Below are 72,089 nucleotides of genomic sequence, written 5' to 3' on the forward strand. Positions count from 1 at the left end.
TGTGATTGATACCATTCTTTGCTTGCCATGATTAACTTGTTGCTTGAAGTTTCAACTAATAATACACTCTGATTATTAAAGCAATGGCTAGTATTTGCTTACATCCAACTTTTCCTCATTGCAACTCTAGGGGTCGTTTCGTACGCGGGATAAAGTGGGATAAGATGCGAGATTAAATTTATAACATGTTTGGTTGATGGTATAATTTTATTCCTAGATAAATTTATACCGTCAATTAAACATGGTATAAATTTAATTCCAGCCTTAATACAGGATATCCCACCTTATCCCATCTTATCCCATCAAACTTGGGATTATATTATCCCATCTTTCAAGTGAGACATATTAGTCTAGGGATTATAATATTCCGGAATAATTTAGCTCGCGTACCAAACGACCCCTAAGGCTTTCCTTTTAAGGTAATTGCTGTTTGGCTTCAGTCATAATTAAGTTGGGGTCGGCTATGCAAATTTTTATAGTCATGTAGCTCAATTTAAGTCCGTTTTCGATATAATATTATAAAATAATGAAGTTTCACTAACATTAGAAAAATAATATTTTGTTTCAACTTATTAGTTAATTATGGTAGTTAGTTTCACTAGCATTAGAGAAATAACATTTTTGCTCCAATTTATTACTTAATTATGGTAGAATAATGCAGTTTAATATAAACACCATTAAGTTTTTCCCTTGTTCTCTACTCACAATTTTGTGAAATAAATGCTATAAAAGATTGTATGATAAATCAAATGCCACTAAATCACTATGAGTCCCAGTTTTAGCATTTTTCTATTTTTCACTGTTTGAAAAATTAAAAAATATATTGATAAATGCTAACACATTTATAATTTACTAAACATAATAACAAATTGACTAGATGAAAAACAATTGATTATCAGTTGATATCTCTTGCTAACGTTGATATTAATCATATAAATATTTATATTTGCAAATTGGTTGTCCACTTGATATAATATAAAAAGGGGAAAAAACAAAACTAGTTACCCCTTTGACACGTTCCTTGCTATAACGTATGATTGTTTTAATCATAGTTTATTATTTTATTCGGTTTACAGTTATGAGGATAATTATATCAATCTTAGCATTCAAAAGAGTACTAAAAAAATATTATATTATATGTTTGAACTAATTAAATAATAATTTGTACTTTAGGTCTTACAATATTGTTTTGTAATAGCCTTTTTTTTTAAACTATGTGAAAATAGGGGGAAAATGGTTTGCTTAATTTTTTTCGTCTAAACAAGTAATATTCTGATAAACTACAAAACGGACAAGATTCCACTTGGTCCATGGTAGTTGCTAGCAAAGGACAAGTTGTTAATAAAAAGAGTGTACAATAACAACAATAACAACAACAACCGAGTAAAATTCCACAAGTGGGGTCTGGGGAGGGAACGCAGACCTTACCCCTACCCCGAAGGGATAGAGATGCTGTTTCCGAAATACCCTCGGCTCAAGATAATAAAAAGACAAAAGGAGAGAATATTAGCTTCACCACGGAGATCATAGGAAACATAGGAACATAAAATGCAGAAAAGTGCAAAGCAAAAATGATGGCTAGTAAATGGATCCTGCGTCGAAAATAGAAAATAGTAAGACACACTATTGCCCCTAGCTATCTTAGACAAAACCCTACCGTACCAGGCTCATAAAGGTACAAAGTAACGCAAGACTCAACTACCTCCTAGCCTACAACTGTAATACTCGACCTCCACAACTTCCTATCAAGTGTCATGTCCTCGGAAATCTGAAGCCTCACCATATCTTGCCTGATCAGCTCTCCCCAATACTTTTTAGGCTGCCCTCTACCTCTTTTCGTGTCTTCCACAACCAGCCGCTCACACCTTCTTACTGGAGCATCTGGGCTTCTCCTCTGCACATGTCCGAACCATCTGAGCCTCGCTTCCCCCATCTTGTCATCAATGGGAGCCATGCACACCTTCTCTTGAATATCATCATTCCTAATCTTCTCCATCCTAGTGTGCCCGCACATCCACCTCAACATCCTCATTTCTGCTACTTTCATCTTTTGGATATGTGAGTTCTTAACAGGCCAACACTCAGCCCTATACATCATGACCGGTCTAACCACCGCTCTATAGCTTTATAGAACTTACTTTGAAGTATCGTTGGCACTTTCTTGTCACACAAGACTCCAGATGCTAGCCTCCGCTTCATCCATCCTACCCCAATAAAAAGAGTATACACTTGCACAAAATGTTGTTCTTATATAAACAAACATGGAAAAAGAGTAAACTAAATAATTAATGTTTTGATGGACATAATTATCGAATATTTGTAGGTTGTAGTTATAAAATATATTTTGTAACGATCTACGTTGATAAATCTATCCATATAATTATCTATGTACAAGTAGAAGATTCGATAATTATCATTTGGGTGTACAAGTCAAACCGGAAAATTGCACTAAATCGAAAAGTTAAACCAAACCGATTAAAAAATTCAACTAAAATGATTTGACTTGGTTTGGTATTGAGTAAAAAATTTCGAACCAAATCGATATATAAATATATACTTTTTTATATATAATTTTAAAACTTTATATAGAATTTTATTTAAAAGCTGCCTAGAAATATTTGAGATCCTCTCATGGGATATAATATTTAATAGAAATATAAAGTGCATTCATTTTTATTTACTTTAAATAATAGATTATATCACTTTCTTATTATGTGTTATTGAAATGCATCAATCATCTCTTTGTTCTTTCATATTCATATGTCAAGATTTATTATATGTTTTTCGAATTTGAAGTGGTATTTCGATAATCAAAAATTACATAGAACATATCATTATTTAGGTATCATATTGATTTTTACGTTTAATTATTAAATTTGGTCAACCCTGAAAGCATACACCAACCAAAAGTTATTGGCAGACGACTAAGAAAATAAACTATTATGTGTTACTAAAAAAAATTCTCCCAAAGATTACTTTAATAGATCATATGTTAATTAATTTTTTTTAGTTTTAGTAAATATATATTCACTTATCAAAATTTTATCTATAACTTTAATAATGCAAAATCGAAATAATATTCATGTAACAAAAAAACCCGAAAAATCCGACAAAATCAAACGAATCCAAACTGATATAATTGATTTGGCTTGATTTTGATAAAATCCGAACCAACCTGGTCCATGTAAATCCAGTCACCGTGACCCCCGCTTCTTAAGGTGGAACTTTAGATACCAAATAAAATAGTCGATATGGGTACAATGTGATGGGGATATTACCATTAAAATAAAAAAAAATAAAAAATCATGGAACAAAGGAAAACAAAAAAGAAACAAAAAAACAAGGCTCGTGACAAATCTATGAACTTTGAATAATCATAGTATGTGACATTCTCATATGATAAATTGATTGTGACGTCCGAAAGCCGCCATGGATTTGGTTAGTTTCTTCCCACTTTCCTTATTTTGGATATATTAAATTAATGCATGTGATATTTATCAAATATTTTATATTACAATTTGGTTTGACCTACAGATTAAATTACTAATTTAAATGGCACTATTTCTACAAATAAAACTCCTACAATAACTAAACATGAAAATAAGGTAAAATATTTTGTTTGTCAAAGAAAAATGAATAAAAAGTAGTATTTGGCTTGAAGTTTAAACTTGAATAAATATTTAATCATTGTAGGGGAAAAGTCAAGTATGTTGACATATAAAGATGAGATCTACTAATATTTACCCACCCACCACTCTTTTTCTCTCTGTCTCCGAGACCATGTCTCGTACTTTATTTGAGGTTCGATTAATTCGTATACTCGTCAAAAAATTATATTTTAAAATTAAAATATTTTTTATTAAAAACGAATATAAAATTTAAACCTAAATCTTTTAAAATTCGATCACCCATCTATCCTGCTCAAAAAAAGAAAAATCGAATCAAAATATTTTAAACATGAATTTTTTATATATTTCTTGTCTATGTAGTTTGAGTTAAGAAATTTTCTTCCAATTCTTGAAATTAACAATTTATTTTATAAAAATAAAATAAAAATATATTATTTTAAACCAATAGTTATTTATTAGCTTTAGCCATCTTATATAATAGCCAAAATATTTTAATGAAACATTTTTGATCTTTTAAAATCAATTTACCCAAAGTACCAATTTAAATAAGGTGAAATCAGTGTAAATAAGATTGGACTCTTATTCTAATTTTAAAAAAAATTAAAGAAAACAATTCAAACAAACAAAGAGGGAAGAAATATAAAAAAAAGAGAGAAATAGATAGTATTATTAATAAGAATATCACAGAGAAAAGAAATATATAAACTATGATATTTTGGTAGGCGTTAATTTTCAGAATTGTTTACTAGTAGTTTTTTTTCCCAACAGAATTGTTTAGGTGACACAGTGGGGAACGAACTCACAAATGTCCTTAGACTGATTCTTCTTCCTTTGCCACCTTTTTCCACACACCCCCACAACCCCACCACCCCACCCCACCCCACCCTCTTCTCTGAAAAAAAAAGGACCTGGGTTTTGCTCAGTTTTCAGTGTAATAAACTCTTTGAATTAAAAAGGGTTTTAACAGAATTATGGAGAAAAAAGAGAAAGAAAAAGAAATGAGGAATTCAAGAAGGCAACTCAAAGCTATGCTTAGGAAAAATTGGCTTCTCAAAATTAGACACCCTTTTGTCACTTGTGCTGAGGTTTGTTTCTTTACACTTTTCACTCATGCAAAAAAAAAAAAAAAAAAAAGAAAGAAAGAAAGAAAGAAAGAAAAGAAAAGAGTTTAAGATTGGAAAAAGAAAAAAGATTAAATTCTTTTTTTGTGGGTTTGGTTGAATTTTGATCAGTATAGTTTTATCATGCAAATTCATACTTCAAAAGAGTTTACAAATAGGAAAAAGAAAAAAGATTCAAATTTTCTTTTGATTTAGGAAAAAGAATGGATTTTTCTTTGGTGGGGTGTTGCTTGAATTTTGATATATTTTTAATGGATCATTTGTTGGCTATCCAAGATTCTATTTTTAGTGTTCATGTCTTGTTGTTAATTACTCCAACATTCTCTAACTTTGGTGTTCATATCTTGTTGTTAATTACTTATTTTCTATATATGATGGAGTAAGGAGATTATAGTCTGCTTTTTTTTGGTGATCATCATCTTAGGAGTTGTTATAATCCTGGAAAAATATAATGTTTTCCCCAAGCACCAAAATTCATTGGCAAAGTGGTGGTCTCATTCTCAAGTGCTTTTTATTTTTGTCTGTGGGGTGGGTTTTGGGGGGGGGGGGGAAGGGGGATGGAGCTTACACCTCTAGGAAAAAGGTGCAAGGGGGCAGCTTCAGATTACCAACCAGATCAATCTCCCAACTCTCCTTGTTTTCCTATTTGACTTTTGAGTTTTGACAGATTAAGTTGAGCTACATTAGGTCCTTATGTTCTCCTCTAGCTACACTTTGTCTCTTATAGATAAGAATGGTTGGAGATTAAAAACAATGCATTGCAAAAAGAATAAGTTAGTCACCTGGTGACCAGGGCTCAAATGGCAATAGAGGCTAAAAAGCTACGGGATTCTTCTCATCTATGTATGCTTTGATGGACGAAGTTGTCCGCTATCTGTGATGATGGGAGGTCGCAGGTACTACCTATTAGTCGAGGTGCGTACAAGTTATCCGCTACCTGTTCTAATGGGAGGTAGCAGGTATCTTGTACTATGAAGATAATCAAGAGTTCCAAACTGAATTTCAGTTAAAAAATGTAGAACCAATAAGACAAAATAAACCTTGACAGGGGATCAACGAAATTTAACGTAAATGGTCCTTGTAAAGCAATGTTGGGCTTACAAAGCCATTCATCATGTAAACTACCAATTCAAACTCTGTTAAACCACAGTAGGACGACAAAAAAATATGAACTTCAGAATTTATGTTTTTGGCTTCAACATTAGATTGGGGATGCAGATCTAAACAATTTAGGACCCCTGGCATTGCTGTAGAATCTGTTTTCTTGCCCTTCTTGTGACTGTCCCTTCTTTAGTTACTTAAAAGTTGTCTTTTAGCAACTGTGACTGCTTAACCATTTAAGTGATCTGTAATTGTTTTCTTGTTTTTTAATGTTTAAATAAATTAAAATTGCGAGAATGTGAGGTGAATTTGATTACCACAACTACAACAGTTATCCATCAGTCCCTAACAAGTTGTGGTCAGCTATAATTTGTTTGGGACTGAGGCTTAGTGGTAGTAGTTGTAATAAAATTCTATTGCATTTTATGTTTCGTTTTCTGTCCTCGGTGGGTACTTGAGATGTTATAGTTATTTGTTAAGAGAAGAGGAGCTAATGATTTCTTTGTAAAATGAATCTTTTAATGACAGATTTTACTCCCAACTCTTGTAATGCTGTTGTTGATTGCTGTGAGGAGTAAATCTGATATCCGCATCCACCCAGCTCAGCCGTATGTTTTCCTCAACTTGCTTTTAACTATTCAAAATATTTATGTGTTCATGGCATTTCTCTCTTTGTTTGCATCTCTTTTGCTAATATTTTTTTCGAGATATAGTACTTGTATCTTTTGGAAAGGCTGAAAATGGTGTAGAACTAAGTTTATTTGGGAAAGCATGAAGCTCTTTTTTCTTGCGCTATTAGTGAAGTGAAGCAACATGATTTATTTTCAATTATTACATTTTTTTTGATGTCTCTATAAACATTCTAGGAGATTGAAGAGTGGCAGAGATATTCTTCTATTTGTTTACAATGTCTTCTGTTTCGTCCAAGCTGGTTTACTGATAAATAATGTCTATTAACCATATCCTGCTTAACAGAGCTTCGCATTTTCAGTTGGTTCCCTGTACTTATGGCAAAATTCTTCTTTCTGAAATTTGTAAGCACTAAATATGCAGGTATATCCGGAAAGGGATAGGGATGTTTGTGGAAGTTGGGAAAGGTGATACTTCTCCCCCTTTCAACCAAGTTCTGGAGCGACTATTGGCCAAGGGGGAGTACTTGGCATTTGCACCTAATACAACTGAGACAAGGATGATGATCAACATTTTGTCTCTAAAATTTCCCCTACTGAGGGTAAATTCTTTGATTTACCTTTTACTGATGTTTCTTCGCGTTTTGTTTTCTCTAAATGTTGAAATCAGGTCTTGTTTTCTCTTCTCATGAAAATTTTCAAAGTATTATGGTGATGGTACCGATCAGTGATCACTTGTCAATGAATGCGTTTGTAATGTGGGAAAGCACATAATAACTTCCAACTAGAGTTTATTCTTCTTTTATATTTTGTCTTCAGGTGTAAATGTGTGTATTCATTAGAAGTCAATGGCTCCAATCCTTTGCTTTCCAGAAAATTTTTATACTATACCATTATTTTTGGAATTTTATCCCTGATCAATGTCGTTCTACTCTTTTGGCTGATCGGCACGAGGTTAATTTCATTTGCAATTGTAAAGGGAACCACTACAATGATAAATGCAATTGTATCTTGAAAGAGAGAGAGACAGAGATCTGCTAGATAGGGATAAAAACTGATACTGATTAACTTTTTGTAAACTCAAGCATGTTATGAAATTACTCAACTTACTGTCTGGTTGTTTCTTAGTTTGGTGAATGTCATTTGGATTTTGTTTGAGATGATGCTTAGGATTTATTCTTTTGCAGCTAGTTACCAGAGTTTACGAAGACGAAGAAGCACTTGAAACATATATCCGTTCTGATCTTTATGCTGCTTATGACCAAACTAAGTGAGTTATTTTCCCCTTTATTTTGGAATATACTATGTACAAAGATATGTCTTGAAAGTTGCGTGTCATGATTGTTTTAGATAAGGTAGATAATTTTGTTAATGTTTGAAAAGCTTCCGTGTACAAGCAGTAAATGAAGAAGTTGGGAAATGTAAATCAAAATATTACGAAAGACACCAAATTTTCTATAAAAATAAGGATCTCGTTGGTGGCCGAAAAAGATAAATTGGACACGAGGCGATTCCTCAATGTACAAAGTCATTTTCAATTCTTCTAATACTCTCCGACTCCTTCCATGCTATCCACATAAGGGCTGAAGGGGCAACTTACCATGCCCTTGATCTTCTCTTCCTGCTTTTAAATACCCAAACTGTGGATGCGTCTCTTATTGTTACCGGCATCACGTATTATATTCCAAAGCAGTTCTGAACCACTCTCCACAACCCGACTCCACCTTACAAGTTTGGTAATATGATATACTTTTGGAGGTGCCACGTGCCTTTCCACATGGTATATCCGTGGTGGACTTTCATTTTCAGACTGAAGGAGAAAGTGCTAAGTTATCTTTCCCTTTTCTTGTTTTTTTTGGCAGGAACCTTACAAGCCCCAAAATCAAAGGAGCAGTGGTATTTCATGAGCAAGGTCCTCAGTCATTTGATTATAGCATACGCCTAAACCATACCTGGGCTTTCTCAGGATTTCCTGATGTTAAAAACATAATGGACACAAATGGTCCGTTCCTGAATGACTTGTCATTAGGCGTCAATACCATACCAATTTTGCAATATGGTCTCAGTGGGTTTTTAACAGTAAGAGTTTGTTACCCTCTCTGCTACCTTTCGGATTCATGGTTCTGTTATCTTTTTAATTTATTTATGTTCAGATTTTATTGTTAGTTCCATGTCATATCTGGTTTGTTGTATTCTTTTAACATCATATCTTGATCTTCTAATCTATGTTATTGCCGAAGCTATGGTAATTACTTATATTTGAGTACTTAATAATTAACCTGCTATATGATCCATCTAAATCTCTTGTTTGGGACTGAGGTAGTTGTTATTGATGGCAGTGGTTCTGGGCCAGCTTGATTCCTTTCATATGAAAATGTGTTAAGTTGAGCAAACTCTTTCAATTTTATTTTTAATTTTTGTACATCAATTTTTGGAAATGTTCTGAATTTACAGTCTTGTTCGTCAAGTGTGAAACAGATCTGTGTTGAGAGTACGCAAAGACCATCTAAAGAGCATAGTAACAAAAAATGTTATGTCACAAGAGAACAATCAAAAAATGTTATGTCATAAGATACCTGATTGAATAGTTTAACCCTTAATATCAACTTGGGGAGTTTTGGAGTTGGGAACTCTTCTTTAGAGAATTGTTACCTGTTGAAAATACTATGTAATGAAATAAGCATTTTCCTTTTGAAGACTTTAACTCTTAATATAGAGGAGCTTATAACTTCAACCTGGTATTCGGAGAAGTAGAATTCTTGGTATTGTTTTACTTTCACACTTCATAAAATTATTATTGTGCATTAAACAAAGTGAAGTACGCGATCCACACTTACAGGGTGTATTGAAAACATAATAATTAGTATATATCTCGCGATCTGGCGGAAAAGACCAATTCAACAAGATATGCTTGCCTGCATTAAGATCTAAAACTTGTCGTATTATCCTCTTTGGTGCTTAATCTTTTGGATGAAGAGGAGAAACAAAGTTAAATATGACCTTAGGCTTATCTCTTCTACTTTACATATCTTGGTGCAATTACATGTAATAAAGTTGTCTAAAGTTCTCAAAATCGATGGCAGGTTATAGCTTAGAATTCATTCTCTTTTACGGTCTCGGAGATATTCGTTTTCACCCCATATATTACTAGTTTGGAAGAGATTCTCAATATATCTCTTTCTATATTTTCTTATGTTCGTCACATAGCTAACATTGTTGGAGTCTTCCGACTGCACAAATATGAACTCGATTGAGATTACTAAGGTAGAGGATCTATGAATTGGTTAAAGTAATTGGATGAGTTGTCTCGTTTTTAGGCGCGTGGCACTTACATGGTGTTCTAGCATACGAATTGTGAAGTTAGTGTCATATGCATTTTAGTTGGATGAGTTGTCTTGTTTTTAGGTGCAAGCTACTCACACGGTGTTCTAGCATACTAATTGAGTGTCATTATCATATACATGGACTTTAAGAAGAAGGTTAGCATGAAGGAGTTGATATGAAAGATGTTTTTAATGTATGGTATGATGACTTTGCATCATACATTAGGACAAGATCAAGAGGAGAAAGAACTTTGAATACTGAAGTACCTTCTGTGTGAAGTAAGATTTTAGTGTCTGCAAAATGTAATGATACTTGTTCACCTAAGTTGATAAGCTGATGTGAAATTAACCACGCATATAATTTTTTCATTTTTCTTCTCACAGCTCCAACAAGTCATGGACTCATTCATAATATATGCAGCTCAAGAAACTATGACGAACTTATTGAGGTTGCCTAGCCACTCTCTTGATAGAGATGCCCAGCTCAAGATACCTTGGACTCAGTTTAGTCCTTCAAATATAAGACTTGCTCCTTTTCCGACTCGTGAATATACTGATAATGAATTCCAGTCCATTGTCAAGAAAGTCATGGGAGTGCTGTATGTGAATTCTATACTTCTCTTCTTCTTGAGTTCATTTTGACTTTCTCCACTTATATACTCCCTCCGTTTCAATTTATGTGAACCTATTACCTTTTTAGTCCATGCCAAAAAGAATGATCCCTTTCCATATTTGGAAACAATGTACCTTTATGCAATGATTTATAGCCACAGAACATATATGTGCCTCATTTTACACCACAAGTTCAAAGTTTCTCTTCTTTCTTAAATTCCGTGCCCAGTCAAATAGGTTCACATAAATTGAGACGGAGAGAGTATTACATTTCCTGTGCTTTCATTATTCTCTCTCATGCTTTGATATTTGGTTCCATAGGTACTTGCTGGGGTTTCTTTATCCGATTTCTCGTCTGATAAGTTATTCTGTCTTAGAAAAGGTATAGCTTATCTGGAAAAGAAATTTTTCTTTTTGAAAATGAGCTCTTCATTTGCTAAGTAGATTGCAGTTGTGGAAGTACTTTTGCTAACATTTATTTTTGACATATTTGATCTCTAGGAGCTCAAGATTAAAGAGGGTCTTTACATGATGGGTTTGAAAGATGAAATATTCCATCTATCTTGGTTTATAACATATGCTATTCAGGTAAAAATGCAATATTTCTCTCCATGAAGACTAAATCCCCCAACATAAAAAAGAAATAATTGCGGGCAATTGCTCACATGACACCCAAACCAAAAGAGGTGGAAAAGGAAGGAAGAAAAAGAGAAGCTTTTTGCTGCTGTTGTATGACTATTTATAGAAGCTTTCTGCTGTTGTATGACTCTATTTACTATTTCTAAATTTTATGCTAACAAATGACAAGGTCTCCCTTCTACCATTCATGAATGAATCACTGCAATTTCTTTTTCTCCTGTCTGATTTAAGCATCTGATTTCCCTTTTTCTTTTCCTGGTATGATGGCCGAGTCCATAAAACCCTTGTGATGAACCACACCATGTCTGACTTATACTGCTTTTCAATATTGTTTAGTATATTGATCTTTCAAGACATCATCACCTTTACTGCCTGTTTAATGTTCTGTTTATTTTGGCAGTTTGCTCTTTCTTCTGCGATACTTACACTGTGCACCATGAGTACCCTGTTTCAATACAGTGATAAGACGTTGGTGTTTGCGTACTTCTTTTCCTTTGGTCTCAGTGGAATAACTCTGTCATTTATGATTTCCACCTTCTTCACAAGAGCAAAAACTGCGGTAGCTGTCGGGACCCTTTCTTTCCTTGGGGCATTCTTTCCCTATTATACTGTCAACGACGAAACAGTCTCCATGTTAGTCTTCATTCCATGTGATTTCTTAGTTGTAGCAACTTCTGCAGTGCATAAAACTCCTTGTTTGGTTTTCATGTAGGATAGTGAAAGTGACTGCTTCTTTTCTTTCACCTACGGCCTTTGCATTAGGATCCATCAATTTTGCTGACTATGAACGTGCTCATGTCGGACTCCGTTGGAGTAACATGTGGCGGGTATGTCCTTTTAGGTCTCTGTCTTGTTTTCTTATTCATCTTCTGTACTTCATTGTCTTGTTTACTTTTGAGACTGCAGGAATCTTCAGGAGTTTGCTTTTTGGTCTCTCTCCTCATGATGTTACTTGACAGTTTGTTGTACTTTGCAGTTGGTCTGTATTTTGATAAGGTAATCTTCTGGATTCTGTTAAAAGTTTAAAAAAAGAATATCTTCTCGCTTCTGCTTTTTCTCCCTTTATTTATAATGGTGTCATTTAAGGATGAGTTTGAGAAATTTTACTTGTACAATCAGGTCCTCCACAAGGAGAATGGATTTTGTTACCCAATACGTTCCCTGCTTCACAAGTGCTTTGGGAGGAAGAAAAATACCAGTGATGATTATGCATCCACCTCAGAAGTCAAATTCGCTGAGAATCATGATGAAACAAGTGGCACCGATTTTATAAAAGATGTATCTGGACCAATTCTAGAAGCAATGAGCTTGGAGATGAAGCAGCAAGAATTAGATGGAAGGTAAATTTGCGTCATCTCGATTTCCAAGATTTTTAGTGCATACATTCAATAGGTATTTATTTTTCTTAAAGTGGTACTTTACAATTTTGCCAGATGTATTCAGATCAGGAATCTGCGAAAGGTGTATGCTACAAACAGGGGAAATTGTTGTGCTGTTAATTCTTTACAACTGACTTTGTACGAGAATCAGATTCTGGCACTATTAGGTACTCATCCTATGGAGCAGAAACCGTTTTTTATTAATAAGGGGAAACTGGTTTCCATGAACTTCTGAATGTTATAACTTTTTTTGCTCTTGGTTTATAAGATCACACAATTGAACTCTAAAATCTTTTGGCTGACTTTGTCAGGATATGAACCTTCTCTAGTGTTTATTCTGCTGAGACTTCTGTTTTTCATTTCACAAATCCTTTATGGATAAATGCCTCTTGCTAGTTCTCTTCAATTTCTTATATGTTTTTCTTGCCTTATTTATCTCTTTTATTTCTCTTGACTTTGTTGATTCAATGTAACTACTTTATTTTGAAGGACACAACGGGGCTGGTAAAAGCAGTACAATATCCATGCTTGTTGGTCTCGTTTCTCCTACTTCTGGAGATGCTCTGGTGTTGGGAAAGAACATCTTAACTGACATGGTAAATCACCTGTTGAGATCTTCATATTTTGAAAACACTTTGGAGCCATGAAATGTCGATATCAGCCACTAGGAATATGTGTGTGTGTGCATGCACATTTTTTTTGTCCTGTTCATCAAACAATGCAGAACTTGTTTATTGGATCGTTAAGCTCAACAAAACTGATTGTGGTTGTTTGCATTCTCTTATTGTTCATTTTGAGTCTCTTTTGTTCAGAACTTCAGATACTTTGGTTCTCTGACTAAATTTGTTGCTTTAACAGGATGAAATACGGAAGAGTCTGGGAGTCTGCCCTCAGTATGATATTCTTTTTCCTGAATTAACTGTAAGCAAGCTGTTTTGAGTGCCACGGGAGATACTATAATTGACACTTCCGTTTTCCCTATGTTCTCTTTTTGAGGATTGCAATCACCTTGTTATGTACATGTGTGTTTAGTTGACTGCGTTAATTTTGAATTGTATTATCTAGAAATGTTCACTTCATCCCCAAACTAGTTAGGGTCGCCTGTATAAAATCCTCTATATCTATTCTGCTCCATTCAAGCCCGTTTCTTACCAATATTGGTTGATAATTTTTCTTCCGAGGAAAATAGGGGTTCTTTAAGTCTCACATTTATAAATACGTACAGTACAGTGACATACAAGTCTCTAACTGGAATTAATAGATTTTAGGCAAACACCATATTTAATGTGACTGTTTCAACAACTAAACCTTTATATCAACTAGTAAATATAACCTATATGAATTCTTTCAAACATTCACTTTCAGATAACATTGCTATTCTCACAACCTTATAATTAGCCTTTCACTTTGTAAGGATATCTTCCTATCACATAGCACCTATAACAATTCTCCATTTCAAACATCTTATTTTAATTCTATGTGCTACACTTTCATTTGTCATATCCTTCTCCTGGAAGGCTGAGTGCATTGTTCACATTTAAAGATCATGAACCACTCTAATTCCTCTTCTTAAGGGGCTTAAACTTGTGCATATATTTTTGTTTGATTGTACTTATGCTAGAATCCTTGCACTATAGAGTGCTTCTCCATAAGTTCCAATTTTTAGTTGGCTTTCTCACTAGTTTCACCAATTAAAACAATGTCATCTGCAAGTAATATGCATTGAGAATCTTATCATGTATGCTATTTGTTAGTTCATCCATAACTAGGGGAATAGTACAGGCAAGGCAAGTGTCACGACCCATTTTCTAAACAAGCCGAGACCGGCGCTCGATCACTAAACCTGATCGAGCGAACCATCTCTGCTTATTCAATGTATTATAGCTCCACACTTTATATGCAACAAAGCAATACTCTAACCAAATACTCTTGATTAATTCAAATATTTAAATAAATCAACTCCAAAACTTTATTCATAGTAACTACTGAATTATTGCTAAGTTATTATAAAATAACATATGAATCTCAACCCAATGACTATGTCTATGAAGCCTCTACCGATAAACTGACGCACTGCTCAGGACATGAGATTTCCTGGCCAGTTCTCTAAATAAATAAAGAAATAGCTAAATGAAAATGACTCTAAGAATACTCCACGAACAAAAGCGGAGCTCACCAATATCACTGGAAGGGAAGGAAGTCCTAACTCGTAGCCTGCTCGCCTGCAAATCCGGTTCCTACGTTGTACCGCAGACCAACGTAGGTTCCCAAAAGAGAACGTTCAGTACCATCCACTGTACTCAGTGAGTCTCAACAACAGGGGGAGAAACTTTAATAACATATACGTTACAAGCAAAGGTTCTAAATGCATGTAAAACATAAAGCTTATAAGAATAATTCTAAAATAATTGCATAATAGCAATTTATGAATATTCTAAAAGAAATTCTTTTCTTTTTCTTTCTTTAAAAAAATACTTCACTTTATACTTTGGGGGTTCCAACTATCCTGACTTAATTCTGTCTCAATCACCGTGTGATCAGCACGGGTTCGATCCCAACCTGATCGAATAGGCCTAATCCACGAGGTGCCACTCGCTTCATGGTTCTCAGCGCTCATGTATCATACCTTAGCATGGCTAAGTAAATTCTCAGCAACGAGACCCTCGGCTCGTATGCTTCCTACTTTGGCACAAGTAGTTTCAGGAAGTCAACGCCTTGGTCAGGACCCTCGGCCTGGACGATGACCCCTTCTCAGAATAAAGGATACTCCCCAAAAATCTTTTCTTTCTAAAACTTCTTCTTGTGACTTTTCAAGTCTAAATCTTTTCTTTATAGAACATTATGTACATGCTCATATTGGTGTCCTTAAATGTAAAGCATGACATAAGAATGAAATAAACATATAAAAATATTTTCAAAGATTCTCTCTTCTTCATAATTTTCAACATGAAAATAGCATATAAGAACAACACAAAAATCTGAAAATTTAAGCACATATAGCGTAATAGATCATCTAAACTTTTGCTAGAACAAATTCTAAATTAATGGGTACTCACTCGCTCTAATTAAATAAAGATAAACTCTTTTAAGCAATTCATCAAACACCTTGTATGCGTGCTTTTGTGAGTTAAACCACTTTAGTAAAGGGTTATATCAACTCACCTCAAAACTCCTTGAGCCAATACGTAGACCCCAGTCCAATTGACACCAGTCAAACAATCGATTCTACAACAACCGGTGTATTTTGATCAATTTTAAAGTACTACACCTAATTATGAAATTTATTGATGATATAGAGGAAGAAGGGATTTAGCTATTCAATTCTTACCTATTACTACTGTAGGGTAATTGACAATAAGGGATTTTACATACCTGAGTTCAAGAATAAGTGAGTTGTGAAGAACCCTAGTATTTTTCTTTGCCTGCGTGCTCGGTTTCGTGAGCGAACAGAACTTAGTGTTCTGTTTTTTTTTCGTGGCCTCTGCTTTCTGCTTTTCACGATGGAAGTTTTTTGGTTAAGGCTTCAAGAGCCTTTGTCTTTAAGTGCCCATTTTATGGGTTTTTTTTTAGGCCCTTTTCCTTTTTTTCTTTTTTGTAACTAATAATTAATGATACGCACCTTTAATAAATAATAATATTTTCCTAATTGTATATCCAATTATTTATAATAATATTTTCCTAATTGTATATCCAATTATTTATGAGTGTGTGTGTATATATTCACTATTAACAAGAAAAATAATAATAATAATTTAATTCTATAATTAGTGTATCTTGAAACTATTATAAATTTGAGGAGTGTTACAGCAAGACTGATCCCTGATGTGAACTCACGGTTATCAGGACCTCGTTCAATTGGTAGACAGGAATAGAGTGAAGTGAGTAAAGTGCTAGTTAATCAAGTTGCATAGTTTCAGAACTGATAATTTTGTCACTTAGAACTGATTCTGATTAATGGGATAGATGAAATACACATCAAGTGGCTCATCTAATGATTTATATAACCGCTTGGGTACATGATTACTGCTGTTTCCTTTGACGGATTTAAAAAATTCTTAATCACCGAGGGACATACATAGTGCTTTTAGTTGCTGTTAGACTGCGGAATTGTCTCGCTGACAGGACTAAGTTGTTACAGTTTATGATGGCTAACAATTCCACATTATTATAATTTCAATTTCAGATACTGGTTTGGAATAAAGCTGTTTTTCTCTCCTTCGAACTTCTGTTGGCCTTAAGTGAATTTTTCATATAGAAGTCTATCAGTATGTAGTTTGCTGAGGAATCAGAGAGCTCTATTTTGTTTATCTTTGATTAATTCTTGTAATGAAGACATCTTTACCTCAACAAATTTGCTCTCTGTTTCTAAAAAAAATTATTTTCTCTGCCGAACGATGCAAGTAGAGAAACCTTTTAGATCACACCTGATTAATATCAATTCAAGAACACTACAGAACCAAAGATCTCTGAAAACTTCTGGTGATTCTATTAGTTCTACTGCATAATGATGCCGAAATATTTCTATAAAACCTTCAATGTTGATGCTTTGGAACATCGCCTAAACTCTCGTGTTGCTTGTCCCGTTCTTCTGCTATTGATTTTATTTCTTTTTTCATTTTTGTTTTTTAGGGGTTCACATGCTCTATGCTTCTCGTTGTGAGTGCATACTGTCTCCTATTAATGACCATATCATGCTTAAATGTATTTTTCCAGGTGAAGGAACATTTAGAAATTTTCGCTGATGTAAAGGGTGTTCCAGAAGACGCTAAAGAAAAAGCTGTGACTGAAATGGTTGATGAAGTGAGTTTCCTAAGCACTATTGCTGGAATTGGATGGTGCTATATCTTCTTGAATCTTGAATAAAGATTAAATCGTCACTGCTGGATAAAATATTTGGTGTGACCTTTTTTCTAGCAAGATGAACTAGTGGACTTTAACCTGATTGACGGAGGACTAGATACTTTGGAAACCAAAAATGCTGAATTGTCAGAGAATTTTTTGTGATAAATTAAATAAATTTCAATAATGTGGCCCAAAACACAACTGTATACAAGAAGTATACCAAAAAAGTAGAAAACCTACAAAAATAAATGTTTTTCTACGAAAGAAACCAAATCTTCTATACAACAAGGAACTTCATGGGTGCACCAAAAGAAATAAGGGATGGGATAGTTAAAATCTTAAGTTTTCTTTTGGAAACTTTATGGCAATACAAATCAATGTTGCTGCATAGAGCCATTACATAGGATGAGTAATTTTTGATTGCATGAGTGCCTCTTTTTTGATAATTCTGACAAATATAGCTGCTCTCCATTCCCCTCAGTCCTTGTTATAACTAATTGCTTCCGTGGCTTAATTCAGAAGAACTCAATCCTCTGTGCTTAATTAGCCGACTGTTGACAGGACTTTGTTCTTTGTATTTCATAAGGTTGGGTTGGCAGACAAACTTAATACTGTTGTCAAAGCTCTTTCTGGAGGTATGAAAAGGAAGTTGTCCCTTGGGATAGCTCTTATAGGAAACAGTAAGGTTAGTACAAGTTAAGCAAATTTGTTCATTCATTGTGCCTTGGAACTTACTGAAAGATTTTGTCTACTTTTTAGGTTATTATTCTTGATGAACCGACAAGTGGAATGGATCCATACTCTATGCGGTTAACTTGGCAGCTGATTAAAAGAAAAAAGAAGGGAAGAATCATATTACTCACAACACACTCCATGGATGAAGCTGATGTGCTAGGAGATCGGATTGCTATCATGGCAAATGGATCTCTAAAGTGCTGTGGAAGGTGTTTCTCTTTGCGGCTAAGAACTTCAGTTTATTTTAGAATAAAATTTTAGCTCCAGTTGGGGGTTCTAGTCTTATAGAGCACATGGCACCAGGAAAGGCGTACTCTGCTACGCTTAAGAGGAGTGGCCGTCTTGAGACTACTAGGCCCTCGATGTAGCCACTTATAATTTAGTATGTCTTTTTCGGAATTTCCTTAACTTGAGTTTTCATTTTCTTGACAGTTCAATCTTCTTGAAACATCAGTATGGGGTTGGTTACACTCTTACTCTGGTTAAGGTGTGCTCATCTTAGCTAGGTTAATACAATTCATAAAGTTGGGCTTTCTTTCTCAAAATAATTATTTCTAAGACTCTTTCTGAGATTGCTACTTTCTTCAGACTGCACCAGGTGCCTCAGTAGCTGCTGATATTGTTTACCGTCATGTACCATCTGCAACATGCGTTAGCGAAGTACGCTTCTTTCTTCAACGTTTAATTTTGCCCTTCCTTTTGCGTTCTATTGCCCATCCTATAATAGCTTGCATATTGGTCTGTTTTGACTGTGGAATTTTGTCACGACCCATTTTCTGAACAAGTCGGGACCGGCAGACAATCACTTAACATGACCGAGCGAACCATCTGCGCTTATCCAATCTATTATAACTTCGAACTTTACATGCCACAAGGCACTACTGTAACCAAATACTTTTAAATAATTTAAATATCTAAAATAAGCCAACTTCAAAACTTTATTTGTAGTAACCAATAAAATACTGCTAAGTTATTATCGAAAACATCTGAATCTTAACCCACCGACTATGTCTGTGAAGCCTCTACTGATAAACTGACGCACTGCACAAGAAATGAGATTTTCTGGCCAGTTCTCTAAGTAAACAAAGAAATCACTAAATAAAGATGACTCAAAGGAATACTCTACGAACAAAAGCGAAGCTCACCAATAGCACTGGAAGGGAGGGAAGTCCTAAACTGTAGTCTGCTCGCCTGCAAAACCGGTTCTTACGTTGTACCGCAAACCAATGTAGGTTCCCAAAAGAGAACGTCAGTACCATCCATTGTACTCAGTGAGTCTCAACGACAGGGGACGAAACTTTAATACAATACACATTACGAGCAAAGAATCTAAATGCATATAAGGCATAAAGCTTATAAGAACAACTCTAAAATAATTGCATAATAGCAGTTTATGAATATTCTAAAAGAAATTCTTTTCTTTTTCTTTCTTATAAAAAAAATACTTTACTTTATATTTTGGGAGTTCCAACTATCCTGACTTAATTCTGTCTCAGTCACCGTGTGATCGGCACGGGTTCGATCCCAACCTGATCGAATAGGCCCAATCCACGAGGTGCACTCGCTGCATGGTTATCAACGCTCATGTATCATACCTTAGCATGGCTAAGTAATTTCTCAGCAACGAGACCCTCGGCTCGTGTGCTCCCTACTTTGGCACAAGTAGTTTCAGGAAGTCAACGCCTTGGTCAGGACCCTCGGCCTGGACGATGACCCCTTCTCAGAATAAAGGATACTTCCACTTTTCTTTCTACTTCTTCTTGTGACTTTTCAAATCTAAATCTTTTCTTTTTGGAACATCATGTACATGCTCATGCTGGTATCCTTAAATGTAAAGCATGGCATAAGAATGAAATAAACATCTAAAAGTATTTTTAAAGATTCTTGCTTCTTCATAAATTTTCAACATGAAAATAACATATAAGAATAACACAAAAATCGGGAAATTTATGCACATAATAAATCATCTAAACTTTTGCTAGAACAATTCTAAGTTAATAGGTACTCACTCGCTCCAATTAAGTAAATATAAACTCTTTTAAGCAATTCATCAAACACCTTGTATGCGTGCTTTTGTGAGTTAAACCACTTTAGTAAAAGAGTTATATCAACTCACCTTAATACTTCTCGAGCCAATACGTACGCCCCAGTCCAATTGACACCAGTCAAACAATCGATTCTACAACACCAATGCATTTTAATCAATTTTAAAGTTTCACACATAAACATGGAATTTACTGTTGATATAGAGGAAGAAGGGAATTAACTATTCAATTCTTGCCTATTACCACTGTAGAATAGTTGACAATAAGGAAATTTACATACCTGAGTTCAAGAATTAGTGATTGGTAAAGAACCCTAGAATTTTATTTTGCTGTCTGCGTAAAGAATAGTGTTCTGTTTCTTGTGCGTATAACTCTGTCGCTTCTTTCTTTGGACCTTTTTACGTCCAGCTACTGCTTTAAGGCCTTAAGCCTTCCCTTTTTCTTCAACAACCCTTTATGGGCTTTAGTCCCTTTTCCCTTTTTTTTAATTGCTTTAACTTAACTAATAATTAATGATACCCACCTTTAACAATTAGAAATATTAAAATTATTAATATTTCCCTAATTGTATATCTAATTATTTATAAATAGAAAAGTAACTCAAAAATCAATCACCGGGGTTTAAATTCGTAATAGAAGTATATTTTTAAGATAAAAAAATAAAGTTCTATATTTAGCGTATCTTGAACTTTTATAAATTTGAGGAGTGTCACAATCTTCCCTCCTTAAAAACATTCGTCCTCGAATGTTGCTAGGGCCTTATTCTTAAGCTAACAATCATTTCTTAGGTCCTTGAACCTCTTAAGTTTTCTTAGCATTACTCCCTCTTGCAAGGGACTCAAAATTTTGGCGAACTCCCTAAAATTTTAAAAATTTCGGCAGAGTTTCCCTTGTAAATTAGACTATCCCAAAACACTTCCCTGTCCCAAATACCACAACTGCACCAACAACAACCAGATATACCATAACAGGCCATTCATAGGTACCATACGCGGCTCGTAAATTAATTACTCACATTCCGGCAAGGAGGTACCACAATAACCAACAAGAATCTAAAGAAAAACACTTTAGCAAAAGTAAATCATTTAATGAGTTAAATGTACTCTGGCGTGGAACTAAATTGTTAAATAACTAAATATACTTGGGCAAAACTAAATTCAACAACTAAGTATAATTTAGCAAGAACATAAACACATGCTAACTTGTATTTAATAAATAAAATATAAATGTCAAACCAAACTTAGGTTCACATACCTTTTTCCTCAAATAAATATGGATATTTCTTTCTCATATCTTCCTCGACCTCCCAGGTAGCCTCTTTTGAATCATGATTATTCCACAAAATTTTTACCGATGCTAAATCTTTTGTTCTCAACTTTCTTACTTGCCTATCGAGAATTTCTATAGGTACCTCTTCATAAGTCAAGCCTTCTTTAATTTCTATGGTGTCGGCAAGTATTATATGGGACTCATCATGAATGTACTTTCTAAGCATAGACACATGAAAGACAGGATGAACAGAGGACAACTCAACGGGTAGCGCTAGCTTATAAGCCACATTTCCTTTTCTTTTCTAGAATTTCATAAGGTCCGATACATCTAGGGCTAAGTTTCCCTTTCTTACCAAACCTCATAACTCTTTTCATTGGTGAAATTTTCAAAAACACCTTATCACCAACTATGAACTCTAACTCAAGATGCCTCTTGTCAGAATAAGACTTTTGATGACTCTGAGCAACTTTCAGTTTTTCTCTAATTAGTTGAACTTTCTCCAAGGCCTCACAAACAAACTCTGGACCAATCAATGACACCTCTGCTGGTTCACACCAACCTACTGGAGACCTACATCTTCGCCCATACAACGCTTCATAAGGAGTCATACCAATGCTGGCCTGATAGCTGTTATTGTAAGCAAATTCTATAAGTGGCAAGTGATCATCCCAATTTCCTCCAAAATCTTTAACACACGCACGCAACATATCTTCGAGAGTCTGAATGGTCCTTTCTGCCTGACCATCGGTCTGTCGATGGAAAGCGGTGCTCAAATTGACCTTGGTACCTAATCTTTTCTGAAATGCTTGCCAAAAATGCGCTATGAACTGAGGGCCTCTGTCAGATATGATTGAAACTGTAGTACCATACAATCGGACTACTTCTTTGATGTACAACTGCGCATACTGCTCTGCAGAGTCTGTCGTCTTTACTGGTAGGAAATGCGCGGACTTTGTCAGTCGGTCTACAATAACCCAAATTGAATCATGCTTACAGTATGTGCGAGGTAGACCTACTACGAAATCTATATTAATCATCTCCCATTTCCACTTTGGTATTTCTATATCTTGAGCTAGGCCACCAGGCCTCTGATGCTCGGCTTTGACTTGCTGGCAATTCAAACATTTAGCCACATGTTCTGCTACTTGCTTCTTCATGCCTTTCCACTAATACAACTCTTTCAAGTCCAGATACATTTTGGTAGCATCTAGGTCGATAGAGTACCTCGAACTGTGAGTTTCTTCCATTATGTCTTTCCTAAGACTATCTACATCAGACACACATAACCGATCATTCAACTTCAAAACTCCGTCATTTCTTAGAGTGAAAACAGTGATTTCTTTGTTTCTAACTACTTCTTTTAACTTCACTAAGTACAGATCTTCTTCTTGCTTAGCCTTAACATGCACAACAAGGGAGGATTGCGCTAAGGCATAAGCAGTTATACCTCCTTCTTCGGTCTCATCCAATCTAATTCCATCATTTGCTAGTTTTTGAATTTCTCGACCCAAAGATCGCCTTTGTACTGCAAGATGGGTCAAGACACCCATTGATTTCCTACTAAATGCATCTACTACCACATTAGCTTTGCTCGGGTGATAAAGGATATTGATGTCATAATCTTTCAATAGCTCGAGCCATCTTCTCTGTCTCAAATTAATTCTTTTTGCTGGAAAATGTAGTGGAGGCTTTTGTGATCTGTAAACACTTCAGAATGCTCACCATAAAGGTAGTGTCGCCATATTTTTAATGCAAACACCAGTGTTGCAAACTCCAAGTCGTGTGTGGGGTAGTTCTTTTCATGATTCTTTAACTGCTTGGAAGCATAAGCAATAACTTTTTCATTTTGCATAAGAACACAACCAAGACCAACTCTGGAGGCATCACAATACATTGTGAACCCACTCGAACCTATTGGCAAGGTTAACATAGGTGCGGTGGTTAACCTCTTCTTTAACTCTTGAAAACTCTGCTCTCAAGCGTTTGACTACTGGAACTTAACTGCTTTTTGGGTCAACATAGTTAATGGAGCTGCAAGTGAAGAAAATCCCTCTCAAACCTTCTATAGTAGCCAACTAACCCCAAGAAACTCCTGATTTCGGTTGGCGTTGTCGGCCTAGGCTAGTTCTTGACTGCTTCTGTCTGCTGAGGGTCTACTTTTATGCCTTCACTAGATACTACGTGGCCTAAGAATGCCACTGACTACAACCATAACTCACATTTTGAAAATTTGGCATAAAACTCATTCTCCTTCAAGGTCTGCAAGGCTATTCTAAGGTGTTCTCTAGGATCTTCCTTGCTCTTAGAGTATACCAAAATATCGTCAATAAACACGATAATAAAGGTATCAAGGAATGGCTTGAAAACTCTGTTCATGAGGTCCATGAATGCAGTAGGAGCATTTGTCAACCCGAAGGACATCACTAGAAATTCATAGTGCCCGTAGCGAGTTTTAAAGGCTGTTTTAGATTTATCATCTTCTCTGATTCTCAGCTGATGGTACCCCGACCTCAAGTCTATTTTTGAAAAGAAGTTGATCAAATAAATCATCAATTCTTGGCAGTGGGTACTTGTTCTTAATGGTAACTTTATTCAACTGCCGATAGTCGACGCACATTCTGAGAGACCCATCTTTCTTCTTGACAAACAGGACCGGGGCATCCCACGGTGAAACACTCGGCCTGATGAAGCCCTTGTCAAGAAGGTCTTTCAACTGTTCTCTCAACTCATTAACTTTTGCTGGAGCCATCCTATAAGGAGGTATAGATATGGGCTGAGTGCCTGGCAGAGATCAATGCCAAAGTCTATGATTCTTTAAGAGGAAGTCCGGGAAGGTCATCTAGGAAAACTTCTGGAAATTCTCTAACAACTGGCACTAAATGAAGAGCTGGTGGTTCTGATTCTGGATTAATGATGTGAGCCAAATAGGCGAGACACCCCTTAGCGATCATTCGTTGTGCCTTAAAGTAAGAAATAAACTTACCTACAAGCGATCCTGAACTACCCTTCCACTCTAAGACTTCTTCATTTGGAAATTGGAACCTGATATCTTGGCATGACCATCTAACATGGCATAGCAGGAAGACAACCAATCCATACCCATGATCACATCGAAATCCACCATTTCTAATTCTATGAGATCGGCCTTGGTTTTGCGATCTTGGACTGAAACTATACATCCTCTATAGACTCTTGTGACTTTCACTGACTCGCCAACTAGAGTAGATACTAGGTATGGCTCACTAAGTTGTTCCGGTTCTAGCCCGAGGTTAATTGCAAAGTATGGAGTCACATATGAAAACGTTGAACCTGGATCCATTATGGCATAAGCATTGTGTGAGCAGACTAGAAGTATACCTGTAATAACTTTTGTAGATGCCTCTGCACTCTGACGATCAAGTGTAGCAAACAAACGGGGTTGTCCCCCTCCTTGAGTAACTCGATCTGCACCTCTGCCTGCCCGTGCCCGGTCTGATTATGAGAACCACGAGCCTGAGGTGGTGCAACTGCAGTAGCTGAGGAACTAGAAGGACGAGTTGATCCACCACTGAAATTACGTCGCAACCTTGGGCAGTTGGCCTTAATATGACCAATGTCTCCACAATGATAGCAACAATGAAACCCGAGCTTGCACTGACCTGAATGTTGCCGCTTACATGTTCCACAAAGACCGTGTTGGTGTGAATGTTGCTCAGCATGACTCTAACTACGTGAGGATGATGTCCTAAAATTCTGATTCTGGCGAGAATGGTTTCCATAACTCTGAGTACGTCTGAAGGAAGACCCACCACCTGATTGATGACTGGACTGAGCTGGTGCTAATGACCCCTTATTAGAGGAATCTCTTCCACCTCCGCTGGATGTACCATTAAACCTGCCCGCTGTCTGGGCTTTCTTGTTATGCTCTTTTTCTTCTCTCCTTTGTTGTCTATCTTTTTCTAAGTGCTTGGCAAATCCCACAACAGAGGAGAAGGCTGTCATCCCTACCGCTGCAGTTGATGTTGTATCCTTAATGTGGTGAGCTAAACCGCCAACAAACCTGTGAATTTTTGCTTTTTCTGTCTTAACCATGTGAGGAGCATGCTTAGCTAACCTTATGGATTCCATGTAGTACTCTTGCACATTTTTATTCCCTTGCTTGAGCTGTTGGAACTCTGTAGCCTTAGCTTTCCTATCCTCTTCCAGGATAAAGTTAGTCATGAAGGCCTCTATAAATTCTTCCCAAGTAGGCGGACCATCATCTTCATCTCTTTCCTTTTCCCACATCTCAAACCAAGCGCCAGCCACATCTCTAAGCTGGTAAGCAGCCAACTCCACAACTTCATCATCAAATGCTTTCATCACTCGAAGGGCTTTCTTGACACCCTGCAGCCACAACATTGGATCTTCATCAACTATAGAACAATGGAACACTGGAGGACTCAACTTCAAAAATTCATTCACTCTTGAGGACTCATAATTGTTCTGTCTATTTAATTGAGGTGGAATCTCATCTCTTCTTTCGTTCTGGTTGGCCATAAAGGCTTTAAACATCTCCATAGCACTGTTGACAACATTAAACATCTGACCCACCTCGGGAGATATAGTTGCTTGAGCCGGAGCTGCCGTTGGGGGCGGTACTGGATCATCATGTTCCACCACTTCTTCATGCTCAACTCGGGGTACTTGAACCCCCTTTGTGGATTTACCCTTCCTTTTCTAGTTGAAGCCTTCTTAGTTCTACCTTGAGCCACAATGGTAGCAATAGTTTCTTGAGCAGCATCCTGAGTGTCGGTGTCAGAGTTGCGAGTACGAGTCATTTCTGCGAGTTTTGGAGAAAAGAATACATAAGATAATTTCTTAGAGGTAGGCTCTACTGCACGATCTAAAGTATGAAAAAAAATGAGACTTTTCTTAAATGCTTGTAGCCTCCTGTCTATAGGTATGGCGCGCTTCATACCCATAAACAAGACTCTACTAACACGGCTTCATAGACCCCTAGGACTCCATAAACCTGAGGCTCTGATACCAAGTTTGTCACGACCCATTTTCTGAACAAGCCGGGACCGGCACCCAATCACTAAACATGACCGAGCGAACCATCTGCGCTTATCCAATCTATTATAACTTCAAACTTTACATGCCACAAAGAACTACTGTAACCAAATACTTTTCAATAATTTAAATATCTAAAATAAGCCAACTTCAAAACTTTATTCGTAGTAACCAATAAAATACTACTAAGTTATTATCGAAAACATCTGAATCTTAACCCACCGACTATGTCTATGAAGCCTCTACTGATAAACTGACGCACTGCTCAGGACATGAGATTTCCTGCCCAGTTCTCTAAGTAAACAAAGAAATAACTAAATAAAGATGACTCAAAGGAATACTCTACGAACAAAAGTGGAGATCACCAATAGCACTGGAAGGGAGGAAAGTCCTAAACTGTAGCCTGCTCGCCTGCAAAACCGGTTCCTACTTTGTACCGCAGACCAACGTAGATTCTCAAAAGAGAAGCCAGTACTATCCATTGTACTCAGTGAGTTTCAACGACAGGGGACGAAACTTTAATACAATACACATTACGAGCAAAGGATCTAAATGCATACAAGGCATAAAGCTTATAAGAACAACTCTAAAATAATTGCATAATAGTAGTTTATGAATATTCTAAAAGAAATTCTTTTCTTTTTCTTTCTTATAAAAAAAAATACTTTACTTTATACTTTGGGAGTTCCAACTATCCTGACTTAATTCTGTCTCAGTCACCGTGTGATCGACACGAGTTCGATCCCAACCTGATCGAATAGGCCCAATCCACGAGGTGCCACTCGTTTCATGGTTCTCAGCGCTCATGTATCATACCTTAGCATGACTAAGTAATTTCTCAGCAATGCACAGCGATAAATCTCTCACGATAGCTCTGATACCATGTGAGAAGGCACGGGAGAAAATATGATATATTGATATTGTGTGTGATGCAATACAAGAGGTGCTATTTATAGCTACTCTATACAAAGGGGATACTACTCCTATTCCAATGTGGGACAATTACATAGCTATCTCTAACATTTACATAGCTATCTCTAACACTCCCCCTCAAGCCGGAGCATATAAATCATATGTACCGAGCTTGTTACATATATAATCAATGCGAGGACTAGTGAGGGACTTGGTGAAAATATCTGCAAGTTGATCATTCGATCTCACAAACTTCGTAGTAATATCTCCTGAGAGTATCTTTTCTCTGACGAAGTGACAATCAATCTCAATGTGTTTAGTTCTCTCATAAAACACCGGATTTGATGCAATATGAAGTGCAGCTTGATTATCGCACACAAGTTCCATCCGACTGATTTCACCAAATTTCAACTCCTTGAGCAATTGTTTGGTCCAGACTAGTTCACATGTTGCCATAGCCATTGCTCGGTATTCTGCTTCTGCACTAGACCGAGCAACTACATTCTGTTTCTTACTTTTCCAGGACACCAAATTTCCTCCTACTAAAACACAATATCCAGACGTAGAACGTCTATCAGAAGGTGATCCTGCCCAATCAGCATCCGAGTACCCAACGATCTGCTCATGACCTCGATCCTCAAACAGTAATCCTTTACCTGGAGCCGATTTTATATACCGGATAATGCGGACAACTGCATCCCAATGACTATCACAGGGAGAATTCATAAACTGACTTACAACACTCACAGGATAAGAAATGTCGGGCCTAGTCACTGTGAGATAATTTAATTTACCAACCAGCCGCCTATAGCTTGCAGGATCGCTAAGCGGCTCCCCCTGTCCAGGCAGAAGTTTAGAATTCGGATCCATCGGCGTGTCAACAGGTCTGCAACCTGTCATCCCTGTTTCCTCAAGAATGTCTAACACATATTTCCTTTGAGAAATAACAATACCTGAGCTAGATTGAGCAACCTCAATACCTAGAAAGTACTTCAATCTGCCTAGATCCTTAGTTTGAAAGTGCTGGAAGAGATGTTGCTTCAGATTAGTAATACCATCCTGATCATTGCCCGTAATAACAATATCATCAACATAGACTACCAGATAAATACATAGACTTGAAGCAGAGTGGCAATAAAACACAGAGTGATCAGCTTCACTACGAGTCATGCCAAACTCCTGGATAACCGTGTTGAACTTACCAAACCAGGCTCGAGGAGACTGCTTTAGACCATAAAGTGACCGACGCAAGCGACATACAAGGCCACGAGACTCCCCCTGAGCAATAAAACCAGGTGGTTGCTCCATATAAACCTCATCCTCAAGATCACCATGAAGAAAGACATTCTTAATGTCCAACTGATAGAGGGGCCAATGACGAACTGCAGCCATGGATAGAAAAAGGCGAACTGATGCCACTTTAGCCACTGGAGAGAAGGTATCACTGTAATCTAGCCCAAATATTTGAGTGTATCCTTTGGCAACAAGACGTGCCTTAAGTCGATCAATCTGGCCATTGGGACCAACTTTGACTGCATAAACCCAACGACAACCAACGGTAGATTTACCTGAAGGAAGAGGAACAAGCTCCCATGTACCACTTGTATGTAAAGCAGACATCTCGTCACTCATAGCCTGTCGCCATCCTGGATGAGACAATGCTTCACCTGTAGACTTAGGGATGGAAACCGAGGACAATGAAGATATAAAAGCATAATGGGGAGATGACAGACGATGATAACTCAAACCAACATAATGAGGATTAGGGTTTAGTGTGGTCCGTATACCTTTTCGAAGTGCAATCGGTGTACTAGGAGCAGGATCCGCAGTAGGAGCCGTGTCAGGTGCAGGACGAGAACCAGATGGGCCTGATGTAGGGCGCGAACGACGATGATAAGTCAAGAGTGGTGTTCCTGTGGCTGGGGAACTAGGAGGGATAACACTGGACTCCTCAAAAGTTGGTATGGGTGAAACCTCTGTGGTTGAAGGTGGAGGAGGATTACTAAACTCCTCAAAAGTCGGTATAGGTAAGACCTCAGATATGTCATGGTGGTCAGCAGAAGTGACATCAGTTGTGAAGAAAGGTTTAGACTCGAAAAATGTGACGTCAGCTGACATAAGGTACCTATGAAGATCAGGTGAATAACAACGATATCCCTTCTGAACACGAGAATAACCAAGGAAGACACACTTGAGAGCACGAGGAGCTAACTTATCTTTCCCCGGGGCTAAGTTATGAACAAAACATGTGCTCCCAAAAACCCGAGGTGGAAGAGGGTATAAGGCTGACTGGGGAAACAATATTGAATGTGGAATCTGACCCTTGATGGGAGATGAAGGCATCCTATTAATCAAATAACAAGCTGTGAGAACTGCATCGCCCCAAAAACGCAGCGGAACACGAGACTCAATTAGAAGTGTGCGAGCAGTCTCAATAAGGTGCCTATTCTTTCTTTCTGCAACCCCATTTTGCTGAGGGGTATAAGGACAAGATGTCTGATGAATAATTCCATGAGAAGACATAAACTGCTGAAACTGAGAAGATACATATTCTAAGGCATTATCACTGCGAAAAATGCGGATAGAGACACCAAATTGGTTTTTGATTTCCGCACAAAAACTCTGGAATATAGAGAATAACTCAGAACGATCTTTCATTAAGAAAAGCCAAGTACATCTTGAGTAATCATCAATAAAGCTAACAAAATAACAAAATCCCAAGGTTGAACTGACTCTACTAGGACCCCATATATCAGAATGAACCAAGGAGAAAACAGACTCTGCATGACTCTCAACACTACGCGTAAAGGAAGCTCGGGTATGTTTCCCAAGCTGACACGATTCACAATCTAATCTAGACAAACTGGATAAACTAGGCACCATCTTTTGAAGTTTGGATAAACTCGGATGTCCTAAACGTCTGTGGATTAGATCTGGAGGATCTGTAACTAGACATGTTGTGGAAGGACTGAGCGAGTTAAGGTAGTAAAGACCTTCTGATTCACGACCTGTACCAATTGTCCGTCCCGTACTGCGGTCCTGCATAATAAAAGAATCATCAATAAAATATATACCACAATTGAGGGCACGAGTCAAACGACTAACAGATGCAAGACTAAAAGGACAACCAGGAACATAAAGAACGGAATCTAGGGTGATAGAAGACAATGGGTTGGCTTGTCCAACTCCTTGTGCCTTAATTTGACATCCATTGGCTAAAGTAACAGTAGGAAGAGACTGTGAATATACAATATTCGACAAAAGTGATTTATTACCAGAGATATGATCAGAAGCGCCTGAGTCCATGACCCATGGTCCAAGAGTACTAGACTGGGAAACACAAGCAAAAGAATTACCAGCAATAGGAGTGTCAGTCTGGGCAACTGAGGCTACTTGTGGAGATGTTTGCTTACTTGCTCGATACTGAAGGAGCTCATTATATTCTTCTTTAGATACAGAAAAGCCCTGGTTACCTGTAGTCTCGCTCTGAGCAACGTAGGCATTTTTGGGTGGACGGCCATTTAAGGAATAACACATTTCGCGAGTGTGTCCAAGTTTGTGACAATAAGAACACTTGGGTCTAGATCTCCCAAAACGACCGCCTCCTCGTCTATTCTCCATAGCTTGAGATGCCCGAACATCCACTGTCTGGGATGCAAGAACAGAGGAATCAAGTATATGTGATGAAATCACTGGGTGACTTGGTGCTGCAGCAAGGCGAAGTAATCGAGAGAATAATTCATCAACTGTAGGAATAGTCGGACTCGCCAAAATCTGGTCTCGTACTGAATCAAGATCATGAGGAAGTCCAGCGAGTGTAAGAACGAAAAATATTTTCTGTCGCCGCTCTTGTTGTTTTGACACACAAGCAGAAACTGGCATCAATGTCTCAAATTCCTCCATGACTGCCTGTACCTGACCCAAGTAAGTAGACATATCTAATTCTTGCTTCTTTAAGTTTGTCATCCGTGATATCACATCATAGAAGCGAGATATATCATTAGTGTATAACGTACGAGCCTTTGCCCAAACCAAATAACATGTCTGGAATGACCGAAACAAAGGCATCAACTTAGAATCAATAGAACGCCACAAGATGCTACATAATTGAGCATCAATTTTTGCCCAAAGCGCTATCGCCTTTTCATCTCCTTCGCTAGACTGTTTAATCAGATGATCTTGCACACCTTGACCTTTACACCACAACTCGACAGATGAAGCCCAAGCTAAGTAGTTTGAACCTCCCATTAAAGGTTCCGAGGTAATCATAACATTAGAGTTTCCAGAACTCATGCTTTTAGACCCAAAAACATCAATTCCCAAAGACATCTTGTAAATTATTACCAAATAAGAGAAATAATCAATTGTAATATACTGAAAATAGAGTAAGGAACACTGAACCAGAATAGTAAACTACTGTAGTAGTTGGAAAGTTACTGTTGCAGCCGGAAAATATTCAAAGTGGTCGGAATGAAATAAAAACAGTAGGGGTAGGTTCGGAATTACCAGAAGACCCAACTGTTCTGAAGGAACTTTTTCAAAAAATGGCCGGAAGTCAACTTTTTGAAATCACTATTCACGCCGGAAAAATAAAAAAATGGTCGGAATTTGGTGTAACCTGGATGGGTAGGCTCGGAATTGCAAGGGAAACAATCTGTCCTGAAGAGTCGTCGCCAAAAAATGGCCGGAAGGTGGCCCACGCAACGTTGGAACTTCGCCGGAAAATTTTCTTTAGACAACTACAGTACCGCCGGAGATTTTCACTGGGATTTGGTCGTCGGACAGTGACTACTCTTGTGGTAGTGTTGGATTTTGTGCGCAACACTGACCGAGACAAAGCAGACGCAAAACAAATTTGAAAGTCGCCGGAAAAAAAGGGTTCCGGTGACTGATTTTACTTCCCGGAATCGCTGGAATTTATGCACAGCGATAAATCTCTCACGATAGCTCTGATACCATGTGAGAAGGCACGGGAGAAAATATGATATATTGATATTGTGTGTGATGCAATACAAGATGTGCTATTTATAGCTACTCTATACAAAGGGGATACTACTCCTATTCCAATGTGGGACAATTACATAGCTATCTCTAACAGTTTCAGGAAGTCAACGCCTTGGTCAGGACCCTCGGCCTGGACGATGACCCCTTCTCAGAATAAAGGATACTTCCACTTTTCTTTCTACTTCTTCTTGTGACTTTTCAAGTCTAAATCTTTTCTTTTTGGAACATCATGTACATGCTCATGCTGGTATCCTTAAATGTAAAGCATGACATAAGAATGAAATAAACATCTAAAAGTATTTTTAAAGATTCTTGCTTCTTCATAAATTTTCAACATGAAAATAACATATAAGAATAACACAAAAATCGGGAAATTTATGCACATAATAAATCATCTAAACTTTTGCTAGAACAATTCTAAGTTAATAAGTACTCACTCGCTCCAATTAAGTAAATATAAACTCTTTTAAGCAATTCATCAAACACCTTGTATGCGTGCTTTTGTGAGTTAAACCACTTTAGTAAAAGAGTTATATCAACTCACCTTAATACTTCTCGAGCCAATACGTACGCCCCAGTCCAATTGACACCAGTCAAACAATCGATTCTACAACAACCAATGCATTTTAATCAATTTTAAAGTTTCACACATAAACATGGAATTTACTGTTGATAAAGAGGAAGAAGGGAATTAACTATTCAATTCTTGCCTATTACCACGGTAGGATAGTTGACAATAGGGAAATTTACATACCTGAGTTCAAGAATTAGTGATTGGTAAAGAACCCTAGAATTTTATTTTGTTGTGTGCGTAAAGAATAGTGTTTTGTTTCTTGTGCGTATAACTCCGTCGCTTCTTTCTTTGGACCTTTTTACGTCCAGCTACTGCTTTAAGGCCTTAAGCCTTCCCTTTTTCTTCAACAACCCTTTATGGGCTTTAGTCCCTTTTCCCTTTTTTTTAATTGCTTTAACTTTTTTAATTGCTTTAACTTAACTAATAATTAGTGATACCCACCGTTAATAATTAAAAATATTAAAATTATTAATATTCCTCTAATTGTATATCCAATTATTTATAAATTGAAAAGTAACTCAAAAATCAATCACAGGGGTTTAAATCCGTAATAGAAGTATATTTTTAAGATAAAAAATAAAAGTTCTATATTTAGCGTATCTTGAAACTTTTATAAATTTGAGGAGGGTTACAAATTTGATTTGCTATGCCGACTTCCATGTTGAGCGCAATTACATAAAAAGAGAAAAGGAAAACATTTTTATGTCAGAGAAACTTTTGTTAATCATGCCAAACAGTTCAACTTTCTACTGCTGTAGGTTGCTGCAGAGGTTTCCTTCAAGCTTCCCCTGGCATCCTCCTCTTCCTTTGAGAGCATGTTTCGAGAAATAGAGCGCTACATGAGAAGATCCAACCCTAAATATGAAACCACAGACTACAGAGAAGTCGACAATCTTGGTATTGAGAGCTATGGCATATCTGTTACAACTCTGGAGGAAGTGTTTCTGAGGGTTGCTGGTGGTGACTTCGATCAAGCACAGGGCCTTGAGGAGAAAGCAGATCCAACTTTTTGTGATTCTGTTGATTTAAAAGTGTGCCAAACTAACACTTCAAAGACATTCTTCCCTTCCAAATTATGTGGAAGCTATTTTAGAGTCATATGGCTTATGCTGACCTTGATTGGTTCAGCTTGTAGTCTAATCTGGGCTGCGGTTTCAAGTGTGATTAGCCTTGTTACAATGCAGTGCTGTTGCTGTTGTATACTCTCTAGGTCTACTTTCTGGAAACACTCGAAAGCCCTACTTATTAAGAGAGCGAAATCAGCTCAAAGAGATCGGAAAACAATTGTGTTCCAGTTGTTAATTCCTGCATTCTTTTTGCTTCTTGGTCTGCTGTTTCTTAAGCTAAAGCCACATCCTGATCAGCAGCCGGTCTTCTTCACAACCTCGTACTTCAATCCTTTATTAAGTGGTGGAGGAGGAGGTGGTCCAATTCCTTTTGATCTCACATCGCCTATAGCAAAGGAGGTCTAATTACTATTTGCGGTCTCATCTTTACTCTTTCTATTAATACTTAAAGGTCTTTACCTGCAATGCTTTGATGGTGCAGGTTTCTGACCATGTCCATGGAGGCTGGATCCAAAAGTATCGAGAGACAACATACAGGTTTCCTGATTCTGCTAAGGCAATGAACGATGCCATAGAAGCAGCAGGATCAACTTTGGGCCCTGTCCTACTTTCGATGAGTGAATATCTTATGTCTAGCTTTAATGAATCTTATCAGTCGAGGTGAGTTACTTTGAAAGTCATCTTCAGCTTCAAAGGATTGTTGTAGTTGTATTTTATTTTTGTATATTTGGCTAGCATTTTACTAGTGCTTCAGAATGTCCTTTGCACATGTAACATGCACTTCAACCATTCCATGGCTATTATTATGTGTACTATATAGTATACTAATTACTATTGATACTTGGAAAATCTTTTCTTTAAGGTAGTTTGTTGAAGATAAACTGCACTCTCTCTAACATCATAAGCTTTTAGATGAGGTGGTTACACACTCCAACTTAAGCTTTTGGATGAGTGGGCCTGGAGCAGAGAGAGTGAGAGAGAAGGCCTAATCGGTTAGGAGTGAGTCTGAGTGAAGTTAGTGGCTCGATGGGCTGAAAAAAGAGAAACCCAGACACCAGAGCAGCTTCACGGGTTGAGTTGAGAGGGAGAAGCACAGAGTGATGGAATATGAAAGAGAGAAAGCAGTTGTAAAATGGGGTCATCAAAGTTTGGCTCATTTACCATGTTAAGAACATGGATCTCAGGTCTAACTTAACCTCAAGGTGAGGATTGTCCAAGACCGTATAAGGATACGACAACCTATTTCCTCAACCAATTTAAGACACTTAACAAGTATGCATAACATGTATAAAAATGTTTACAACTGGCTTTCTGGAGGTATCGACATAGTTAGTCTGGTGAGAGCTTTAGTATCTAGATAGAAGACAGCTACGATTCAGTTCTGGATCTTATACTTTATTACTATCCTGGGCATATAATGATCAGAAACCTCCAATTGTCGATATTTAAAATGCAAGTAGAGCACATAATTTGGGCTGGAGATTCATTTATTATATTGAAACTTGTTAGTTTTTCAAAAAAAAAAAAATGCAAGTAAATGAAGTCTCGTCACATTCCAATCGAATGTAGTGATTGTACTATACATTCTACTTCTTCCCCATTTGCCTGCAATCGCTATTTATTTAGCTTAATAGGTCTGCCAAATGAATCATATTTTCCTTCTCTAATCAGTTTCATGCATATTCTATTACAGGTATGGAGCGATAGTCATGGATAATCAGACTGGTGATGGTAGCCTTGGGTACACTGTTCTACACAACAGTTCTTGCCAGCATTCTGCTCCAACATTTATCAATTTGATGAATTCAGCAATACTCAGGCTAGCTACACATAATGAAAATATGACAATTCTCACTCGTAACCACCCTTTGCCGCAGACAGCAAGTCAGCATCAGCAACATCATGTATGATTTTCTATCATCTTATTATTGATGAAATTGTAGCATTCTACGTCTGTCAATGCAAATTCCTTGATTAATTGTTCCGGCTAGAATGTTTACTGATTATTTCTCAAAGAGCTAGCTGTGGTGAAGTCATATTTTGTTTCCTACAAGGCTATACATTATTTTACGTCCTGTAAATAACATTCAACATGATAATCTGCAAGTAAATCTTGGGGTTAGTGGTGTTGAAGATGTTTCGCAGGTTTAAGTTACAGCTGCTGCATGTACCTTGTAAAATATCATCTATAACATGTCTTATCTAACAATTCATTTTGCTTTATTGAAGTTTTCTGACTATATCTTTTATTATACCTTGACATGTCTTATCTAATTATTCATTTTGCTTTATTGAAGTTTTCTGACTATATCTTTTATTATACCTTGATGCTGTACTTAATTGTGTATTTACTACAGTTTATGTTTTAAGTAATTACTTTTATATATATATATATATATATATATATATATATATATATATATATATGTTTGTTTACATTATGTTCCCAATATTTGAATATTGACCTACTAATATGTGAAGCAAGTCTTTTACCAAACTACACATACCCTTTTTTAACGACAAATATTTTGGTGAAATAACAAGTTGTCAACTTCCATTTCCCAATATTTGAATATTGACCTACTAATATGTGAAGCAAGTCTTTTACCAAACTACACATACCCCTTTTTTAACGATAAATATTTTGGTGAAATAACAAGTTGTCAACTTCCATTTCCCAATATTTGAATATTGACTTTTTATCTACTGCTCTATGATACATCAGTCAATGATGTAATTCTGAATTTGCTTCTTTTGATGGTTATCTTGTAATCTGTGTTTTAGGATATGGACGCCTTCTCTGCTGCAGTTGTAATCAATATAGCCTTTTCTTTTATTCCTGCCTCATTCGCTGTGGCGATTGTCAAGGTAAATTTGCTCTTTCTTCTAACAAATTGTATTGCAGTTTGAGAAATTATATTATTAGTGTTCTTGATACTTCAGCACCATCCAGCCCCCAGGTATAATATAGGTAATCCGTCCCTATACTAGTAAAGTAGGTACATATTCTATAAATTCATAGGGAATATCTTAAGGTGTCCTATTGAATATTATATATGATTTTCTTTATTCAATTTCAACAATTTTAGACATGTATGAATCTGAACACATACTCACATGATAATCTAACATTTCTCACACATAACAATGGCTCTCATCTATGATTGGCATGCTGATTTGTTCTGGATGTTATTTATTTTCACCCTTTGTAAAGTATGTTCTGTAATTTGCCTGAGGTGTCAAGTATAACCACTCTGCTGGCTGGGTACATATTTATGTTTTTTCCTGCAGGAACGTGAAGTGAAAGCTAAGCATCAACAGCTAATCAGTGGGGTATATTTCTCTCTTCAACATGTCTTAGTCTATCACACATTTTAAGAATTGCTAATGATGCTTTAATGCTCCCAAATTCTGCAGGTGTCCATACTCTCATATTGGGCTTCCACATATATATGGGACTTCATCAGCTTCTTATTTCCTTCATCTTTTGCATTAGTTCTCTTTTGGATATTTGGTATGCTTCAGCTTTTTCTGTCTATCTATTGATAAAGGAGTTTGCTTCAAATGTTTTTGTTGTTCCAAATATTTTTCTTACAACTAGGTCTTATGAGGTTAATAATTTTATTAATGATGGGGAAAAACCTAGTATACGAGCTGTATGCTAAAAGATGAGAACCTACACCATAGTTTCTTCAGAAGCATCTTTATCATTTCACAGTACTATTGCCAAGTTACTCAATCTCTCATATCAGATTGAGATTAAAACTGGATAATGCCTATACATTATCCATAGTAACTCCATCCTATCTAAACTGTATAACTTGGCTGTTTGGATCTGTGTTGACAGAAAAGATTGTTAGTCCCCATTGGTCAAGGGTATGGGCTATTGTCTTCTTATATGCTCTTGGGCTATCCTCACCTCAAAAACTAGCTTATGGGGTTGAGTTAGGCCCGAGGTCCATTTTCCTTGTATGGTATCAGAGCCAGAACCATCCTTATTCTTGGTTACCCAGTGTTGGACCTCCATTCCAGATGTTCGGTCCTGGGCTTGCGGGGAAGGAGGAGGGTGTTAGAGTCCCACATTAGTTACGGCTATGGTTTGTTGTCTCCTTATATACTTTTGGGCATTCACCTTATGAGCTAGCTTTTAGGTTGAGTTTGACCCAAGGTTCATTTCCTAGCATATGGCGTACTATTGTACTGATCACATGCTTGTTTTTCTTATCCTTGATTCAACCTCCTTATCGAGGAAGGTCATCACTTATATGAAATATTCTTGAGTATATCATGTTAGTTCTATCCACCTTGTGAGAATGTTGTCTTTTCTCCTGTTAAATACCACATAAAGTTGTATTCCCTCCGTCCCAATTTATGTGGCGGAGTTCAAATTTCAAGAGTTAAAAGTGTTTTTCTTTGACCGCGATTTTTTCATATGCATTTTCAGATATTTTAAATTGGTAAGCATTGTGATTTTTAGTATTTTTTTTTACATAGTTTTCAAATATATAAACTTTGTTTTAAAAAGGTTAAAGATTCTATATCCGAATTCAAGGTCAAAATTAAGAAATTTGACTCTCGAAATCTGAGCTCCGCCACATAAATTGGGATAGAGGGAGTATGATTTTTGTTTGTTCTTGTTGAGTCCCACATCGACAATGAAGGGGAAGGTGGTCTCCTTATATGGACTTGGACAATCCTCACCTCTTGAGCTAGCTTTTGGGGTTGAGTAAGGCCCAATGTCCATTTAACACGGTATCAGAGCAGGAACCATCCCTATTTTCCCATGTTGGGTCCCATTATTGTCCACGCTCCAGATGTCCAGTCCTGGGCATGAGAGGGGATGTTGAGTCCCACATCGACAATGAAGGGGATGGGTGGTTTCCTTGTATGGATTTGGACAATCCTCACCTCTTGAGCTAGCTTTTGGGGTTGAGTTAGGCCCAATGTCCATTTAACAGTTCTCATTGCCTTATTTAAAAAAAATGATTTTCACTATCCAATTATTTTAAAAAGAACTGCTTCTGTAGGTCTTGAGCAATTTATTGGAAAGGATTCTCTCATTCCAACAATTCTGTTGTTTCTTGAATATGGATTAGCAATGGCATCATCAACATATTGCCTCACTTTCTTCTTTTCCGAGCACAGCATGGCTCAGGTATCTGTTTTGAAGAATATCTGAAGATTTGTTACTTGTGGAATATTGTTGATCCTGATATCGTTTTTATGTGCAGAATGTGGTCCTCCTCGTCCAATTTTTCACTGGCCTCATTCTTATGGTTCTATCCTTCATAATGGGACTTATAAATTCTACAACACACTTAAATTCTCTGCTCAAGGTTGGAAGGCCTAAAGTATTTCTCTCTGAATTACTATATTATGTTATATGTCTTGGTAGTTATGGTTTTAGCTTTAGATGTGAAGGGCATCCTTTAGAGAGATTTGTTGAATTTATATAATAATTGTCAATTTCCATGCATTAAGTTACTGCTTCTGCAGATTGTAGGATCTCAAGTTCGAAATATTGAAATGCGTTTTTCTGTTTACTATCTTCACTTTATCGGTCACCTGGAAGCTTTGTAAAATCACGGAATGACTACTCTGGCGACAACTAAACATTGAGCGAGTATTTTAGAAGTCCTAAATCATTGATCTGGAAGGAGAAGAGCTGGATAAACGAAAAAATGGAACTTTTTAACACTGTACCTATAAATGTACCAAAGAATACTCATGAAACTGGATGGTCTTGCGAATCTGTGCTTCTTCTATATCATGCTGCCCTTTCTTGATATAAAAACTTTTTATTTACACCAATGTACACTATGCTATAACCAATGGCAATAACAAATGAATTACTTAGTTGGATTGTCAAGTAAGATATTGTCTTCAAGAGACTCACTCTCTAATTACCTTTTAGTAATGTCTCTTAATGTATTCACTTTAGCACATATGTGATCAACTCTCTCTCAATGAATAATCCTTACAAGGGACAATCTTTTGCAGAACTTTTTTAGACTGTCACCGGGATTTTGCTTCGCTGATGGATTAGCTTCATTGGCTCTTTTAAGACAAGGGATGAAGAATGGATCTAGAGATAACGTTTTTGACTGGAATGTGACTGGTGCTGCTATATTATACTTGGCTGCTGAGGTAGCCATCTGGTTTGTTGACTCTAATTAAACTTTCTTGCAGCCTGATCATCTCATAGTTGTTTCTTTCTTAAGAAAAGTCATTTGTGATATGTCATCTGTTAGTGTTTTGTTTAGCTTCTCCTTTCTCTTTCTCTCCTTCTGTGACGGAAAGACACAGAATTGTTGAAAACATGTCACATTCATTACCACTTACCTCCACCAGATCGTATCATTTAGGCTTACACGTACAAGATTAGGAGGACTTTCTACCTCTCTTGTCACAAACAGTTATCAAATCGATCACGAGCTCGAACCCCCCACCTCAGCCCCACCCCCACCCCCACAGACGAATGCCCTGGTATTTAAGTGGAGAAGTGTTGAAGATTTAAGTCAATAAAAGTGTGCTGTGCAAAGATGATCATACACTGAAAAGAATTTTCACGTACTTGGCTCATTGAAAAGAATCAAGCCCGCACGTGAGGTGGCGTGTTGAAGATATATAATTACGTCAATGAAAGTGTGCTCTCTCTGACACTTATGCTTTCAGATGAAATGGTCATGCACTTCAACAAGAATAGTAGAGGGGCGGGCCGGTTATCCACAGAGTTCTGGATCCTGCGCCAACGGTCCTTAGGGATTTCTCAGTTATTTTTTTTTAAAAAAAATTTCCCGGCGTAACCATCATTTCCACCACGTGATCTCTCTTCCCACGGATTACTTTATCACTTTTTGAGTTTGCGCATGCTAAACAATGGAATAATTCCATTGGCTGACCTCAAATTTGAACAAGCACTTTTGCTTGTTGAGATCTTCATTTGGTATTTATTTCTTCTTGGTCATTTATAGGCCTTTGATGCATTGTTTGCTCGTATTCGCATGTATTGTGTAGTTTCAGGAACGATTTTTTTCTCTTAGCACTATTCATCCCTGTTGTGTCTTTGTTAGTTATCTTCCATCTATGTCCTTCTTCCTTGCTATCTGTATCCCACCTCATTTATAGCCTTTGCTAAGATCTCTTAGGTTTTAAGGAAACTTTTTAATTTTGGATATCCAACGATTCAGGCCGTTGTGTTTTTCCTTTTAACTCTGGGGCTTGAATTCTTGCCTCAACAAAAAAGGAGTCTTTACAGAGTTAATGAGTGGTGGAAAAGCTTGGGAAAATCTAGGCATGCTATTTCCTCCGGGTCTTCAGAACCTCTTCTGCGACCACCCTCAGGCGATGTTGCTTCTGAATTGGACGAAGACATAGATGTTAAAGCAGAGAGAGACAGGGTTTTATCTGGCTCAACTGATAATGCTGTTATCCACCTTTGTAATCTTCGAAAGGTATGAATATTCTCTTGCCTATAGTTCAAAAGATTAAAGCGTTAAGTCTGCTGAATTAAGTATGTTTCTTATTTAGATCTATCCTGGAGGGAAGTCCCAAGTTCCAAAAGTTGCTGTCCATTCACTGACTTTCTCTGTCCAAGAAGGAGAGTGTTTTGGGTTCCTAGGAACTAATGGAGCAGGGAAGACAACAACACTGTCAATGCTATCTGGTACAATTCTGTTCTGCAGCATTACATAATTCTATATTTGTGAGTAGGCTTGCGTCTAGCTGTGAGAATATGCATATTTGTGATAATGGAAGAAGTTTACAGAACCACTTTGTATTTATATCATCAATTGCTGGAAAAGTACCCTGGCTATTGACAATCTGTCTCTTTTGGTAATTGGTTTGTTTAAATTTCTTAAAGTTCCTAGAGTACTTTAATTATGCTCTTCTTTAAACATTTCAAAACATGAAGGATTTCGTTCTAACAAGTTATATGTGTGCTTTAAACTACTTATTTTGTTCCTACCTGCAAACATTGTGCTTACGTCCTATTGTGCTGCTACTTTTCTTAATTTCTTTTGAAAAATAAACCAACGTTGAGTCAAATATTCTCTTATAATTTACTAATGCAGGAGAAGAAAACCCTAGTGATGGAACGGCATTCATTTTTGGTAAAGATATACGTTCAGATCCCAAGGTTGCTCGTAGACATGTATGGATAGTTCTTCCTGTATAATGAACCCAGTTCCCTTTTGCTATCAATGAATTTACTTACATGCCGTCTGTGTCTTCTCAATGCAGATTGGATATTGTCCTCAGTTTGATGCTTTACTAGAATTTCTGACCGTCCAAGAGCATCTTGAGCTCTATGCAAGAATTAAAGGAGTACCAGAGTATGAATTGGAAGATGTACGTATCTCTTGATTTTATATGTCCAAAAGTGTACTCGAATTTGACTCTATCATAGTTCATAGCATATCTTTTACAAGTTCTAGTAGGGTGGTGGCTTTGTACATGTTCTGTTGATGTGATACGTTTTGTACATGTTCTGTTGATGTGATACGTTGTTTGTTGGTAGAATTGCTCAAGTCTTGTAGATGCTAAAGATTGTTATGTCTCCAGACAACATGACTAAATTAGTAGTTTAATTTGTTTCTTTTTCTTTATACATCAAGGAATACAGATTGACGGAGACGAACACTAGAGAAGTGAACTAGATTCAACCTGTGCTTTTGCATAAGTTTCTCTAACAAGAATGAGCTTATTTCTTATTTTTTTTGAGAAAGGTAACATATTATTTAATCGTAGCACAAAGGCTGTGCTAAGGCCACAGATACATATATCAAAACGAGTAAAACCACGGCTATCTTCTAACTCCTACTACGGTGATCCTATGATATCTATCATTGAATCTACATCATGTGCAAAATCTTCCTTGCACCAAAAGTGAAACAAAAATAAGCCGTTCATCTTGATCTTCTGTAAGGAGTTGTTGTGTCCTTCAAAACATCTACTGTTTCTTTCCATCCAAATTGTCCACCATATACAACCCGGGATAGTCTTCCACCACTTTTTTTGTTTGATCAGGTCTCCTGAGAAATTCCAGCAAGCAAGCAGCTCCCCTGAACTCCTGGGCATGGCCCATGACAGCCCTTTCATGTTCAAAAATAGTTGCCATAAAGCTGTAGCCAAGTTACAGTGTATAAATAAATGGCTACTACTTTCGGCCTCATTTCCACACATATAACACCTTGAACACAATGACATGCCTTTCTCATTAGATTGTCTTGTGTTAGACAAGCATCCCTGGCTGCTAACCATACAAAGCATGCTACTTTAGATGGTATTTTGTCTTGCCATATTGTTTTCCAACTCCATAATTGGGTTTGCTGACCTTGATTGTTGAGCATTTTGTATGCTGAGTTTATTGTAAAAGAGCCACTCCTATGCCTTGTCCATTTCAACATATCCTCCTCCACTGTAGTCCCCTTGAACTGATCTAGAACATTCAGAAATTCAGTGAATCTAGGTAATTCTCAGTCATTTAGCTCTCTTCTAAAGTTGAAAATCCATCCGTGTTGATCCCAGCTGTCTTCCACCGTGGCTGCATTATTCAAACTCAAAACTTTCATGTCACTGAAAAGGTCTTTCAGAGGTCCATGTCCTAGCTAGTTATCATTCCAAAAGGATGTTTTCCTCCCATTCCCTACTACAATAAAAACATTCCCCACAAAAAGCGGCCAAATAGCCCTGATGGACGTCCATACACTAACCCCATATGTTGTTGTCACTGCTCTAGGTATCCATTGTCCCTCTAATCCATATTTTTCAGTGATGACCTGTCGCCATAGAGTTTGATCTTCCCTGCCATGCCTCCAAAGCCATTTCATGAGTAGGCTTTTATTATGTAGTCTCAAGTTTCTTATGCCTAAGCCCCCAGATTTCTTGCTTTGCGTCAAAACATTCTAGTTTACCAAATGGTAACCTCCCTTCTCTTTATTTCCTTGCCAGATGAAATTCCTTCTCATAACCTTGATCCTTTTCTCTATTTTTGTAGGAATAGGAAAAAGGGACATCATGTATGTGGGAAGTGCATCTAAGACACTGTTAACCAAAGTTACTCTGCCCCCTAGGCATATGTACTGGCTTTTCCACTTGGCCAATCTTTTCTCACATCTTTCTAACACTCCACTCCAAATATCTAACGACTTGTTTTTAGAACCCAGTGGCATACCTAAGTAGGTTGTTGGAAGAGTTCCAACTGTGCGTCCAAGAACACCTGCCAGCCTTTGTATATTAATTACCTCATTTACTGGAAAAATAAGGCTTTTCCTCCAATTGACATGTAGACCAGAGACTGCCTCAAAAATTGTTAGAATTAACCTGAGATGTCTTAGCTCATCTACTTTTGCATCACAAAATACCAAAGTATCGTCTGCATATAGTAGATGAGTTACCTGCATTCCACCTACAGTACTTACCACCTTAAAACCAGTCATCCACCTATTGTTATTTGCTACCTTTATCATGTTATTTAGATCTTCCATTGCTATTAGGAACAAAAAAGGGGAGAGAGGGTCACCCTGTCTCAAACCTCTATGTGAAGGGAAGAAACCTTTGGGGAACCATTGATGAGAACATAGAACTTGACTGAGCTTATGCAGAAGAACATCCATCTAATCCATTTTCTTCCAAAACCCATAGATTTCAGCATTTTAAGAAGAAAAACCCAGCTCACATGATCATATGCTTTCTCAATATCAAGTTTGCAAAGAATTCCAGGAGTCTTCATCTTTAGCCTTGAATCAACACATTCGTTAGCCACTAGTGCTGCATCCATTATCTGTCTCCCCTTTATGAAAGCCATCTGATGCCTATCTACTAGCTTGGAGATCACAGTTTTCAATCTCTCGGTCAAAACCTTAGAAATAATTTTGTACATAGACCCAATTAAGCTAATAGGCCTAAAATCTTTTAACTCTCGAGCTCCGGTCTTCTTTGGTATAAGGGCTATATATGATGCATTAAAGCTCTTCTCAAAAAACTCCTGTGTATGAAAATTCCTCAAGGTTTGCATAACATCTTCCTTTACAATATCCCAGCAAGAAAGAAAAAAACCCATAGTATATCCGTCTGGCCCAGGTGCCTTGTCTGAAGCACATAATTTAACTCCTGCACAAACTTCATCCTCTTCAAATGATCTTTGTAACCACTGCTTCTCACTCTGAGTTATACAAGGACAATCAGCCAAAACAAACTCTGGTCTCCATTCCTCTGTTTCAGTGTAAAGCTTTTGGTAGAAGGATATAATTTTCCCTTTTATAGTCTCTGGATTCTCCACTGTCACACCATTAACTTTCAGCTTATCAATTGTGTTATTTCTCCTGTGTGCATTTTTCATTCTCTGAATTTTTTTGTGTTCCAATCCCCTTGCTTGAGCCAAAGAATTCTAGATCTTTGTCTCCAAGCTATCTCCTCATTTTTTGCTATATCTTCCAGCTCCATGAACACGCTGGCCTTCTGCAAAAGCTCATCTTCATATAGGTTTCTAGTTTTCTGTATAACATCCATTTCTGCCATGGAACTTAGAAGTTGAGTTTTTCTTACTTCAAAGTTAGCATGATTTGTACCATTCCACTCTTTTAGCTTTCCTTTCAGCATCCTCAATTTGCAGGCCAAAATATAATCAGGTCTACCCTGTACCTCAAAAGAAAGCCACCACGTTTTCACCATGTCACTAAAACCTGCCACCCCGAGCCACCAATTCTCGAACTTGAAATAAGACTTATGATTTTCCCATTCTCCACATTCTAACAGTAGGGGAGCATGATCAGAAGAAACTCTGGGTAACAACGTTTGGGAAATATTATTGAATTCATCATTCCATTCCATAGAGAATAGATGGTTTATTTGCATGTTTCATCAGGTGAAACTCGAGCAACTTATTGGAAATTTTGATTGAAATGAAAGGGTCTGAAGTTCCATGTGTTGGTAGTAATGGAATGCTTTCATTATCTAAAATAAACTAATAAAGAACCTCTCCCACCAAGAGATCAGTCCAATACATGAAATTATGATTTGGATGCCAATCTACTTATTCGAAAAAAATGATATGGATGTCAATATATTTTTTTTATCAGAAAAGAAAATTGTGAATATTGGTGTAACATTATTTTCCTGATAATTTCTTGATTCGTGGATTTTGGTTCAAGTGAAGTCTCTTCATGTTTGATCTTCCTCCTGTCTGAGATTCTTAAGCTAATTAGTATGAGATTGAGAGATATTCCAACTTACCTCTATCATAAAGGCAGCTCGGTACCTAGTACACTTGTTCAGAATCCTTTCTCTAATTACTTTTTGAATATGCCAAGCCTCTGCTGCTGTGCCTATAAGGACGAGTTTCTCTCCTGGTTCATGTCCACTTATAGTGCCTACAGATGATGATATTTAAAGTTTAGGGTGTGATTTTTACGGAGTAAAATGTTTTCCGGGGAAAATTTGTTTCTTTGGAAAAACAATTGTTCATATAATTTTCCATTGTTTTTTTTGTTGGAAATTAAAGTTGGCCACTTGTACTAACAGCAGATTGCGGTGGATGTAGCATGGAGGTGGTGTTTTGTGTAGTTTTGAATATTAAAGGTTGACAATATTGTTCCTTCTACAAAAAAGGTTGACAATCATATTAAAATGTTGGTTGAAACAAAAGACATTGAGATAGAACTAGAATAGTTTAAGAGGAATTGACTTATACCTCAATGACATAAGTCATTTTTCACGTAGGAAAATATTTCATCCAGGATTACATTTTCCAGGAAACCATTTTACATCATGCTGCACTCTTAGTCATATTCTCTGATTTATTATGTTATTTGCAAGTCTGCTTTTCCAGATGTTCTTTAAGACATGTTCTTAATGGAGAAATTTGATGTTACTTTGTGGAATCATCTAATGGTATGCCAATGAGAGGTCGTTCTGACACCATTTTATTGCCTTTGGAGAAAGTTCTTGTCTCACAGGGAGAAGGAAAAACCTGTATAAAATGGGAATGACAGCAAAATAATCATCTAAACTTTAATGACTGCAAACAAATCAATTTTTTTTTTTGTAATGCCATGAAATTAGAGCTTGAATGAGAATGACAATCTTCTTATTTGACCAAAAAAAAGAGTGACAATCTTCTTATTTGACCAAAAAAAAGAGTGAAAATTTGCTCGAGTGTCTTTGTTGAAGTGGTCTTTGTTGACCATCAAATGGTTTTTGATACTAGTACATCTTGACAGGTTGTTATGCAAAAGTTGCTCGAGTTTGACCTGATGAAACATGCAAATAAACCATCCTTTGCCTTAAGCGGAGGAAACAAGCGCAAGTTATCTGTTGCAATTGCAATGATTGGAGATCCGCCTATCGTCATTCTTGATGAGCCATCCACAGGTCGTTAAGTTACCTCTAGTCATTCCGCCAATATCTTTTTATGTTTGATATTTTTATCTAAATTTAAGCAGTTTAAATCGAGAGGTTCAATAAAACCCATTCTAAATAGCAAAAGAAACAATTTCCCAAGGGCATGACCTAGTGGTCAATGAAGTGGGTTGAGAACCATGAGGTCTCAGGTTCAACTCCCGGCGTAGGAAAAAACACCAGGTGATTTCCTCCCATATGTCCAAGCCTTAGTGGACAGGGTTACCCGGTACCTGTGCTAGTGGGAGGTAGCAGGTAACCCGTGGAATTAGTCGAGGTATGTGTAAGCTAGCCCCGACACTATGGTTATCTGATATAAAAAAAGAAGAAGCAATTTCCACCTTTAAGCTGGGAGTTTTAGTGACCACATTCTTGAACATATAATTCCTTTGGAATGGCTTTGAATTCATACCTTTGCAGATGTTAGATCTTAAGTTTAGGCCATAGCTTCTGAAAGTTATTTTGTTTGGAGTCTTATAGGACTCTTTAGAAGCTATTTTAACATATGAGGGGCCTCTAGTTTTTTGAATTCACAGAATCTGCAAACCTGCTCTCTTCCCTATTTAGAATTTCTGTAACATAAATGTTCAAGTGATAGCTTTGTCTAGATACTTCTCTTACAAAATCTTTATCTGTATTGTCATTTTTCCAGGTATGGATCCTATTGCCAAACGTTTCATGTGGGAAGTTATATCTCGTCTCTCAACTAGACGAGGAAAGACAGCTGTAATTTTAACTACTCACAGCATGAATGAGGCGCAAGCTCTGTGCACTAGGATTGGGATAATGGTATCTGAGCAGTGTTCTTACCTTGATTATAAATAATCCCATTTTCCAAAGGCCTAATTCAATGAATTTTTTTACCTCTTATTCTTAATGTATCCCAAGGTTGGAGGCAGGTTGAGGTGTCTTGGTAGTTCTCAGCATTTGAAAACTCGCTTCGGGAATCATCTTGAACTAGAGGTACTTGTGACGCTTATTCCACACTCATTTTCAAACAGAACTATTTATATATCCTTTCTGCATCTTTATCTCCAGGTTAAACCAGTTGAAGTCAGCTGTATGGATCTGGAAAATCTCTGCCTGCTAATTCAAGAGAAACTATTTGATATTCGTCCTCACTCTAGGAGTATATTAAATGATATTGAAGTATGCATTGGAGGTACCAACTCTATAGCCTCAGAAGACGCATCGGCAGCAGAAATAAGCCTATCAAAGGAAACGATCATGGCTGTTGGACAGTGGTTTGGCAATGAAGAAAGGGTGAAAGCACTAGTATCTGCAACTGATGACTCTTGTAAAATTTTTGGTGACCAGTTGTCAGAGCAGTTAGATCGTGATGGTACATCAGCCTATATCCTTAAATTTCCTCCATTGCATGCCTTTTGGATCTTGCTTTTTTTTTTTCCCCTTTATATTTTATTGGTCAAGAAGAAAATAAATATTACCTTAGATTGCCGGTGTCCCAGGGGAATGTTAAGCAATGAAACCATGCTAAAGGAAAAATCTTCAGTTAGTGGTCTCTCAGAGTAGTTCAATAATTGATTTCTCAAATACCCTCTGATAAGGACACCCCTTCTATTAGAGAGGAACTTGCGTATCTTCTTTTTACATTGTAAACATGACTCATTTGAGTATGCATGTAATATTTAAGGTTGTTATTTGTTGAATGTTTGCAGTTTTGTTATATCAATATTCAGTATATGGATAAATTTTCAGTTGGGAAAATAATTCTTTATGATCATCTATATTGGTTGACGCTAGTATGTTAGAAAATGATATAACTACTCTATTTACTAATCAGTAGATTTTTCTCACCTGAAACTGTTTATTATTTGGAAATTAACTATACTCGCATCACAATCTTTTGACTTCCTCACGGTACACAAACTTGTTGAGCTCTTACATTGTTGAAAGGCTAAATATTCTTGTAATAGTTTCTTAATTGTCCCGTCCATTCTATTTCTTGGGTTTTGGAGCTCTACTCTTTTTCACCATCATTTGATTCTCTCTTATGTCGATGAAATCTTCTGCTGCTTTTCTTTGAATGGTCTTCACAGATAAGTGCATCTAATGAGAACTAATCTTTTTTATTTTTTTGCTTGCCTCTCTGGAATCATGCTAGATGGACTCCCGTTGCCGATATTCTGTGAGTGGTGGTTGGCTAAGGAGAAGTTCTCCAAAATCCATTCATTCATTCAGTCTTCATTTCCTGGCGCAGCATTTCAAGGTTGCAATGGATTGAGTGTTAAATACCAGGTAATGTCATGTTGAACATGTTTATTAATAAAATCTTACCTTGTGAAAAAAATGCCATGTTGAACTGGTCGCAGTTCTTTTTTTTGATTTGCACCGGGTGTCCGAGTCTCTTCGAGCCCCGACTAATCCCGGGGTGCACAGGCCCTCGGCAGGGAGTTTCCCGCAAGGACACCACGGTTAATTCAGGTTTTACCCAGTTCGATGGCCCTCAGTGCACCCAGTGGGTTTCGAACTTGAGACCTTGAAAGGGAGCAAACCCCAAGGCTCAAGTCAATTGCCACCAGGCCAACCCCTGAGGGTTCTGGTCGCAGTTCTTTTGCATCCGGAACTCCTCATTGGTTGATATATAAGATGCTCTTTCACCAATAAGAGTCCAGGCTAATTAACTTTACCTATTAGTGAAGCTTAGATAATAAAATCAACTTCATAGAAACATCTACAACAGATTAAACCTCTTTCCCTCTCTGGCACCCCTGGACAGGAAGAATGGGCTAGCATTCTAAATTGCACGTGTGCGCGCGTCCAGTATGTCTTTGCTACTACCAATTGCAAGTAGCAAGATATTTTTGCTAAGCTATACGTGTGGACACGTCCCTATATGTACTAGAGTTGATTGTCGGTTAGTATAACTTTATCGGATAATATTATAACGAATCATGTGAAGTACTAATAAGTATCCCAACTTATTTGAAGGTGTTTGACTGAGCACAGAGTTTACGAAATAAAGTAAGACTTTTGAAACTTGTGGTCTAAAACAAATCATAAAAACTTGTATGGCTAGAAATCATCTCATTAAGAGTAAACTGGGAAATTTAAAGTTGAATTGTTACTAAATATAGAAAGGTGTCATTCTTTTTGGGACTAACTAAAAAGGAAAGCGTTTCACTTAAATTGGGACGGATAGAGTCGTATTTATCTCTCCATATTATCGAGGCTGTACTCTCTGGTGATCATAGAAGACGCTCATTCTCTGGGTGATGCTGTAGGATTAAGTACATCAAAATAGCCCTTTCGTTATGTATAGTCTGCAAGCTTGATTTGACCTATTTAAGAAGATGACATAATTTTGCGGTTCTCTGGTTATAGGATCCTGAAGCTAGTTTTGGTCAGCTTGATCTTTCTAGGTACTGAACAGTAAGTGAATACCATTGCTGATATTGAATTTAAAACAATGCCAGAGGTATCTGGACGTTCCTCTATTTAAAATTTCCAACCCTATGTCTTAAGAGGCGAAATTCTCATTGTTAACCAATGCAAACCCCAACATTCTGGACAGAGGCAGACACTTGTTTCAGCAAACAGACGCATCTGACCGTTCAGGATACCTGTAAATTTTAACTCCTTTGTACCATTCAGAACAATCCAAAACTTCTTGGAACAATCCAAACTTTTTGAGACAATCCACTCCTGATGAGGACCTGGCGATTTAGGCAGACCACACTCCGGTTGAGAATCTACTCTTGTACTGATTTTGCAACATAGGTCCATCCTTTTAGCATTTTAGCCTCATTCAGCTAAAAGCTTGAGCGCTATGCCTCGTTAACATTTCAAACTATCTGAATAAGATTTCAATAGCCAAGGGGCAGAGAGTATTTTCCCGACGTATTACATAACTTTAGCATGTGGACATGATCTTCAATAACTGATGGATTCTTAAAATTGTTTCAGTTGCCTTGTGGAGAAGGTCTTTCACTTGCTGATGTTTTCGGATACATAGAGAGGAACAGGTACACTTTCCTTCATACTAAGTTCTTTTAGGATGTATATTCTTACTTACCTAATGCTCATCAAGTTGCAAAATATTGGAATCGACAGAAACCAACTTGGGATATCAGAGTACAGCGTCAGCCAATCTACACTTGAATCGATATTTAATCATTTAGCAGCAAGCTCCTGAATACTACCACTTCCAACGGCATGATTCCCTCTTGATTTTTTCGGTCTAAAGAGGGTCTGCTTATTCTGAGAGATGCCATTTTTTTCAGTACTGTCCACTAACAAGGACATAAAATTGTAAATGCGCTCCAATAATAGACTGTTCCTGGCCATTCCCTATATGTAACGGCTGTTTCGCTTTGTACAGTAATTATGATCACATTTATCCTTACACATTTTGAATGTAGCATCTCAGATGCATCATGTTAGAGTATTCAAGTGCAGCATCATGAGTTGATACTCTGGGACAAATGGAGAACGCAGATTTTGTGGTTACTTCCCTTGCTTCAGTTGTGGTTTGCTTTGGTTTTTCTTCTGTGACCAGCTAGTGCTATGCTGTGATTTGTATGTGTCACGTTTCCCAAGTATATATCAACTTCATGTTCCTATTAGCAGAGGCGGATCTGGGATTTAAGTTATATAGGTTCAACCTTTAAGGTTCTTAGCATTGAAGCATTGTACGTCTAAAGTTTTGGGTTCATATTTACTCCCTATTTATTGCAATTTTAGTTAAATTTTTACACATAAATTTGTACTTCGCATCAAAAGTAGTGGGTTCAGATGAACTCGGTACTAATATGTTGCATCCGCCTCTGCCTACTAGGTACTACTCGAACACAAATCTCTTGGAAGTGTTGAACTGCCCCTCTGTCGTGCACTCAAGGGTGTGGTTTAGCGATCATTCAGAGTATCCAAATCTAGAAATCTAGACAAAAGTTAGGTTATTTCTTAACATCTGTCAAGAGTAGCTGGTATCTTTCTTGGTGGGAAATATCAATATTCGGTGCAATCAATGGTGTATTCAAATTTAGATAATAGTTGTTAGGTTATTTCTTCACATTTGCCTAAATTACAGTCCGAAAAGTGCTTCTTATCTTTGTTGGTGGATAGTATTAGATATTATTTAATCTTATATTAATAATATTATGCAAAATAAAAATACAACAACAACAATTCAGTAGAATCCCACTAGTGGGGTCTGGGGAAGTTAGAGTGTACGCAGACCTTACCCCTACCCCGGAGGGATAGGGAGGTGGTTTCCGGGAGACCCTAGGCTTAAAGACAATAGATCTGTAACAACAGAAGAAAAATAGTATTAGCATTGTAAAAGACAGCAAATAAATGGAAATGCCAAAATGTGAAAGACAGCAAAAATGCGAAACACAACAAAAACCGCTAACAATCCTAGACAAAACACTATCAGACTAGCAGACACAACAAGGAGAAATGCTCGATTACCTCCTAACCTACAACCGTAATGCTCGACCTTCACACCTTCCTATCAAGGGTCATATCCTCGGAAATTTGAAGCTGCGCCATGTCCTGTCTGATCACCTCGCCCCAATACTTTTTAAGTCGCCCTCTACCTCTTCTCGCACTTGCCAGAGCCAACCGCACACACCTCCTAACCGGAGCATCTAGGCTCCACCTCCGCACGTGCCCGAACCATCTAAGCCTCGCTTCCCGCATCTTGTCATCCAAGGGAGCCACACCCACCCTCTCCCGAATATCCTCATTTCTAATCTTATCCATCCTAGTGTGCCCGCATATCCATCTCAACATTCTTATTTCTGCTACTTTCATCTTCTGAATATGTAAAATCTTGACTGGCCAACACTCAGCCCATACAACATGGCCGGTCTATAAATTAAAAACGGCCAAAAAAGGAGGATTTCTGTACAATACTTGTCAGATGCAGAGGTCAGAATGTACAATGAATTTACATAAAGCCAAAACGTGTTTTTCATTTGTTATAATGTGTAGTGGATAAAATTTGGTCGGAGCATTATAGTGAGACGTGTTTTTCGTCCGTATTAGCTTTGTCAATTTTCTTTCAGAAAAAAAAATATTTTACGACCGATGATTGTGGTGAAATGAATACTGTATTCTTTACTGTTAACTAAAGGTTTCGATTCGAATTGTGAAAATGAAAAAAATTATGAACGGAGTACTTCCCCCTTGTACTCCCCCTTTATGAGTTTTATATGGTGCGGATTTAAATTAGTCAGAACCCTAAAACAAGTATCAGACATTTTTTTTAAAAAAATAATTAGCATTTCGTCGTCCTTTGGTTGGACATTGATGCAACATTACCTATTGATAATCGTTAACTTTATTTCTTCTTAAAATTGGTTGAATTATGAAATAATTCGACATGTGTATTTAGGAAATAGTTAATAGTTTCTTCAAATTGAGTTCTTTTCCGATATATCTATTCAATATAATTAATTTTGAATTTATAACAAATATATAGTGTATTATTTTTTTTGATTTATATACTAGATACATCATGATTTATAACAGAAAATCCATCAACTAAAAGGAGTACGATAAAGTTCCGAGAGAGGTTTTATGGAGATGTTTGGAGGCTAGAGGTGTACCTGTTGTCTACGTTAGGTTGATTAAGGACATGTATGATGGAGTAAAGACCCGAGTGAGGGCGGTGGGGGACTCAGATCATTTTCCGGTCATGATGGGGTTGCATCAGGGGTCGACATTTAGCCCTTTTTTATTTGCTCTGACGATGGACGTGCTGACGCGCCACATCCAAGGGGAGGTGCCGTGGTGCATGCTATTTGCAGATGATATTGTATTGATTGACGAAATGTGAGACAGTGTCAGCGCGCAATTAGGGGTATGGAGGCAGACTCTGGAATCTAAACGTTTCAAGTTGAGCAGGACCAAAACTGAATACTTGGAATATAAGTTCAGTGGCGAGACTCAGGGAGGGGACGGGAGGTAAGGCTGGACTCGTAGGTCATACCTTGGGTCTATTATTCAGGGGGATGTGGAGATTGATGAAGATGTCACACATTGTATTGGAGTGGAATGGATGAAATGGAGACTCGTTTCTGGTGTTTTGTGTGACAAGAAAGTGGAATCGAAACTTAAGGGTAAGTTCTACAGAGTGGTGGTCAGACCAATGATGTTGTATGAGGCTGAGTGTTGGCCAGTCAAGATCGCTCATGTCCAGAAGATGAGGATGTTGAGATGGATGTACGGGCACACCAAGTTAGATAGGATCATAAATGAGGTTATTCGTGATAAGGTGGGTGTGGCCCCTATTGAGGACAAGATGCGGGAAGCGCGGCTTAGGTGGTTTGGTCATGTGAGGAGGAGCACAAACGCCCCAGTGAGGAGGTGTGAGAGATTGACATTGGAGGGCCTACGAAGAGGTAGAGGTAGGCCAAAGAAGAGGTGGGGAGAGGTGATTAGGTAAGACATGGCGCAACTTCAGCTGACCGAGGACATGACCCATGATAGGAAAGTATGAAGGTCGAGGATTAGGATAGTAGAGTAGGTAGTCTAGAGTATTTATAATAGTAGTATTGGCACGTAGTCTCGGTTTCTAGTGGTGTAATGACCCAAAAGGTCATCACTCGTTTTGAAAGTGAATTCTGTGTTCCGAGGCCTTAAAACCTCCTTTTTGTCTCACCTCGATATGTGCGCGCAGTCTGGGCGTGTATATAGAAAGCTATAATGTGAAAATCTGTGGAAAGTGTTAAATTTTGCTTTTAAAAATGAATTTAAGTTGACTTCGGTCAACATTTTGGGTAACGGATCCGGACTCGTGATTTGACGGTCTCGGAGGTCCGTAGGAAAATATCGGACTTGGGTGTATACCCGGAATCGAATTCCGAGGTCCCAAGCCCGAGATATAAATTTTTTAAAGAAAATTGTTTTCTGGAAAATGTATGAGTTTTTGAAAATGAGATATGTTTGAAAGTGATGGTATCGGGGCCGTATTTTAGTTCTGAATCCCGGTACACGTCTAATATAGTATTTAAGTTGAGCATGTAAAGTTTGGTAAGAAACGAATTTGAAATGACGTGAATTGGACCATCGGTTGTTAAAAATGGAACTTAAGAGTTCATGAGATTTTCCTTGATTTTGATGCTAAATTCACTGTTAAAGGTGTTAATCTAGCGATTTGATCGCAGAAGTAAGTCCATATGATGTATTTGAGTTAGTATGCATGTTAGGTTTGGAGCCCCGAGGGCTCGGGTGAGTTTCAGATAGGTTTCCAGATGTTTTTACACTTAGAAAAAGTTGCAGGTTCAGAGAAGTTGCATCTCTCTGAAGCCATGTTTCTTGAGGACCGCGGTGAAACCTTCGTGGCCGCAGTGGCAATTATGCGGTCCGCGGTGGGGCAAGGCCATACCTTTGCGGCCGCGCTCGATTTCTTGCGGTTCGCGGTGGAGTTCCGCGGACGCAGTCCTTTCTATGCGGTCCGCAGAGAGGGTTTGAGAGGAGTATATTTAAACGGACTTTTCAGTTATTTTTCACTTTTCAAAACTCTAAAACATAAGAGGCGATTTTCCAAACATTCTTTCTTCTCCCAAAACACTAATACAAGCGAGTTGGTGGTGAAAATAAAAGGTAAAGCGGTAGTTGAAGCTTGAATTGTGTTCGTGGCATCGAGGTAAGTGTTTGGTCTAACCTTAGCTTGAGGGATTATGAGTTGAGTCTTATTTGCTATGTGTTAATTGTTGAGTACGATGTATAAGCATGGTGACGAGTATCTGTACGTTGGTGTCAAGCATGCCCGTGAGTCTTATACTATGATTAATGTGACTCCGTTTCATATTGCTCATTCTTTATATATTGATTTCTATTGATGAATAAGACTTGTGAAAGTATTATTGGTAATTAAACATTGTAGAGCGTTGGCTCACGTTGAGAATTGAGTTATTGAACATTGTAGAGCATTGGCTCAAGTTGAGAATTGAGTTGTGAAGTAAATGTGGAAAAGAGAAGAGGTTTACGATATTATCTCCCTTGCCGGGATGTTATTGCTTTGATATTATTTCCCTTGCCGGGATATTATTGTTTTTGTTATTATTGTTCCCTTGCCGGGATCTTATTTAAATATCATTGATTCCCTTGCCCAAATTGTTTGTGATTGTTACTTGGGTGAGGAAGAATGTAAAGCACGAAGGGTGATACCGTGCATGATATTTGTGAGAGAGTGTAAAGCACGAAGGGTGATGCCGTGCATGATTTTTAGAGTGTTAATACACGAAGGGTGATGCCGTGCCAATATTGTGAGGTAAAAGTACGAAGGGTGATGCTGTGCCGCACTATGTACAATTCCGTACCGATTAAATTGATTTTTATGGTGAGGACAAGAGTAAAAGCACGAAGGGTGATGCCGTGCAGATTATATTGATTCTTATGGTGAGGACGAGAGTAAAAGCACGAAGGGTGGTGCCGTGCACTTGTCTTTTATTTCTGATTCTTGTTGGCAAATTGAACTTCGGTGATCCTTATATTTATCTGTTATTCTTCTATTATTATTTGATGTTTCCCGCAGCATGTTTCACCCTCCCATCCTTAACTGTACATTCCTGCTTTTGCTTTCTGCTGTATATGATTTAACTGCACGGGTTTATTTGGTAGTCTGGTCTTAGCCTCGTCACTACTTCGCCCAGGTTAGGCTAGGCACTTACCAGCACATGGGGTCAGTTGTGCTGATACTACACTCTGCACTGTGCGTAGATCCTGGTGCAGCAGCTTTCAGACCTTAGCTTTGGGTTGCTGCCTTCAGTCCATTCGGAGATCCGAGGTAGTCCTGCAGGCGTCCGTAGGCCTTGTCTTCTCCTTCTATCCTTTCATCCTATTTCATTTATGTATTTCAGAGACAGTGTTGTATTTATTTTTCGAACCCATATTTGCAGCATTCCTAGTGTGAAATTGTGATACCAATTCTGGGTAGTTATGTTTAAGGATTTGTATTGGTGATATTTAAATTGTTTTATTCTATTTTTCCACTTATTAAATTCCGCTGTTTATATAATGTTGACTCTTAATTGTTAATGGATTAAAATAAGATAAAGGGTAAATAATGCAAATGGTTGGCTTGCTTAGCTTTCACTAGTAGGCACCATCACGACTCCCGAGGGTGGGAATTCCGGGTCGTGACAAGTTGGTATCAGAGTTTTAGGTTACTTAGGTTTCACAATTCACAGACAATCTTAGTAGTGTCTGAGGGATCGGTACAGAGACATTTGTATTTATCCCCAGAGGCTACAGGGTTAGGAAAAACTTCACATCTATTCTTTCCTGTCGCGCGGTTTGGTTTCCCAATGCTGATTGAATTTCTACTCGGTTCTTTCGCAGATGGCGAGAACACGCATTTCCTCATCCACCGATCAGCAGCCTGAGCCCCCAGCAGCAGCTCCCACGAGGGGCAGAGGGAGAGACCGAGGTCGTGCTAGAGGCTGAGGCAGGGGCAGAGCTCAGTCCAAAGCAGCAGCACCATCAACGGAGCCTCAGGTTGAGTTTGATGATGAGACTCCGGCCTAGGCAGTTCCGGTGGGCCCAGCTCAGATCCCAAAGGGGTTCATTGCTACCCCAGTACTCCAGGATGCTCTAGTCCGACTAGTGGGCCTTATTGATACCCAATTTATTCCTGTATATTTTTATATGCAAAATACTTTCAAAATAGCATACGTATGCATATATAAGCATGTCCAAGTGTTTTATTATTTTTTCAATTTTTAAAAGATTTTTAAATCAATTTATCGCCTTATTTTATCAGAAAAAACCAATAATTATTTCCCAAATTATCATTTTTGGTAACTCCTTTATTGAATTCTCATATTTATACCAAAATATAGCTAAGGTAATTTTTGCACATTTTTTACAGATTTATTTAGCTTTTTAAAGTTAAATTGCATATAATTGCAATTTTAGCCTATTTTAAGATTTAATTGTGTTTATAATTATAAATTTGATTCCAGTATTTTTAATTTAATAATTACATATTATTAATCGATTTAGTACCTTTAATTTATTTTCAGAAATTATTTTACTATTTTTATAAAATAAATAAGGAGAAAATGGCTATTTATATTTTAGCCCCGTTTATTTCAATTTTAGCCTTATTTGAGCCCCAAATGAACCCAATTCCCAATCTCAATTCCCCAACCCAATTCTAATTTAAACCCGCCCCTGAACCGATTAAATCCTACCCGACCCAGACCCCTCTCATCCTGGCCGTTGATCTCAGAGATCAACTACCCCTATTCACTCTTACCTTTTTAACCCAAACGACCACCCTAACCTTCTCATTTCTCACCTACCATCCGCCTCTGAACTCTCAAACTCTCTCGAATATTCCCAAACCCTAACCACCACTTACCACCACCTCCACCTTGAAACCCACCGGAATCCATGGCTTCTCAGGCTTTGAGAGTCCTATACTCACCTTCTCTTGCTCCCACACGCTTGATACCTGAAGATTCAAGGCCTGACCTCGAAGGTTTGCACCCATACCTCTATCGATTCAAGGTTCCACGACCATCTTCGGCTTTACTCCGGCGTACCATGGTGGTTTGAGCCTGATTCTGACCTCTCCGACTCAAATCGTTGACCTTTCAAAGCCTATCTCACCTCTAGGGTTCTTTTGAAACCCTAACCCTTCGAGGTTTCCTTCAATTTCCTTAGATCCGTTGTGTATCTATGCTCTCCTTGAGTTTTCAAATGATTTCCCTAACCTTTTTTTCAAAAATTACTTTCAAAACCGCTTCGTTTCCGATCTAGGGTTTTCTGAAAATGTTTAAGTGTTTCTCTGACTTTCTCTCCTATGTCTTTTGTGTTTATTTGCCTCTACTGTGTTCTTATGTTTTCTTCTACCTTGTATGTTCTTCTACTGAGTTTTTACACTCCGTTCTTGTATGTTCTTTTATTGAGTTTTATATACTCCATGCTTGTATGTTCTTCTACCATGTTTTCCATACTATGCTCTCATATGCTTTTCTACTGTGTTCTTATATTTTTTGTCTTCTACTATGTTCCAACATGTTCCTCCTACTGTATTTTCTTGCTAAGTTCTTAAGTTTCCTTATTTTCCTTCTATTAAGCGCTGTTTAAGTTTCTTCTGAAAAATCTCTGAAGCATATTTCTTTTACTGTTCCTATCAGTGTTTTTCTTTTGAGTGCTTCTACTGTGTTCCGAATGTTACTTTGCTATCATGTTTTTCTCATGAGTTTCTGTTGATGAAAGAAGCATGCAAGAGGTTTCAACTCTGAAACCTCTGAGCCTGTTTCAACTACTTGCCTTCTCATCTCTGTACTTGATTCAGTGTGGAAACCCTAGAATTTGGGGGTTCCATCAAGCTTGATTATGTGATTTGATTGAACTTAGGGTTTATTTCAAAACCTCTAACTCTTTCAGACCCATTCCTTGCTTTCATACGACTCTAACCTTTTGCTAAACTTTTCTATACTGGATTTTCTACTGACTTTACAATGACACTACAGTCTTCCTTCATGCTTAACATGTTCGTATGCTCCTTATATATGATAGACTTCCCTTTAAAATAGCTTCTGAATTTGTGATTAGTTCCTACTTCCCTCTGAATATGGGTCTAATTGATTCCCTTTCTATTGTTTGTTGATTTCCCTTAAGTTAAAAACCTTTCCCATCTTTTGACTCGGTTCATTCATATAAAATTTCAGACCCTTTTGATTTACTGGTTGTTAATTGATCTTCTTACCTTATTCGCACAAACCGTGTATTTCAAAAACCCCGTCCTTAAATAACTTTTATGTATTCACCCCTAATTGCCTACTTTGTACAAAGTGTTTGATTAATTTCTTTCCTTAATTGGTTTATACCCGTTTGAATCTGAATCCCTTAACTAAAGGGAGTTTTGTGTAATTGATTGACAATCAACTCTTCAATTATTTCTTACCTTATTTCTACTTGGTTTTACACTATAAAAGGGCACGACCTTTCTTCACACGGCAGAGGACACAATTCACAATCTCTTCTGAACTCTTACTCACATAATAGAACTCTCTCTACTTGTCTGCACTGAGGTTTTTACCAGACTACTGCATTTTCCCTACTTATTTCTTTGAAACTGGTATGTCCTAATTTCAAATTTCAGCATCCCCATAATGTGTTTACTTACAGCTTTCTGCATATATGTCTACTTTACTACTTCTGCAGAGTTAAATACTTAAACTAGCATGTTGATTCCCTTTTGCTTGTTTCTGCTATGAATCCTTATTCTCTATTTCCCTTTATGTGCTTTGAGTTACAGTTTAAGACATGGCAATATACAAGTTATTGTCTATGGATTGAACTTGATCCCTTAGGGGATCCTAACCTCTAAACAATGTGTTCCAGTAGGCTTATGGGTGTGCCGGCATCTCCCATTATTGGGTTATGCCGACTAGCCTGCTTTTTACCTCTTGCAACTCCTCATTCCCTATATCCCCATGTGAGCTGTTTCCTTTTCCCTTTCCCCTTTCAGAATTCTGCACTTACACTCTCTCTTAGTTCCTAAGTTCTGCCCCCTCTTGTGAGCCTTGCCTTGTGACCTTGAGTTCCCTCTGAACTTGGACACCTGAGGCTGGCCCTTTCACACTGCATTTTGGCTTAATATGGTGATACATTTGGGTGTAAGTACTGCCCGGGGTTCTTATGAAACTCTTAGGTAACTCTGACATACCCAAGTGGGAGAAAGGCTTTGAAACATGATCTTTGGAGTTGGTTTACTTCATACTTCAGACAGTAAGTCTGAATCAGGCTCTCCTTGGTTGTAATTTTCAATTCCTGATGTATTTTTTCTTTATTTTATTTGGACTGTAATAACTTGTAATAACTTTTGGGGATGGTTAGTGAAAAGGGAAGGGTAATCATGCATGTAAAAGGAGTAGATATCCTGCTCATAGGGAATTTCTGATTTCTGCATATCACATAGATATCCTGCCTATAGGAATTCTGCACTTTCATATGTAGATACTATGCCTATAAGGAATTCTGCACCCATATAGATATCCTGCCTATAGGTTTCTGAAATTCTGTATTCATATGGATATCCTGCCTATAGTTAAATTTCTGGATCTCTCATATCGATACCATGCTCATAGTTAACTGAAAATCTGAATCCTGCATATGCATCTGTCACTAGGCAAACCTGTTTATAGGGCTTAAACAACTAACTGCATTTAGATATCATGTTCATGGGCTTAAACGAAGTACAACATTTAGATGCCATGCCTATAGGATTTCTGCACTCTTGTTATGTCAAAGTGTTTAAAATCAACAACGCCTAGAAAGCATGCCTATAGGAATTAATAACCAAGTCTGAAGCGTCTTACTCATCTACAAATCTAAAATCATTGTCTAACATCTGGGGAATTTATGATCTTTTGTCAAAACTCGTCTTTCCTGAATAACTGACAAACTTTTTCTAAAATCAGTATACTTCATCTTTTCTGAAATCAGTAGATATCATGCCTATAGGTTTTCGTCTAACATTTAGGCAAGCCATAGGACAGTTTATAAACTAAATCAGATTTTATTAACTACAACCAGCATGCAAGCCTGATTCGGGCTTCTTATCTAAAATATGCAATAAATCAGTCTGCCCCAACTGTTAAGTTTAATCAGACCCTAATCAGTACGTGTAAGACATGCTAAACTATATGCTTTTCTTTGATTTAAGGAGGTATGTTTGAGCTCTTTTATCTATTTATATGCTTCCCCAAACTTGTTATATGTGTTTTGTTTGTCACCTTAGTATTTTACCTTTTGAAACCACAAATAAGCCCAATACCTCCTTCCTCTAGGATTAGTAGTCCCAAGTGCCTCCGGGGCTGATAGGATTGGGGCGGGTAATAGCATGCAATAAGTAAATGAGACCATTATGCACTTTAATACCTTAACGGGGTGGGAAGAGTAGATATGGATATGATGACCACACAATAACATCACGTGTAGCCCCTCACTGAGGAGTGATTACCGGATGTTGTGTGGGGTGATCCATATTATTAATAAACCTAAGACCCCCCTTCCTTTGTTTTCTTTGTTTCTTTTAAATCTTTTTTTTAAACCATTTCTTTTAAGAAAATCAACTCTTTTAGTTCCTTTTTCTTACTTTTGTAACCATTACGTGAAAATCCCCTCTTATTTGAAGCCTTTATTTGCCTATGTGTTATTTACACTTAAGTCACTACAACAGTTTGGCCGAGAACCACACTAGTGGATCCTGAGGGGTGCCTAACATCTTCCCTTTGGGATAATTTCAAGCCCTTACCCAATCTATGGTTACTCAAAACAAATCCCTCCTAATGTCCTAATGCACTTTAATAATTAGCTGGCGACTCTTCAATTCAAACCCAATTCCCGAAAGGGAACGAGTTGTCCTCCCAAATGTCACAAACTCGATTTTCGTGAGAAAAATGGGGCGCGACAAGCCTTATGAAGAGTGTCACCCGGGCAGGCTTACTTCCTGTAGCACCAGCCGTCTCTCAAGCTGGGGGAGGAGCACAGACTCCCGCTACCCGCACTCCGGAGCAGATGGCTCCCCAGTTTCAGACTCCAGCAGCTCATCCAGTTGGAGCAGTTTAGCCGGGTGTGGTAGCTCAGATCGGTGATGGAGTCGCTATGTCTGCTAATGCCTTGTAGAGGTTAGACAGGTTCACGAAGCTCTTCACTACCACTTTCATCGGTCCATCTTCTGAGGATCCCCAGGATTATTTAGACAGCTGTCATGAGGTTCTCAGGAATATGGGATAGTGGAGACCAATGGGGTCGACTTTGCTTCTTTTCATTTGTCTGGATCCGCCAAGACTTGGTGGGGAGATTATTGTTTGGCTAGACCAACAGGGTCACCAGCTTTGACTTGGGATCATTTTCTCAGCTATTTATGGAGAAGTTTCTTCCTATTACTTAGAGGGAGAACTATCGGAGGCAGTTTGAGCGTCTTCACCAGGGTTCTATGACTGCTACTCAATACGAGACCAGATTTATTGACTTGGCCCGTCATGTTCTTCTTATACTTCCCATTGAGATAGAGAGAGAGTGAAGAGGTTCATTGACGGACTCATTTAGCCCATTCAACTTCAGATGGCCAAGGAGACAGGGAGCGAGATTTCTTTTCAGGAGGCGGCCAATGTGGCTAAGAGAGTTGAGATGGTTCTATCGCAAGGGAGTGGTCAGGGGTCTGACAAGAAGCCTCGTCATTCGGGCAGGTTCACTGGTGCCTCATCTGGAGGCAGGGATTCTTTTGGTAGGGGCCATCCTCCTAGGCCGTTTCATTCAACACTTCAGGCTTCTCACAGTGCTCCAGGTGAGTGTGGTTCTCGTATGCAGTATTCCGATCAGTTGCCCTACAGTGCACCGCCAGCTCCTATCAGTGCACCTCCGCTCCAGAGTTTTCAGAGTGGTTATTTAGGCTGTCAAAGTCATCCTCCGAGGGATTATTATACATGTGGCGATATGGGGCATATTGCTAGATTTTGCCTTCAAGCACCGAACAGCTCTCAGCATCAGGGTTCTCGTGCCATGGTTCAAGCACCGAGAATTCCATAGCTAGCTAGAAGTGGAGGTGGAGGTAGAGGTATTAGAGGTGGAGGCCAGCCAACAGAAGGCCGTCCCAGAGATGTAGTTCAGAGTGGTAGGGCCCAACCTGAATGTTATGCTCTTCCAGCCAGGCCTGAGGCTGAAGCTTCCGATGCAGTTATAATAGGTACTGTTCTGGTTTGTAGTAGAGATGCTTCAATTTTATTTGATCCGGGATCTACATACTCCTATGTGTCATCTTATTTTGCACCGTATCTGGTCATGCCTAGTGATTCTTTGAGTGCTCATGTATATGTGTCTACACCGGTGGGTGATTCTATTATGGTAGATCGTGTACATCGTTCATGTATAGTTGTGATCGGGGGTCTTGCGACTCGAGTAGATTTATTACTATTAGACATGGTTAATTTTGATGTCATATTGGGGATGGACTGGTTATCACCTTACCACACTATCTTGGACTATCATGCCAAGACTGTGACCTTAACCTTGCCAGGTTTACCTCGTTTAGAGTGGAGAGGGACTCTTGATCTTCTACCCGTAGTGTTATCTCATATATGAAGGCTCGACGAATGGTCGAGAAGGGGTGTTTGGTCTATTTGGCATATGTTCGTGATTCTAGAGTTGAGGTTCCTTCTATGGATTTTGTGCTTGTTGTTCGTAAGTTTCCTGAGGTATTTCCCTCATACCTGCTAGGTATGCCACCAGATAGGGATATTGACTTCTGCATTGATTTGGCTCCGGGCACTCAGCCCATTTCTATTCCGCCGTATTGTATGACCCCGCCTAAGCTGAAAGAATTGAAGGAGCAGTTCTAAGACTTGCTTGATAAAGGCTCCATTAGACCTAGTGTGTCTCCTTGGGGTGCATCGGTATTGTTTGTTAAGAAAAAGGACAAATCGATGAGGATGTGCATAGATTACCGACAGTTGAACAAGGTTACGATCAAGAATAAGTATCCATTGCCAAGGATTGATGATTTGTTTGATCAGCTTTAGGGTGACAAGGTATTTTCGAAAATTGACTTGAGATCTAGCTACCATCAGTTGAGGATTAGGGCATCTGATATCCCTAAGACAACTTTTCGCACTCGGTACGGGCATTATTAGTTCTTGGTGATGTCATTTGGGTTGACAAATGCCTCAACAACTTTTATGGATTTGATGAATCGAGTGTTCAGACCTTACTTGGATTCGTTCGTGATAGTCTTCATTGATGATATTTTGATTTATTCCCGCAGCCGGGAAGAGCATGAGCAACATCGGAGAGTTGTTCTTCAGACTTTGAGAGATAGTCAGTTGTATGCTAAGTTTTCGAAGTGTGAGTTCTGGTTGAGTTCAGTTGCATTCTTGGGTCATGTTGTATCAGCATAGGGTATTCAAGTAGATCCGAAGAAGATAGAGGCAGTCAAGAACTGGCCTAGACCCGCATCAACTATAGAGATCTGGAATTTCTTGGGTTTGGCAGGCTATTACCGTTGGTTGTGGAGGGGTTTTCATCTATTGCAGCCCCGATGACCAAGTTGACCCAGAAGGGTGCCCAGTTCAGGTGGTCGGACGAGTGTGAGGTGAGCTTTCAGAAGCTTAAGACAACTTTGACTACGGTGCTAGTGTTGGTTTTGCCCACAGGTTCAGGTCCATATACAGTTTATTATGATGCATCTCGTATTGGACTTGGTGCGGTGTTGATGCAAGATGGCAAGGTCATTGCTTATGCTTCGCAACAGTTGAGTATTCATGAGAAGAACTATTCGGTTCATGATTTGGAGTTAGCAGCCATTGTTCATGCGTTGAAGATTTGAAGGCACTACCTGTATGGGGTGTCATGTGAGGTGTTCACGGATCACAGGAGTCTACAGTATTTGTTCAAGCAAAAAGAGCTAAACTTGAGGAAGAGAAGGTGGTTGGAGCTATTAAAGGACTATGTTATCACCATCTTATATCATCCGGGAAAAGCCAATGTGGTGGCCAATGCTTTGAGTAGGAAGTCAGCCAGTATGGGCAGTCTTGCGTATATTCCGATCGGTGAAAGACCGCTTGCTTTGGATGTTCAGGCTTTGTCCAATCAGTTCGTGAGGTTGGATGTTTCTGAGCCCAGCCGTGTGTTAGCTTGCATAGTCGCTCGTTCTTCATTATTGGAGCGTATCTGAGATCAACAGTATGATGATCCTCATTTGTGTGTCCTTAGGGACACGGTGCAACACGGAGGTGATAATTAGGTTACATTAGGAGATGATGGAGTTTTGAGGCTACATGGTCGAGTTTGTGTGCCTAATGTGGATGGACTTCGAAAGTTGATTTTAGAGGAGGCTCACAGTTCCCGATACTCTATTCATCCGAGTGCCGCTAAGATGTATCAGAATTTGCGGCAGCATTATTAGTGGAGGAGAATGAAGAAGGATATTGTTGCATATGTGGCTCGATATTTAAATTGTCAGTAGGTAAAGTACGAGCATCAGAGACCTGGTGGTTTGTTCCAGAAGATTGAGATTCCTCAGTGGAAGTGGGAGTGTATCACTATAGACTTCGTTGTTGGACTCCCATGGACTTAGAGGAAGTTCGATGCAGTGTGGGTTATTGTTGATAGGCTGACCAAGTCATCATATTTCATTCCTGTGGCAGTCTCCTATTCTTCCGAGAGGTTAGCTGAGATCTATACCCGGGAGATTGTTCGTCTTCATGGTGTGCCCGTATCTATCATTTTGGACTGAGGTACGCAATTTACCTCACATTTCTGGAGAGTAGTTCAACGTGAGTTGGGCACATGAGTCGAGTTGAGCACAGTGTTTCATCCTCAGACGGACGGGCAGTCCGAGCGCCCTATTCAGATTTTGGAGAATATGCTCCGAGCTTGTGTCATTGACTTTGGAGGCTCATGGGATCAATTTTTCCCTTAGCAGAGTTTACCTACAACAACAGCTACCAGTCGAGTATCCAGATGGCTCCTTATAAGGCTTTATATGGTAGGCGGTGTCGGTCACCGGTTAGATGGTTTGAGCTGGAGAGGATCGGTTGTTGGGTACAGATCTAGTGCAGGATGCCTTGGACAAGGTCAGGATCATTCAGGATAGGCTTCGTACGGCTCTGTCCAGGCAAAAGAGCTATGTCGACCGTAAGGTTCATGATGTGGCATTCATGGTCGGCGAGCGGGTATTTCTTCGGGTGTCGCCCATGAAGGGCGTGATGAGATTTGGGAAGAGGAGCAAGCTTAGCCCTAGATTTATTGTCTCATTTGAGATTCTTGATCGAATGGGAGAGGTGGCTTACAGACTTGCGTTGCCGCCGAGCTTATCAGCTGTGCAACTAGTGTTTTATGTGTCCATGCTTCAGAAGTATCACGGTGATCCATCCCATGTGTTAGATTTCAGCATATCCAATTGGACAAGGACTTGTCGTATGAGGAGGAGCCGGTAGCTATTCTAGACCAGCAGGTTCGTCAGCTGAGATCGAAGAGTTTCCCTTCTTTTCATGTTCAGTGGAGAGTTCAGCCTGTTGAGGTAGCGACCTGGGAGTCCAAGTCCGATATGCGGAGCCGATATCCCCATCTTTTTTCCGACTCAAGTACTTCCTTCTTATGTCCGTTCGAGGATAAACAATTGTTTTAGAGGTGGAGAATGTGATGACCTCGTCTTGAAAGGGAATTCTATGTTCCGAGGCCTTAAAACCTCCTTTTTATCTCACCTAAATATGTGTGCACAGTCCGGATGTGTATCCGGAAAGCGATTATACGAAAATCTATGGAAAATGATAAATTTTGCTTTTAAAAATGAATTTAAGTTGACTTCGGTCAATATTTTGGGTAAACGGACTTGGACTCGTGATTTTGACGGTCCCGAAGGGTCCATAGGAAAATATGGGACTTGGGCGTATGCCTGGAATCGAATATCAAGGTTCCAAGCCCAAGAAATAATTTTTTTAAATAAAATTATTTTTTGGAAAATGTATGAGTTTTTGAAAATGAAATATATTTGAAAGTGATGTTATTTCCCTTGTCGGGACGTTATTATTCATGATATAGTTTCCCTTATCGGGATATTGTTGTTTTTGTTATTGTTCCATTGCCGGGATCTTATTTAAATATCATTGATTCCTTTGCCCAAATTGTTTGTGATTGTTGCTTGGGTGAGGAAGAGTGTAAAGCACGAAGAGTGATGCTGTGCATGATATTTGTGAGAGAGTGTAAAGCACGAAGAGTGATGTCATGCATGATTTTTAGAGTGTTAATGCACGAAGGGTGGTGTCGTGCCAATATTGTGAAGTAAAAGCACGAAGGTGATGCCGTGCCGCACGATGTACAATTTCGTGCCGATTATATTGATTTTTATGGTGAGGACGAGAGTAAAAGCACGAGGGTAATGCCATGCCGATTATATTGATTCTTATGGTGAGGATGAGAGTTAAAACACGAAGGGTGATGCCGTACACTTGTCTTTTATTTCTGATTCTTGTTGGCAAATTGAACTTCGGTGATCCTTATATTTATCTGTTGTTCTTCTGTTATTATTTGATGTTCCCTGCATCATGTTTCCCCCTCCCATACTTAATTGTACATTCCTACTTTTGCTTTCCGTTGTATATGATTTAACTACACATGTGTATTTGGTAGTTTAGTCCTAGCCTCGTCACTACTTCACCGATGTTAGGCTAGGCACTTACCAACACATGAGGTCGGTTGTGCTGATACTACACTCCGCACTATGTGCAGATCCCGATGCAACAACTTTCGAACCTTAGCTTTGGGTTGCTGCCTTCAGTCCATTCGGAGATCCGAGGTAGTCGTGCAGGCGTTCGCAGGCCTTGGCTTCTCCTTCTATCCTTTCATCCTGTTTCATTTATGTATTTCAGAGACAATGTTGTATTTATTTTTCTAACCCATATTTGTAGCATTCCTAGACCGTCTGTGAAATTGTGACACCAATTCTGGGTAGTTATGTTTAAGGATTTGTATTGGTAATATTTAAATGGTTATATTCTGTTCTTCCGCTTATTAAATTCTGTTGTTTACATAATGTTGACTCTTAATTGTTAATGGATTAAAATGGGAAAAAGGATAAATAATGCAAATGGTTGGCTTGCCTAGCTTTCACTAGTAGGCGCCATCACGACTCCCGAGGGTGGGAATTCCGGGTCGTGACAATTGTTAGTAGGTTTTTATGACTAATCGTTGTTTTCTTTCATTGTTGACCACCTTACTATCTTGTTGTTTTTTTTCTGCTTTTATATGGCTTTTTGGTACTGTCCTTTCTTGGCTATATTTTTATTAATGTGGTGCTTATGCTTTCCTAAGCCGAGGGTCTATTGGAAACAACCTCTCTATCCTCACAAGGTAAGGGTAAGGTTTGCGTACACACTACATTTCCCAAACCCCACAGTGTGGAATAATACTGAGTATGTTGTTGTTGTTATATTACTATCAATGTTTTATTATCCATATCTTAATTATAAAAATAAATTTTAGTCTGATTTAATTATAAATTGTTTTTATCGGAAAGTGCCAAGTTAACAAATTGGGACAGGCTTTTTATTATAATTTAAATTACTTTTTATCTACTTTACAGTCACATTAATTATTCAAAGAACTTCTAAAACAATTTGATATCAATTGAAAATGTCCTCCTTTGACTTGTTCAAACAATCAAAGGGTGACATCTTAACTCATCAAACCTTGAAAATTATTCTCGTTCTCTACTTGAAAATTAATTGATCTTTTTTAAACATGAATTAATTAATAAGGAATGAACAGATAGGAACCAAGAAGTTAATTTTAAAAAAAAAAAGAGATGATAATATGCTTCTAACGATATCAAAGCAGATAGAGGTTTTAGGTGCGAGTCTCACTATATTAACAAGAAGAACTTAACCTATAAAGAATTAGATTCGAGTTTGAGGGGACATGAAATGATAATACACTTCAACACGAAGTAATTCACCGTAAGATGACGTGAAATGATAACACACTTCAACACAGAGTAATTAATTCTTGCACTTTATAAAAGTAAAATAATATTTTTATGATTTGAGAAGTGATTATGAAAGTAAAATAATCTTTTTATAAAAGTTATGACAGCCGACTTTGAAAATTCTTCATAACTTTCAAATTCTTCAAAGTTCAATCTTCTATTGGCATAATCTTTGATGGCTACAAATTACCTTTTTCTTTTTCCTTCTCTCTGTTAGAATAGTAAAAAAAAAAATAGCCTCGGTAGAAATGCAGGTTAAGACTCAGTGTCGGAGCCAGGATTTTCAGTAAGGGAGTCAACAACAATAACCCAGTATAATCCCACTTAGTGGGTCTGAGGAGGGTAGTGCGTACGCAGACCTTACCCCTACCCTGGGGTAGAGAGAGTGTTTCCAAATAGACCCCGACATCCTTCCTTCCAAGAACTTCCCACCTTGCTCTTGGGAAGATTCGAACTCACAACCTCTTGGTTGGAAGTAAGGGAGTCAAAATATAAAGAAATAAACTCACCGAGAAGTCAAGGAATGTCATTATATAGTATATATACATATTTTAAAAAAAAATATCAAGCTATACAGTGTAATTTTTCGGCGAAGGGTGAGCCACCTATATTTTTTGTTAGAATAGTCAAGGTTTCAAATCAAATTTGGACTATAATACAACGCCTTGAAGCTTTTGCTACTTTTCAAAGTAACTTTATTTCATCATAGTATATTGTTTTAAAATAATATTAGTGGTTCATCTTGAAGCCAACATCCTATTCTATATTAAGTATTTGTAACATCATGTTGTAACATTGTCTTGTCACTTTCCTCTCCTCCTTGTCCCACATAAAGTTGAATTTTCAACCTATAATCAATTATCCTATAAAATCTCTAAGATTTTGACCATCTCTACTTCCATAATTCATACACGTTATCTTTGAGGTCTTCAAGATTTGAGAGTCATATATTCTTTTTGTTCAACATAATCAAAATTTATTGGCCCGATAGATCTAAATTGTTGCCCATTAGACCATCAACGGGTTAAACGCTCCCTACCATGAAGCTTTTTCCTCTCATGGCTCTAGGGGCGGATTTATTCCTGCCGAAGCAGTGTCATGCGACACCGCTTCGTCCGAAAATTTTACTAAATATATATATTAATATTGTACAAAAACGGATAAGTAGGAAAAATGACACTACTTGAAATAAATTGTGTCCTGATGTGTTGGTAATATGCTTGTTTTTTCTCTAAGAGGTCAAATGTTCAAACCTCAATTAGGACATTTTTCTTTTACAAATATTTGAAAGGACCTTTGTAATAAAATTGTGATGAAGTAGAATTGAACACCTTTTCTAACTTAAGACTCAACAAAATCAATAGACTAAGGTTATTTTTTATCTAAAAGTATGATAATCAAAGTTATACTCCAGTTCTTCTATAAATTTCGACACTACTTACAAAAATTCCTGTGCAAGCCCCTGCATGGCTCGGACTTAGATTTCTTAGCAAGGATGGCTGGATTGAGAACGCTATATCAAATATACTCCACATAACATCTACTTTAGGAAATTTTATCTCATATAGCAAAGGTATACACCCTATTTATTATAAATTAAAATCATTTTAAAACATAATTTTTTATAGCTATCTAATTTTATATTTTATAGCAAAATAAGTATTTATGATATATATTGAGACATGAAATAAGGCAGAAATACACTATGTATGTTTTTCCTTTCTTTTAGATAGCTGGGCATGCCTATTTTTAAGGTGATTGTTGTTACTGTATTCATGAATACATGGCGCGAATACATGTGAATACATGCGTATACAGCTGGACTGCCCTGATTTTTAGGCACGTTTTGCTGCTGGATTCATGAATACAGCAATGCGAATACACTACCGTAACAACTGAATTGTAGCTATAAAAAGTAATTATGTATATGATAGCTATTGGAAGCTAATAACCACTAAATAATAATGGTTTCTGAAAATTCCTCTATATTACTTTATGTCCTAATAAAGCAAATTGGAATGGATGATGATAATGTTAAAAAGAAAAAGCTAATTTCCACGAAATATATTATTATATGCCGTGTTAAATTTCACGTGAAATAACACTAGTAAATTTATACAACTTAGATATCAATAGTATCTCCATTTCAGTAGCAATCCCTACATGCTAATTAACACTACTACTTTGCATGAAATATTAATAATAACATGGTACACATATATATTATTTTAATCACTTATTTTAACACTATTTCTCTTCATTTTTTTTCCTCTTAATTTTTGAAATTTATTTGCAT

General features: G+C 37.8%; 2 protein-coding genes across 4 annotated transcripts in view; one reads left to right on the forward strand and one right to left on the reverse strand.

Moving 5' to 3' along the window:
- The first annotated feature begins 4,405 nt into the window (after positions 1–4,405).
- LOC107781095 (ABC transporter A family member 1) lies at positions 4,406–51,834 on the forward strand. Of its 3 annotated transcripts, XM_075233620.1 has the most exons (40): positions 4,406–4,714; positions 6,380–6,459; positions 6,905–7,082; positions 7,668–7,750; positions 8,343–8,559; positions 10,188–10,402; positions 10,737–10,797; positions 10,917–11,003; positions 11,455–11,687; positions 11,767–11,881; positions 11,961–12,050; positions 12,174–12,394; positions 12,488–12,600; positions 12,923–13,029; positions 13,292–13,354; positions 17,147–17,233; positions 17,862–17,960; positions 18,035–18,219; positions 18,443–18,497; positions 18,599–18,670; positions 33,610–34,317; positions 34,400–34,578; positions 35,612–35,822; positions 36,703–36,786; positions 37,210–37,251; positions 37,336–37,432; positions 38,946–39,073; positions 39,150–39,254; positions 39,919–40,065; positions 41,109–41,372; positions 41,449–41,584; positions 41,994–42,073; positions 42,163–42,270; positions 47,142–47,292; positions 47,972–48,108; positions 48,208–48,282; positions 48,358–48,661; positions 49,445–49,578; positions 51,247–51,305; positions 51,394–51,834. In XM_075233620.1, the coding sequence occupies exons 1-40, from the start codon at positions 4,601–4,603 to the stop codon at positions 51,473–51,475; spliced, it is 5,706 nt and encodes a 1,901-aa protein (XP_075089721.1). In that variant the 5' UTR covers positions 4,406–4,600; the 3' UTR covers positions 51,476–51,834. The 3 variants fall into 3 exon arrangements, with proteins under 3 accessions (XP_075089721.1, XP_075089720.1, XP_075089722.1); XM_075233619.1 differs by having other exon boundaries at positions 48,208–48,661; XM_075233621.1 differs by having other exon boundaries at positions 4,505–4,714; positions 7,672–7,750; positions 48,208–48,661.
- A 20,011-nt stretch (positions 51,835–71,845) lies between these two features.
- LOC107831388 (heat stress transcription factor B-3) overlaps positions 71,846–72,089 on the reverse strand; it is a 2,992-nt gene continuing 2,748 nt past the window's right edge. Inside the window, exon 2 of the mRNA XM_016659149.2 lies at positions 71,846–72,089. This exon is cut by the window's right edge and continues 503 nt beyond it. Within this exon, the coding sequence (XP_016514635.1) occupies positions 72,080–72,089 (10 nt within the window). The 3' untranslated portion in view covers positions 71,846–72,079.

Source organism: Nicotiana tabacum, chromosome 16 (assembly GCF_000715075.1).
Source record: "Nicotiana tabacum cultivar K326 chromosome 16, ASM71507v2, whole genome shotgun sequence".
Taxonomy (NCBI): Eukaryota; Viridiplantae; Streptophyta; class Magnoliopsida; order Solanales; family Solanaceae; genus Nicotiana; species Nicotiana tabacum.

Coding starts and splice junctions, on each gene's coding strand:
- LOC107781095 (XM_075233619.1), top strand. CDS start 4,601: ATGGAGAAAAAAGAGAAAGAAAAAGAAATGAGGAATTCAAGAAGGCAA. Junction 7,751..8,342: donor GCTGCTTATGACCAAACTAA/GTGAGTTATTTT, acceptor TTTTTTTGGCAG/GAACCTTACAAGCCCCAAAA. Junction 39,255..39,918: donor ACTTAAATTCTCTGCTCAAG/GTTGGAAGGCCT, acceptor AATCTTTTGCAG/AACTTTTTTAGACTGTCACC.